This window comes from Malaya genurostris, chromosome 3, assembly GCF_030247185.1.
Source record: "Malaya genurostris strain Urasoe2022 chromosome 3, Malgen_1.1, whole genome shotgun sequence".
Taxonomy (NCBI): domain Eukaryota; kingdom Metazoa; phylum Arthropoda; class Insecta; order Diptera; family Culicidae; genus Malaya; species Malaya genurostris.
This window is the reverse complement of record NC_080572.1, coordinates 237825748-237897836: the sequence shown is the minus strand read 5'-3', so window position 1 is coordinate 237897836 and position 72089 is coordinate 237825748. Positions and strand designations below refer to the sequence as shown.

The 72089-nt window shown below is 38.8% G+C and overlaps 2 protein-coding genes across 5 annotated transcripts in view; one reads left to right on the top strand and one right to left on the bottom strand.

Moving 5' to 3' along the window:
• Positions 1–25607: 25607 nt before the first annotated feature.
• On the bottom strand, positions 25608–64717 carry LOC131434724 (protein Smaug). The gene is made up of 6 exons (XM_058601778.1): positions 63886–64717; positions 46663–47908; positions 39080–39746; positions 37787–39002; positions 37492–37717; positions 25608–28266 (listed from the first exon to the last, which is right to left on the bottom strand). The coding sequence occupies exons 2-6, from the start codon at positions 47532–47534 to the stop codon at positions 27429–27431; spliced, it is 3819 nt and encodes a 1272-aa protein (XP_058457761.1). The 5' UTR covers positions 47535–47908; positions 63886–64717; the 3' UTR covers positions 25608–27428.
• A 5369-nt stretch (positions 64718–70086) lies between these two features.
• Positions 70087–72089, top strand: part of LOC131438722 (uncharacterized) — a 265881-nt gene continuing 263878 nt past the window's right edge. Inside the window, exons 1-5 of one of the 4 annotated variants that reach the window (XM_058608933.1) lie at positions 70087–70636; positions 70835–71023; positions 71115–71197; positions 71266–71415; positions 71474–72066. In XM_058608933.1, coding sequence (XP_058464916.1) covers positions 70853–71023; positions 71115–71197; positions 71266–71415; positions 71474–72066 — 997 coding nt within the window. In that variant the 5' untranslated portion in view covers positions 70087–70636; positions 70835–70852. The other 3 variants (XM_058608930.1, XM_058608931.1, XM_058608932.1) reach the window with 3 other exon arrangements.

The window sequence follows — 72089 nt, the reverse complement described above, 5'->3', positions numbered from 1 at the left end:
CGATGGAGTGCCGAGGTCGATCCCGCGATTCCGGTTGGAGCATGGCTTCCGGTTCGCTGGCGCCTCGACGACTCGAATCGGTGTTGTGGCGGCTACTCGACTAGCCCCCGCCGAAGGATCTAGCCTACACCGACGGAGAGTTCCCCGACGAAGGAGGCCCTCCCGAAACCGACGCTTTCGATACCCGTCAACGCCCGACCGAGAGGATGCCTGGGTCGATCCAGTGATTCCGGTTGAAGGATAGCTTCCGATTCACTGGCGCCCCGACGATCCTAGCAGTTTTACGTACTACTCGTCTAGTCCCCGACGATGGATCTAGACTACTCCGACGAAGAGCTTCCCGGCGAAGAAGGTTCTCCCGGACCGACGTTTATTCGCTGATCCCTCTTGAGCCTACTACGGCTGCACGCGGCTTGCGGTCGCGGCTGCCTGTTGTTGATCCGCACTCCATTTCCGCTGCAATATGCCCGCAATTTGGGATGCCGCGGTCGACACTGCGTTCCAGTTCTCTACGCAGTGGCACATTCTCTGGATCAGGTTTTCCGGTGTGGTGTCCATGCCGCATGCCTCCAGTAGCTCACTCCTTTGAGCCGCGAAACGGGAACATGCGAACAAGACGTGTTCAGCCATCTCGATCTCGTCTGGGCAGCCAGGACATACAGGGGATGTCGCATGGCCGAACCTGTGGAGGTACCATCTGAAGCACCCGTGGCCTGTGAGGAATTGCGTCAGGCCGAAGTTCACTTCTCCGTGAGGTCTATCTAACCAACTCGAGACCCTAGGTATGAGCCGATGTATCCACCTACCCTTGGTTGAGCTGTCCCACTCTTGTTGCCATCTGCGTAGAGAAGCGGCTTTGGAGGCCCTACGGGCGTTCCTGTCTCCTCGCATGCTGTAGCGCTCCGCGTCTTCCTTCACTATCAAACCGATAGGCATCATACTTGCAACCACGCAGGCCGCATCCCTCGATACAGTGCGGTATGCACTGATTACGCGAAGACACATCAGTCTATGCGTACTCTCCAGCATCTGTGCGTTGCGTTCCACATTTAGTGCCGACGCCCATACCGGGCTGCCGTACCTGAGGATCGAAACTGCCACTCCTGCCAGTAACCTTCGTTTACTGGAGCGCACAGGCGAGCTGTTGGCCATCAAACGGGAGAGCGCCGCGATCGCTGTTGATGCGCGCTTGCATGGAGAGGCATGTACCAACGCCTCCTGTTCCGATTTGCGGTTGTTTACCACCATCACCTCTGTTTTGTGGTGCGCGAGTTGCAGTTTCCTGCTACGCAGCCAGTCCTCCACCAAGCAGATTGAGTGTGATACACTCAGTTCGACCTCTTCGATGGATTCGCCGTAGACTGTCAGCGTGACGTCGTCCGCGAACCCGACTATCTTGACACCCGGAGGGAGCCTCAGCCTCAGTACTCCATCGTACATTATATTCCTCCTTTCATTTTCAGCTTGGCACAGCTCAGTCATAAAACATAGTTTACCTGTTTCAAATGAGAATGCATAGCTCATCTTCAATAGATATGTCCTCATTTAACAGTTTTATTGTATGGTGGTTAGTGAAACAGCTTAATAATGTAAACGATTATTCACTCAAATCACATACATATTACACGCTTAGAAAAAGTTACTCAAAGTTTGAGTACTAGTTACTCATTTTCAAATGATACATGGAAACGTCAAAAATTGAGTAGTTATCATCAATGATATTGAGTAACTCCTACTCTAAATTTGAGTTTAACGCAATAACTCGTTTTTTTTGTTACTATTCGCAAGATCAGTCTAAAAGTTGTAATAACCATTTGTAGCAACAGGTTGTATATTTTGTTAGTGAGATCGCGTATTTCGAGGGTGAGTCACTCAACACAAACGGTGTTGTGTCTGCAAAAACCGGAATGATAAACTCCGTGTTGTGCTTTAGAATGAAACCGAATATGCTCAAATGTCATTTATGAGGAATAAGTGTATGATTGGTGCCTGAGCAAATTTGCTTTCACCACTTGATATAGCATTGAGTTCAATTACCTAATATTTTAATACAATACACTCAGAAAATGAGCAATGTTTTGCAAATTTGGTATATGTGAAATAAAATTTCACTCAAAATTTGAGTGATAGTTACTCTATTTTTGGTACATGTACAAATAAAGTATTACTCAGTAAATGAGTAGATTTTAACCAAATATCGTTTCCAGTGGAAGAACTCAAATTTGAGTAACTTCGGAGTTACTCTAAATTAGAGTTGTTCCACTTTTTCTGTAGATGAGTGAGATCTTACTCATTTTTGAGTAACTATTTTTAAGCGTGTACGAAAGGAGCACTCACCTGTCAAAGCACAAAGATAACCTTCACTCTTTATCATGATGTATAATGAACTGGTGGTCGAACAAACCATTGTTTTTGTTTACGAGCGGGGTATTTCCCCACTCAAATTTTTCCATTTCAAAATTTTCTCTGCACCAGAATGGTTCCAAACATAATCGTGAATATTTCTTTTTGTATATAACGTAACAGTATAATTTTTGCTATATGCCATCGGAAATATAATAAGCAATTTATTATAATGATTATCAGATAACCACAAATAACTCAAAGTTTCAGTACGCCAAAAAATTTTTGGTATGAACTGTCATTTTTCTGTCATAATTTCAAGTGCCTATAACTCAGTGATTTGTTGATGGATTTATATAATTTAACTTTTTACTGATACAGAAATATTAGGCTTGAGTCACTTACACAATTATATCCCCGGAATCGGTAAGTGACTGGCAATTGATGTTCGATTTTGATTTACATCCCAAGCGCTTTCAAGCAAACCTAAGCTTGTTAAAACCGGTTCAGCCATCTCCGAGAACATTGTACGGGGAGGAAAATCTCTGAAATGTTCACACACACATATATACTGAGCGACATTTTTCGATCTCGTCGAACTGAGTTGAATGGTACATAATACACGTTTTTCTTATTCATTCTTATTCTTGTTTTCTGTTCTTCCGAAAAACGGAACAACCGCTCTCACGCGTAGATCATCAATGTTCAGCATATTTGATTTTGTTAAGAGGCTTTCCAGGTAATATTTTCATTTTTAGTGTGATATTGGGATGACAAATAATCTCCACTATAACTAGATAAAAATGAAACGAACAATTTCCGTCTATATTTCAGATCTGCAATGAAAAGAAATCTGGGATTTACCATTGTTATCGAATACACCCTTTATCACGACTTAATATAAAGTCAGGAAAAAAGAAAAGATTCGATTAGCGTACGCTCCGCTGAAACGGTAGCTATATTACCTAACCGAGTAATGCCGTGGAGAGTTTAATCAAGGACTGCGAACTAATTTGACCAGCACTGGTTGCAACTGGCATCAACATCTTGAATAAGCGAATCTTCTACACCGGGTTTGTCTTCAAAGCCGCTATCAATTTCGGTGCTGCTGCTGCTGCTGATGAACGAATAATTTGGGTTCATAATTTTGGGTCATCTCCAACGAAACAGAAAAAAAGAACCGGGGACGGGTTGTCGATGAGATTACCTCGTTAGCAGATCCTGTCTGTCTTCAATTACCGGCCTAACGGTTTCGCGTCCAGTTGGCCAAAGCTGGTGGTGGTATCAAATTTGGAAAATTAGCAGGTTGTTAGATATAGTGAACGTAAAATATTTCGTTTTAAGTTTTTTCTTCAGGTAGCAACGTCATTCAATTATTGTACTTATTTTTTAAAATATAAACTGTACCAAAAAGAAAGCTCGAAACTTTCTCGTTAAGTTAGGAACGACAATAATCATTAGCGTTATATAATATATACCACAGCCACTTTTTCTTCTCAGTTTAAATTAAAGCATTGTTCGAAATGTGTATAATCAGAATGCTTCCAAATTGAAGAAGTGCGGAGAAACTACCGATCGCTGAGTTTCACGATTGATGATGAATTTCCACTCTGTAATTGTACTCTTGGAAAACAGCTTCACGTGGCAGTTCAATCTGAGCCTCGTGAGATTAAGCTAATGTGATGGCCATTTTGTAAGCCTAGTCATTACACAGAATATTTTCGCAGATATATCGATCAACAGGATCAGATAGAGATTCAGAATCCAAGATCAGATTTTTGTTCTATTTTTAGAATCCTGATTTCAAATTTAGTTCCTCGTCCTTAATCCAAGGCCAGAATCTAGTCCCCGAATTCTGTAACTGAAACTGAATTTCAGCACTCGACTCTAAACCTGGATTTTGAAAACGAAATCTGAAGTTGAGATCAGGATCTTGTTTCTGGACCTAGACTTTGGAACTAAATTTTGGAAATGATTTTTGAAATTGAATTCTGAAACTGAAACTAGAATTCAGTTAAAAAATTCGGTCGAATACTTCGTTTCAGAATTTTGGTTTAGAATTCTGAAACTGAATTCTGAATCCGAAGTTCTGGAATTTCAGGCCACAATCCAGGACCAGAACCCAGATCCCAAACTTTGTTGTATTTCCAGAATTCAGTTCTAAAATGCATTCAAAAATCCACGTTCAGAATTCAGTTCCAGCAACTCTAATTTGAGTTCTATTGTCAGTTCCACAATTCTAGAAGTGTAACTGAATTCAGGAACTAGATTCTGAAAATTTTTGAACTAAAATCCGGATCTGAATTCTGGAACTAAATCTCGGAGTTGAATTCTGGATCCTAATTTGAAAACTGAATACTAGACCGGAACTCTGTAATTAAAATTCAGAAGCAAACCAAAATCTGGGTCCAGAGTTCAGTGCTAAGGAGTGTATCAAAAATAAGCTATCCACAAATTTTTCTTCCAAATTATGATAAAAAACGATATTTTATTCAAACTAAAAATTGATCCTTTATTGTACGAGGTTAAACTTGAGCATAAAGAAAACCGGATGAAATTTAAGTTATTCCTTCACGAGTTTTCGAACTTTTGATCGAACGCTCTTCATCAAGTTCCGGACAAGTGTTGCATCGCATGTTTTGGACGCTTGAGCCCAAATTTTTTAAACTCCTGCATGTTCCCAGCTGCCTAACCAGTCTTCTTGAAGACCCTCTTCATGATTGCCTAGTAACGTTCGATGGGTCGAAGCTGAGGCCAATTTGGTGGATTAATATTTTTCTCAACGTAATGTATACCCTTTTCCGCAAGCCAATTGAGAGTGGTTTTGGCATAGTGAGCCGACGCCAAATCCAGCCAAAACAGTGGAGGTGTACTATGCTTCTTATATAAAGGCAGCAATCTCTTCTGGAAACACTTTGATAGTTATAAGTTGGTAGATATTTTATAAATAATTAAAATAAACATTATGATTAAACATTAGTATGTAAAACAAAAGTAACTAAAACACCTATTATTAATAACGAATCGTATGAACAACAAAGATGAAAGGCCAAAAGGTCAAAACACTTGTGCTGTAAAATGTTGATGTAATACACAAAAATAAGATTAATAAACAGATATTTATGCAAAAAAAATTCTGGAAACACTCAGATCGATAGATTTCTGCATTTATTGTTCCGGCAGTGTAAAAAATGGTTAACTTCAAACCACAGGAACATATTGCTTGCTATACCGAGTTTCTTCACTTGAATCGACCTGTCCGCATCGCTCACATCCTCCCCAACGACGACAGTAAAGTATTGTGGACCTGGAAGGGTTTTTGAGTCCTCTTTTACATAAGTCTCCTCGTCCATCAAAATGCATGCATCCGGACACTGCAAAAAACGCGAATACAATTTCCGGGCCCATGTTGCTACTTGCTTCTTCTGTTTTACACTTTGTTCCGAGATTTTCTGCTTCTTGTAGGTCTTTAGGTTATTTCGCCTCTTGATACGCTGGACCATTCCGATACTCGTTCCTGCTGTTTTGGCAAAATCACGTATTGACATTGATTTGTTCTTCATGATTAGAGATACAACTTTCTGGTCCAGTTTCGGGTTGGAAGAACCGGGTTTTCTGCCTCTTCCTGGTAGCTCATCCTAAGAATAATGTTCCCCAAACTTATTAATTATGTTTTTAACACTGGCATGATGAATTCCAAACCGCTTCGCCAATTTTCGCATAGTAATACCCTTCTCACTTAGCCATGTGTCCAGAACCTTAATTTCCACTTCCTTTTCTTCTTCTTCTTCTTCCTTTCTGGTTGGCGTCACCTCACTTGAGATGACGCCGAATTGATGGCACAGCAACTAAGGCTATATTGCCAGTTAATTTTCGTTTATAGTCCAGTGGACTTTCTTTTCACTTGACTACAAGCGAAAATCTCGCTGTGTGGCTGCGTCGAATCGTCAAAGTACGGCTGAAAATCCTTTCTTTCTTGCGAAATACTCGAATTTTCCCGGACTAACACGATGCAACGTGCTCACCCGTTGAGAGTTTCACCGGAAGTCCACTTCCTTTTCAATGCGCGACATTTTGAAAACGCAGAATTTCAGCCGCACAAACAAGTAAAGAATCGAAAGCTGACAGCCAAACGCACAGCATGCTGCGATCTAAGCATAAAAAACCATCACAAATACATGCGTACAACACAAATGTATGTGGATAGCTTATTTTCGATACACTCCTTAGGATTTAGGTTTAGGATTTAGTGTCTAACCGGAATCCTGTGCTCGAGTTCAGGTCCAAAACGCATGTTCAAAGCTCAGTCCTAAAATTTAGTTTGAAAATTCATTACCTGAGTCCAGTTCAAGAATCTAGAAACAAAATTGATTTTCAGAGCTCAGATTTAGAATTCAGCTCTAGCATATTGATTTGAAATGTGGTCGAGTTCTAGAATTCAGATTTTTTAATATCAAAGAAACAGAACCATCAATTTTATTCGTATTCACGTCATCCGGTTATGTCTCACGACATTACCCACCTATCTGCTTTGCATTCAGAAAATCAAAGCTCTTCAATAGATTTGCAGGTTTGCTCTTTGGGAAGGTCCAAGTGTACAATAACAGTCGAGAAAAGGGCGTCTTTTGTTCATGAAAAATAATTGTTACGGTGGTCACTGAATGGAGGTTCTGCATTATTAATGGCCGCTGGTAACAGTAGTAATACTATCTGAATTATCTGAAACTTAATGCAATTTAAATGGATTTCCCCAAAAAAATCGTAAAGAATTTATTTCTTGATAAACTATTAATACCTGAGCCGGTGAAACATTTTAAGCCCAGGTGGGTAATTATTCGTACCGGGGAGAACGACCCACTATTTTGAAGTATTATTTAGTCGATTTTTAAATAATATTTTGTTTCGATATAACTTTGCATGAGACGCGTAAATTCGAAGCTTGAAGCGTTTTCGATATTTTGTTGTAAAACAAAATTGCGCATTTAAGGGTTAAATGCAATATCAAACTACAAAATTTCTACCAATATTTGTTTGGAATATTAAGTCACCAGTCTTTTAGGTTCCGTATAAACTTATTTGTGTTTGCAAATTTTCGAAATTATTTCTTTGAGAATTTTGGTTACCCTGATCGTTTAGTTGGTTGGATGGGGTTGATGGTGAAGGATATCTCGCATGAATTGAAAGCAATGTCTTGGCATTACATCTCTTCTGTGGAATTTGGCCTTTCTGTTTCAACAGACTTCGCAGCCGATTCTTAGCATACAGAATCATTTCATGGCTAGTACTACGATCCTACTGACACAATGAATCATTCCACGTCGGGGCACGAACATATGACAACTGGCTTATAAGACCAGCGCCGTATGCATTGAACCGCAAACCCGAGCGAATCGAACGGTGCACAAAACAAATCCAGCCGCTGAGATGCATAGCACATTATTAAAAAACTGGGTGGGTAATGTCAGAGACATAACTGGATGTCGTGAATACTAATAAAACTGGTACATGATCGATTGTGTGAATTTTACAAGCATTCCTTTTCTTCACTACTAGAATTTGAAACGACGCACCTACACTGAAGTACGGATAAGTTACATCAAACATTCTGCCACACTATTAAATATTATGAAGTAATTTTCATAGTTATTTATAATAAATAATGGTGGTTCTAGAAAGAACCTTTTATGAAGGCGTTCGTGTTGAGTAATGACGAGTTGAATTCGAATTCTGACGTCATCTGATTCCAAGCTGACCGGTTGTCTGTGGATGAGATACTGAGAGGGTTGGCGTAGGTATACCGTTCACAACCGATTAGAAAAGTTTAATTTTGAATTATTTGAGATTATTTCACACAACTGAAAATTTTATCATAAAATTGTGATCATATTTCCAATGGAATGTAGCAAAAATTATGTTGATACGTTAGATACAACAAGAGATATTCACGATCAAAAACTTATCATTCTCTCAGGGTGTAAATTTTGAAAAGGCGCCCCACAGTAAAGTAAGTCGTATTCACGACAAAAAAAAATCCCCGGGACCAACTGAGATGACGTTTGTAATGTCATCGTTCAGAAGACAAGTGTCAAATTTTCACGGCAATCGCACCACAAACACTAAACTTACCGACTTATAAGTAACTTTACTTTTTGATTCACGAAAACTTAAAAATAACGAATTCCGTTTATTGATAAAACATTGTTTCCTATAAGGAAAAACCGGGCAAGTCCAGCAATGGTTTAAGAAGTGTTACCCGCACTCAAATTAAAAACAAAGATTTGTGGTATTCTGATTTTAACGTGACGAAATTAAGCAGTCATCCGGAAAAAAAATGTGAGCAAGTTTTGATAATCGTTATGGATGAACACAAAATCAAAGTCCTACTGAACTGGAAGTGCTTTTATGATCGTATGCGAAAATCTGGTCATGAAAAAAATCTTTTCCAAATAAGGGCCTCGTTCGCTCACAATCTATCAAAAACAACAACGCATCAACAATCCAGAGAGCTGGTCGGCACTGTTTAGTCGCAATAAAAAGGATTTCTTGCATTGGTATGAAACAGTGGACGAAACATGGATCTATGTTTTTTTCACCGGAGTTGTTTCAACATTTAGACGGAGAAAACGCAACAGGTAGCTGCAACAAGTATGGCGTCAGTTTTTAGGTGCTCGAGGTATAATTAACGTCGACTATCTTGAAAAGGAAGTACCAACAAAAGTTTTTAGTTATTAATGCGTTTGAAGTATGGAATCGTAAAAAACGACCTCATATGGAGCAGAAAAAATAATCTTTAACCACAAGTCAATGAAAATAATGGCCAAATTGAACGTATTGGGCACCGATCTGTTTCTTCACCCACCATATTCTCAATAACCTAGCCCCCAGCGACTACTTGTCATTTGATGATCTGAAAGAGTCATCACCGCAACTGAAGCCTATTTTAAAGCCATGGACAAATCATTCTATAAGTATGATATAAAAAATTGAGATAATAAATAAAGAAATTTTGCTCAAGAAATGTTGTTTTCCTAGTTAGTTCCTGAACTTTTTGGACGACGTGGAAGCAACCTTCTCTACGGCAGTATCGAACCGCACAGAGTGCAAGTCGATTCGACACCTAATTCTGTTTTCTGTGAGTAATTTTCGCAAATCCCAACGCACTCATTGAAGGGCAGAAATTATATGGCAACCGTGAACTTATGTATACGAAACCGTCATATCAATTAGAGGAATGACAATGGTTTGAAAAACAGGGAGAATTAGACATTGTTCGTGGTTGAGTTGAAGATGTTCAAAACCTAACCACCGTCTATATGGTTTTACTTCTATATTTTGAATTTGTACCCCGGTATAGAAAACAAAGACGCAATCCTACGTCAAAAGATTTTGAGTGATTTCATTTATGTGAAGAAAGAGAATGGAAAGGCGAGATGTGGCAAGGTTGATTTTAGCAAACTGAAATCTTTTACTAACTTGACTTTCGCATGAGGAGTTGAACTTAAGCATCTCATCAATGCAAATCACTCGAGTCTCTGGTATGCCGGAAAGTACCGATAAAGGTTTTTTACCACTTACTATCCGAACCGACAAAAGAATAGTTATCAGAAGTTGTTACTTTCTATTTGCGGCTGCATTCTCGTACACAATTAATTCTTCACTATCTCTTATAGGGAAAAAGTAAAAATAGCATGATGGGTTTCCATCAGGTAGCGATGAGTGCAGCGCAACTGAATATCGCTTACAACCTAGGCTAAACAGCCAGCACGCTGTAACTCTGGGGGCATAAGCAATAGTTCGAACAAACATTTCATTCTGATGTTCAACTAGCTGTATAGAGATTGAGAAATCCATACAGTAAAAAACTCAATGTGTATAAGAATGCTGTCGCAAGTAGAAACTGACAACTTCTGGTAACTTTTCTTTTACCGGTTCGTATAGTAAATGGTAAAAGACCCTTTTCGGTACTTTCCGGCATACCAGAGACTCGAGTGATTTGCATGAATGAGATGCTTAAACCCGACCCCTTTGGTTGAAGGTAAAAGTTAAGTCACTAAAAGATTTCTGCTTGCTCGAATGACCATTGTCACGTCTCACCTTTTTGTTGTATATCTTCACATCCTTGCTATACCTGGAGTACTAGCATTTTATAATTCTGATTTTATTTATTATTCTCAGTTACAATAAAACTATTTTATTGTTATAAATGATACTAATATAACTATTATTTTTCGTTAGAAATTTCAGGTGGGTAATTACTCACCTTTGGAATTTTCGGGTGGGTAGTACTACCCACCGTACCCACCTCTTTTACCGGCCCTGATTAATACAAATAAGTTTTATCAATTTCATCATGTTTTGGCACCCCATGGATGTTGACGCCCGAGGCGATCGCCTCACTCGCCTCGCCCTTACTACGGCACTGGTCTACTGCCCGTGAGTTTTCCGTGTTTGATTAGAAACTAGTTGAAATTGCATATTGAACCAAATACATGATGCTTGGGAGTAGTCGATCATGCTCAACCTAAACTGCCTTAGAGAAATGATCAATAACGTATATGGTTACGATAAAGCAGGTCCCTGTAGGAAGGAAAGAAATGACAGTTATTTTAGAAGAACAATCTACAAAAATGGAAATGACAATTTAATCATAATAGGCGTCAGATTTATAATAGTCGAAATACATTGGTAAATTTTTAACGTAAAATTGGTATTTAAGTTTGGTTTTCGTTAATCTCAAGGCAGCCGGTTACCGAGAGAGAAATATGGAGTTATTTTAATTGATTTGAATCTGAGGTGCTATGATTTTTGGAACCGAAATTATTCCCGTATAAAATTAAATTTCCTTGAGGTAGTCATAAATATAGTTTACATTCGAGCTAAAAATTTTAAGATCTCCTATCGATATTGAATGTGACAGAAAGGCAATTCCGGCTGTCGTTGCACAAATTTATTCTGCATCTACATTGTTAACGTGATCCACTTAACCGGTCATTGATTTGCCTGTTGAACACACATCAACGTCGCACACCTACGGAACACGTTCCAATCAAGGCGCACCGAATACCACCGATTCTCCTGTTAGCGAGAGACCACTAAATTTTTACATATTAGCCACCGGCTTATGGTCCGGTTTGTGCAAATTTTAGTGCATGCCACACACTTTTTTTTTTTGTTGGTTTCGCCACCAGTACGCGCGTCATAATTTTACTTTTATTTCCCGGGCCGGAATCTGCTGAAGTCATAATCAGACAGTGAAGGTCAGAAGACCGGACAGGGAAGGCTTAGAACACGGCATATAGCTTACAGTTGAACCGAGAAAAAAGAGCACGTTTTCAAACCAAGATAATTACGATTTCAAACGACGACCGATGACAAGATATCGCTTAAAGGAGATTGATGATGTTCAAATATTTATCTTTAATTTAACTTTCAGGATGCTTTATTTACCAAGGTTTCGGCAGCCTGCCGGAGCGACACGTCGTTTTGGTTAGTGTCTTTTTTTACGGAGTTGAAACCTGTTTCCGATATGAGAAAATACTCATTATGAACAAATTTTATTGACGATTAAAAACGACACGAGGAGACCGTGTTTCACAATATTCTTTCGAAATTAGAATGTCCCCGGAAGGAAACTTTATATTGGAAATTTTCGAACAGATAAAGCATGTCGAGTGTCCTGTGTAATCACAACAGCTGGACCATTACAGTGACCAGAACAAACACGCTTCTAAGAATGAGACAGGAAAAAAAGCGGTCACAGTTTTCACTAATCTCATTCAAGTGCCCCACCACCGCTTTTGCCGGACGTGGTCGTTAATTACCTTCGCTGACCGGTTCATTAAACAACAAACAATGCACTCATCCTACGAAAAAATGGAAGCTTGTGCATGAGAGGAAGTAAAGTTGCACCTTTTTTTGTGGATTTTCTACCTCTCCATTTGATTGGACAATGAGAAAGTGAAACTAAATAATCTGTCCTTATGAATTGATGCTGGGTATTTGAGAACCAACCTTTGAAGCGAACAACGGCGGATTATAATTCTCGTTTTTTTTTTCAACAGCGTCCTCTTCAAACACGCAGCACCAATCGAAAGCGACACTTCGGAAAGGAGACTCTTTTGAGCTACTTGAAATAATCGAAAGGAAGCTATTTATTTTTTCGTTTCCTTGGCTTACGAGCTTCGGTTTCGGGATCGGAACGCAAATCAATTATTGACTCAATATCCGGATCTGGGAGGGTTTTATTTTTGTCGAGAGAAAAATTCGGAATGACCAAACCGGATTCGGTTGACGGATGAAGTCTACTGCGGAAGAAAGACAAACCTCGTCAGATCTTAGCGGTTTCGTTTGAAGTGTGACACAATAAGGTGTGAGACGTGTGCTTGCTTTTCCGGGACACATTTGCTTACCGAAACATCTTGGAGATGAACAAAAAGCACCTTTCGGTAAAGATTGATTTATGATGAAGTGTATGCAAAACACAAATAATCGAGATTATAACAGCTGGGCTCTCACGTAACTGTCATTTTTTTTTAAATTTGAATAGCATTCAGTGTCTCAGCTAATAATTCAATTGCAAAGTAGATGCACTAAATTTTTCAACACGTTATTTTCACACAAAAAATCATCGATCAGAAAACTCACTGAAGAAACTGATTTTTTGCAAACGTTACGAATGATGTTTAAGAAAAAAGTGCACTAATTTACGATGATGTTTAAGAAAAAAGTGCACTAATTTAATATATCTGATATCATTTTCGAACAGAGGATTTTTGGAAAATGAATTTTCATAGCCGTTATAACTAAACCATTTGCAGAATACATGATGAATAAATTCGCCGATGGAAAAAAAACTGCACCATTCTGAAAATTAAACATTGTGTAGGGTGGTTGATCAGTGAATCAATAGTGATGATGTATGCAAAATTTATCCGGCAATACCATGGTGGTGGAGTAATATCATCAATTGAAACAGCAAGTGCTGTGATTAATAATAGTTATAATGCTAATAAAAACTTTAGTAAAAACCTGTTTTAATCCACCTAGTGGTGTAATGATGCCTTTCTCATATCATTCATACTATCATATATAATACTGTGGTATTCCTCAGAATAATTTTCTTCGATTCTTCAAAGAATAACCGAAATCAGTTTGTTTGACCGTCTACTGATAAAAACTATCAATTGGAAAAAAATTGAGGTCGATTTAGAATTTTTTTTAAGGTTTTTCCCCATTTTCAGTGATGGTATACAATTTTTAACCCACTTTATCCTATATTTCCGGATCCGGAAATCGGATCCGCATGAAATTCAGGAATTACGCATGGGACCACAGGACCTTTCATTTGAACCTAAGTTTGTGAAAATCGATCGCGCCACCGCTGATAAAAGTTAGTGCACTTATTTTCAAAATTTTTTGCACATTTTACCCCATAATTCCGAAACCGGAAGTCGGATCCAAATAATATTCAGGAATTTTGTATGGGACCACAAGACCTTTCATTTGAATCTAAGTTTTCAGTTTTCGGTTCAGCTTTCTCCGAGAAAAGTTAGTGCAAAAAAACGTTACATACACACATACGCACATACACACACACAGACATTTTGAGGTTCAAAACAAAAGTCGGTTTTTCGCAGTGATTGCATAACCTATATGAGAAAGGTAAAAACAATCACAAAGCATGTTATGGAGCTGATTAAAAAATATTAGCCAATTTAACATGAATATCATACGCAGAAATAACAGGAGTGCAGGCTATCGCTTCGCCAATTCAAATGCTGCACCTGCTGTGTGTTTGAGACATGCACAATACTGCATTCCTGTTACTTCTATAAATCTAATTCATGCTAAATAGCGTTTTATTGGGTTCAATCTAAACATTATAGTGTAATTAACCAGCTGGAATTGAAACAGGCTCTCGTCGCTATAATCACTATTTGGAATGTGGAAAAAAAATTGTTGTGCATCGAAAATATCGTCATTATTTCGGTCAGTTCGGTGTCGAACTGAAGCGTAGTGGAAATTCAGCATCGAAATATCATCTGAGACTCTTTTCCCTTTCGATTATCTCTTTAGCGATATTTCTGTGGGTGAAAATTCTTCATCAAGTTTCGCTGACACAAAAAATCACTTGTGAACGTCAAGGTTCAGAGTTTTGTGGATGATTGTTTCATGAACGAAAATCTTGAACTGATTTTTTAACGAGTGATAATGAAATGAACATTTTCTGATCATGATTTTCCCAACACTGACGACAGTACTCGGCCCGTTGGCAAGGATATAGCGATCTAGCAATTGCTATACTAGCCAAAATCTGGGATATTTGATGGGTAATTAGAGCGTTCAAAATATGACAAAATAAACAAACAATCGAGGGTTATAAATCGAGTTATTGCCCTAAGGGGCATAACCTGAGACATTTCGTTTGAAATTAATTTTGTGAAAATCGGTCAAACCATCACTGAGAAAAGTGAAAGAGTTTCATTTTATAGTATAAGACCACTATTTCCGAGGATTCGAGCCTTCAACTAAAAGTAACTACCATTAGAGATAATTTTGAATCCCAGTTTAGATGTTTTACACTTTTGGCTTCGCCACTTGTATTTACGGTATAAAATTGGTTCAGCTAAAGACTGTCCCAGAAAGTATGGGCGCACTTTGATTTCGCTGTAAATAATTCACAAGTGTTAGACATTCAAATTTTATTCGATATACTGATAATATTAGACTACAACAACAGAATATTATTTTCAACATTTGCTATTTAGCCAATGTAGAATAGCTGGCGCACCTTCTTGCGAACGTTCCTCATTAAATTCCGTACTTCTTGGCGACAAGTTTTGACACTTTTTTCCAATCTTTTTCCAACTTTTCAATGGTTTCGGCTGCCGAGACATGTTTCCTAAGATGTGCCTTCGTTAATGCCCAAAATTCCTCAATTGGTCGAAGTTGTGAGCAATTTGGTGGATTCATGTCTTTTGGGACGAAAGTGACATTTTTTCTACCGTTGATTCCGAGTAGTGGCAAGAAGCAAGATCTGGCCAGAAAACAACAGGATCCTTGTGGCTTCGAATCATGAGTGGAAGTCGTTTTTGTAAACATTCCTTGATGTATATTTCGGCAGTGGTGATGAAGGGTTTCGAAATCTTACCGCAGCTACAAATTACTTGCCAGACCATAGCTTTCTTACCAAATTTTTCGACTTCAATCGATGTCGCGGACTGGTTTAACACTTACCCTTTTCGCACCGTGTAATATTGTAGTCCCGGCAAGGATTTATAATCGAATTTCACGTAGGTTTCGTCGTCCATGATTATGCAGTTCAAATTTCCAGCAAGAATCGTATTGTACAGCTTTCGAACCCTCGGCCTGATTGATGTTTCCTGTTTAGGACTACGTTTTGGTTGTTTCTGCTTCTTATAGGTTCGAAGATTCAAACGTTCTTTAGCACGAAGAACATCTGACTTCGAAGTGCCCACTTTTTCGGCCACATCCCGAACTAAAACCTCCTTCATTTGCTCGAACGCCTTCAGTATACGTTTATACAAATGAGGGTTAGCATGACCTTTTTTTCAACCCGTTTTCGGTTTATCCTCAAAGGTGTTATCCTCACCGAACTTTCTGATTGCATTTGGCACGGCTTTTTCACTTACTCCTTCCATTTTTGCTATCTTTCTCAGTGACAGTCCGCGTTCTGTACACCATTTCTACACAATTTTTCGACATTGTTCTGCTGAAAGTCCACGCATTTCAAAACAAACTAATGAAAACGAATAAACAATTGCACAAGTGATTAGAGAGGAGTGTAAACAACAGGACGCAGCCATAAAAATTGACAGATTCTGAACCATTGCGAAATGGCAGCGGTTTTTGGTTGCGTCCATACTTTCTGGGACAGCCTTTATATCCGAGAAAAGTGAGAGCACAAAAATTTTACGAACACTCGTACACATACAAAGGGTATTTTTTGGTAACCCTGTTTTTGATAGATTGCGCGTGAATCGTGTCTTGTGTCATTGTCAAACTAGTTTATTTTGGTGTATAATTGAATCATGAATCGTCGTTTGGTCTATAATTTAATCATAAATTGGCGCTGACAACATTCGACGAAGCTCACGCCAACAAGTAAAATTGCCGCATGTGAAGTGAAGACCTGCCTGAAGTATTGCAAGAGCGGCATAAATATACACAAACCGACATTTTACGTGCTCGACGAACTAAGTCGAATGGTATTTGATACTCGGCCATACGAGTGTTGGTACAAAAGTCGTTTTTCACAGTGATGGAATAACTTTTCTTTATGATGAACGCAAAAATACTGCGATATTAGCCTACATAAAAAATTAGGCATTATGTGAATGCAACACCCAAAATAGTGTCGATTGCGGTGACATCTGCTATTTTGCAAGACTGCCCATTCAAAGGTTACCAGTAAGCACTAATAATGGTTGTAAAATAGCCTTGTATGAGCACACAAAATTCTTATAGCTCTATATCTGCAATCTAGAAGCTCATTGGTTGTAAATCAATCAGAATATCTACAAATAGTCGTATATTTTTCCAATGTCGACCCTAATTCAGTCTCCAGAGCGTTTGAAATGCCAATTAGCGATTATTTGACTTTAAAATACGGCATTAGTATGTGATGTGATTTGAAGCAATAGCGAAAAAAAATTTCGAAGAAGTTTAAAACCTCATACTCCAAAAAAAAAAAGAAAACAAACGAACTTCATCAGATTTCAACGAATAAATTGTTGTTTTTGTCTTCGACTTGTCAGAGCATATTGAAATGCCATGCCCGAATCATACCGATAGTGTTTCTCTCTAGCACGTGGCTTCTACAATTTGTCACACCGCCCATACTATTCTATCGTTGTTAAAAAAAAAGAGAACCGAACCAAACTGAAATACTCCATCCTTATTTCTCGCCACTGAAAAACCTCAACGCTCGCATAAGCAAGGAACCTCATCAACAGTAATTTTAATTTCAATTTTTGGGCAAAAAGTGTGTAATTTCATTGCCACACCTGGGAACCGAAAGTACAAACTCGAAAAGAAGGCTTGTCCCCATTGAAGAACGAAACAGATTTCAATTAACCGGCCATAAAACTTACTTTTTTCATTTGTACAGGAGATGGCGGCAAATGATGAGAGGTCACGTTTTCTAGAAATGAAAAAAAAAACGCGCAACATTCGGAAAGGGTGTTGCTATTGCAATAACTTTGGCGTAATTAAAAAAATACTCGCCGGGGTTGGAACGCATCATTTTTCTCTCACGCAGCTGAAGGATATGGATACAGTTTTTTTTTTGTTTGCATGTGCAACTTCGATTAAAATAATTGGATAATAAAATCCGTCAGTAAATATAGCATTACTACGCAGAAGAAAAACTACAGTTCATAATTGAAGAGCGCCTAGTGGGTAATTTGGGGCCGAACAATTAGATCATTAATTTTGTTTCGTACTGCGGGCGCCTCAACCATTGGAAATGCCTCTACGGAGCTGGCGAAAGTTGACTTCTTGTAAATAAAATGCGGCAATATATTTAGATCAACAAACAGAAGTTGCTGGCCCGGGCACGCAGCATCCGGTCCAGGCTGACCCTAATCGTCTGTTTGCCGATTTTGGAAACCATTTGAAGATAGGAACCTTCTTACGTTGCCGCCCCTTTTCAGTCTGGCTTATCCGAAGGGTATGATTTTTGTTTATTTTCTCGCCAAAGTACCCAGATTGGTGTTGTTGATTAATGATGCTGCAAGATTTTTTGGGCAAACAAACCGTCCGTCTTGTGCGCTTTTCTTTTGTCCTTTGTCTGTTCTTGGCATCGGGCTGCTGTGAATGGCAAGGTCAAAGCTGGCATTTCTGAAGGATACTACCTAGCCGTATCCGGTCCGAGACCTAGTTTAGAAGGTGTTTTTTTTTTCCTGGCAGGTACCGAAGGGAGGCGGCTATCATATGTGGTCTTGCTTAGATATCGACATAGGAAGTAGAGATGATTTGGTTAGCATTTTTTTATACCCGAACTCGACTCGTACCCGATCAAAAATAAAAAAATAAATATAAAATCGCAGGTAAACTTAACTTGAGTTTATCAAGACAAGCCGCGTTTAGACAAGTTTCAGAATTAAATTTTGAATCTTTTGAAGCGTTTAATTCCTCGTGGGACAACAACTTGTTCAGTCTCATTTAATGAAAAAGAAGTATCTATGATTATCATCATAACACAACTTTATACTGAAACCATTTGCGCGCCACCGTTTTATTCGTATGGAAATGGAGATTTAAGTATGCAACCGATTCGTTGACAAATTAAAACATTTTTAAGCTGACAATATTGAAGCTTTGGAATCATTTAAATGAGGAGAATCCATTAACAAATCATCGAGGAACAAGCGGTGCAAATTAAATCCGAAAAATCTATCGCCGATAATTCTAAATTGGCCTGATAGAGAACCAAAATAAAATACTACTATACAATACTGAACACACCGCACACATACAAAAGCGACTATTCAGCGAGCGAATGGATGTGACTTTCATCCACTCACTGTTCAAACACCTTTATCGGCCTACGAGGCATGCTTGCTCACAGCATGGGGTTAACTAAAGCAGAAATTTATTCGGGCATATATTTATAGATTCTCTTTTGTGCTATAGTTCGTGCTTCGCAAATTGGACGAGAGGATGTCATCATTCACGCGCTGCTACTGTTATTGGCTCGTGAAAACATATCAATGGTATGCAATTGAAATATTCAAATGACGTTACCCTTGAAGTTTGAAAAGGCGCCCCATAGTAAAGTCGCATAATAAAGTAAACCGCATAAAAAACCGCGTAAAAAGACCTCAGTGCAATCACTATTTTTTTTAATACGAACACAGTGTGCAGCAAAATATATTCATTCAAAATTCGCTTGTGGAAGTATGGGTAGAACAAAATCGTAAATATCTCTTGTTGTACTAAACGCAAAGAGATAGTCAAAAATAATCCAAAAATTTAGGTTTTTGAAATCTTCTGGAAATGGAAAGCCTCATTTCGATCGGATTCAGGAACTGAATTCTTAAACTGAATCAGAACCTTAGTTCTGGTCCATCTGACCTCTGAATTTCGGATTTAGAATTTAATTACAAAATTTAGTTCAAAAATACAGGTTCCAAGTTTAAGCTGTGACTCTAGAACTGAATCCTAATTCTAGATTCAGAAACTAGATTTTTGGAACGAATTTTGGAACTGAATTTAGTGCCTTAAGGGGCGGATAGGGTCTAACACTTTTGAAAAATTATTTATTATTTTCTTTCTATTTTCTGATAGTAAAACATTTCAAGAATATTCTGTGAAATTTTGAAGCCTATCGGAACAAAACTCGGCAAGTTATGGGCCTTTATCTTTGCCGATCTCATACTACGAAGAAATAAGAGCTGCGCACACAGGCCCAAGATTTCTGCTTCGATTGAGATAACAACTTGACAAAACATTCTCGAAATGTTTCATTATAACAAAATACAAAAGAAAAAATATGGCTTTTTGAGAATGTTAGCACCTACGTGCTCCCTTGAGTAATAAACTGATTCCTTCGATTTTATACACAATAAACTTAAAACGCGTTTTTTTTCGAAAGCAGATTTTGATAGTCCGTGTCCATCGTCATTCAAAAACTACTGCCCCAAATTGTTTTCGAATTTTGCACACAATTTTTACATATAAAAAACTAGACCCCAACGTTTTCTTTTTCGTTGTTTGTTACTTTGAGGAGGTTTTACAGCTACAAAATGGTCGATTTTTTTCGTGAAATATCGTACTTTTGAATTTAAACAACCACCAAAAATTCAAAAAAATTTAAAACAAATCAAATAGAAACGTTGGGGCCTAGAAAAACTTCTGCTCTAACTATGCTGCTTTGATTTGTTCACTTCTGATTAGTCTGCGCTGAGATACAATGAACACCGCAAATCATGATTTTTAAGAAGCGTCCTCAAAAATGCCTCTTAACCGACTTATTTCTCAATATTTTTTAACGAAAAAATTACAAAATGTTGTTCGATTAATGCTTTTTATTATACAAAATATTTGAATTAATTTTGTTGAACGATAGTTCCGAAAAAATCGCAAAAATGATGATTTTTTCATCATTTAGACCGTAATGCTTCAAATTTGCTCAATATAGTTCATACTGTAAATCGATATTTATTTTTTCAAACATAAACAAACATTGTCATGATTACGACGCATGTAGCGCTTAAACTCTCATTGAACATAACTCAAAATTGAGTGACACACCACTCAAATTCATTAGAAAGTGCACGTACTCTGAACTTGAGTTACCACCTATCTACTCATTTTAGAGTAAGGGACGAGCTGTCAAAATTTGAGTATATTTTACTCAAAATAAGGAATAAATATTTTTTTCACAATTTAAGTGAATTTAACTCAATTTTTGCAATCAAAATAAATAAATTCTTTTTCGTTATTGTTTATATAAAAGGATTCCCTAATTAAAATCATTCTTCTTTCTTTCAAATAGGAAGGGCAAAAGAGTGTTTGAAAACCGTTCAATTTGACCGCATTGGAGTCAAAATTGAACGATTTTGATATCCTTATGTAGGATCTCTCACTTAGCATAATTGAAACCAAAAAATTACTATTGAACACATCTATGATTGATGATTCATGATTTCAAAAACCGGATCTAGAAATGGTAATGAAAAACGACGTATTCTTGCAGTCTTAAATTCGATAAGAATATTCCGATAAAGAAAACGCACTGAACCGCTTAAAGGATTCGTTTCACTCAAATGTTTGAAAACTCAACGCTTACTCTAATGTATGAATAAATGCGAGAGAACTCATGGCCTTAGTAAATTTTACTCAAATCCATACTCAAATTTTGACATATTGTTCCAGTTTATGAATTTGAGTAAACGCAACTTAAACCATGAGTTATGTTCAAAGAGCGTGTAAATGCTCGTTGTTCTGTTTTCAAAAGACTGAAACTGACAGTGAACCGAACTCATCGAGGGGTCTTATTTAAATGATACATGAGAAATCGCAGACCACTCTATCTTGAGTTTATCTTTGATTTAGTTGAATATCGAGTAGGGTTCTTAAATAAATCAATTAAATTATTACTAAGAATAAAATTAATTTGTTATTATCTTAACTTACGAAGCTTTAAAGTGAATGTAAGTAACAACATATTTTGTGTGATATGGTTACATGGGCTTACTTCCTTCCAAACTTGTATTGTTGCTATGGTATTTCACCGTCATTTTCGAATGTTTATCGACGCTTGTTAACAAAAGGTCAACAAAATTTCACTATTACTAAGTTCACTGGTTCACGATTACTGATCTGATATTGTTCAATGAATCGTATGGGACATTGTAGAGAGAGAGAGTTTATCTTTGCATGAATGCTCAGAATTCAGGTTCTAGTGTGGATAAATAGATGGTGATAAAAAGTACTCAACAGTTGTAAACATCGGATAAATTTCTTGGTTCTTTTTAGAACTACTAAAATATTGCCAAAGAACTATCCGAAATTTTCCTTTACTGAGTACGTAAATCTACACAAAAAAAACATCTATACCATTGTTTGTTCTGTTGTTTGATATTAATTTATTCAGCATTATTTGTTTGGTAGAATATATTTTTCGTCAATAAGTCAAACTTTAGTATAGATGCACCGTTAAGACACAGACTAACAGACATGACAGTATGAGTAAATTTTTATAAAAAATAATTTTTCGTGATGCACTAGCTCCACCTATATTGTACTGCGCGAACTATTTACTATCTGTACACCCCTTGTGTTATGTAAAAGTTTTTTTACTAGTTGGTTTCCCCTCGTTTGTCAACACCGATCAGCTGCTTGCAGGGATGCCTAATTTCATCAAAATATTTGAAAATGAATCGTCACAATAAATTATTGGATTACGTTGATAATATATTTAACTTTTTCGCGATGTTGGAAGGTAACCATTTATTTGACTCAACGTTGTTCATCTAGACTATTTTTTATTGTGTTGGTAGTTTTCACCCGAAATTAAGTGGCGGCAGACCAGAAGCAAGTAAATAATGTACCAAAACGGGTTCGATTTTGTCTTGCGTTGGAGGATGAGAAGTAGGCACAATTATGTAAATAGTTTTGGCAATATGTATTAAATCTGTATCCTGCATGAAATTCGCATGGACGTATACAAATCAATACATTACAGGTAATTCTGTATGAATGGCCACTCTGTTGGTAAATGAAAAAAAAACACAGTCTAGATGACAGACAGGATGTTTTTGATAGGGTAACGTGGCGCCATCATGACACATGTGCGCACTGTCCCAAATAAAGGAATATTCGAAATGACCGTTAAAATGATTGAAGAATCTAATTTGAGTGTCCTGTCTGTTAGTCTGTGGTTAAGATTCTGGAAATAAAATAATAAAAATTGAAAAATTCACACAATCTTTCAACTAACACTAACAGTTACCACATTACCACCTATATTGTAATGCGCGAACTATTTACTATCGGTACACCCCTTGTATTATGTAAAAGTTTTTTACTAGTTGGTTTCCCCTCGTTTGTCAACACCGATCAGCTGCTTGCAGGGATGCCAGGATGCCAGGTCTGCAGATTTGTCTGTAAATCTGCAGATTTGGGGTATAGTGCTGCAGACATTTTTTGTTGTGCAGACTTTTGCAGACATTTGAAATTCTCGCAGACTTTCGTCTATATTTACAGACTTTTGAAATTTCCGCGACCTTTTTTTTTTTTTGCTCGCCAAGTCAGTTTTGCGTGTCATACTTTAAGCAGCCCTTACACGTGGCAGCCCTTGACTTGGTAACTTGAGTCCGCATTTTTTGAGAAAATCAAGCGTTTGGAGCTTCAAATATTGCAAATAAATATTACAATATTGAGAGAAGAGGCCTTTGCACATATTTAACAGTTTCTCTCTGGAGAGAAAGTATTGTCGGATTGATCAGCAGTTTTGATTTTTTGACAATATTTTCGTCAATCCAATGAAGTTTCCATTACACGATCAAAAGTATTGTCAATACTCCTTGTATTGACAATAATATTGTCTCGTGTAAGGACAGCTTTATAGAGAAATTGCTGACTGCAGATTTTTTTTTTCAGATTTACAAACCCTGTCTGCAGATATTTGAAATTTTTACCTGGCATCTTTGTGATGCTAGTCTGTTAGTCTGTGCAATTACTGTGAAAAGTTAAAGAAGCATGTCAGTTATATTCGTATTCACGTCCTATGTCTGTGACATTACCCACCCGTCTTTATTCCATGCATGACGCGAAACCTTCCTATCGGTGATGCCACTTTCACCTGAGGTGAAATCCGTAGATTTGGTTTAAGGTGTACTCATATATATTTTCATAACATTTTTTTAATGTCGTTTATTTAACCCAGCACGTAAAATGGGGCTCTGAGTCATAAAGACAGGCTTCCAGAAATGAGTGATCGGTGGCGAATAGATTACTTATATAACTGGACAGGCCAACAATAGTTATGAAGATGACGTAATAATATTTTAAGTGTTTTTTCCGGATAACGGTCAGTAAGTCATTTATCAACACCAAGATGAAACATTTCGTTTTCGATTACTGTTATAACTGACTACAAGTGTGAGTATCTGGAGAAATAATGGAAAATCCTTAGATTTCAAGAGGCTCATCCGTAGATCCGTAGAAAAGGCAGAAATCCGTAGATCTACGGATAAATCCGTAGGGTTAGCATCACTGCTTCCTATATCGACCGAAGCAGAACTGCTACTAAATGAAATATGAAGCAAGGATACCAAATGATTTTTTTCTAAATCTGTGTTATCTTCCCATAACTACATTGCATTTCGGGATCGTCACTCATTTCAACATATCAACACATTTCCACTGTATTTTCCCTTGTAATTGAAAGCGACGATATAAAAAGCGTGAAAATTTGGCTCTAAACTGTTCCAACTTATAGGTTATATTAGTTGGCGGTTAAACGAACAGACTTTGGCTATACCGGTCTCCAGTTCCCGGTTCCGAAAGTATCGGAAGTTGTGGTCCGAAAATGAACTAAACTAAAAACGGCACGCAAATCGTTTTCCTAGAGATTTTCACAAACTATCAGTGAATAAAAAAGTATCATGGTGACAAGATATTCACCCTTATTCTGAATAATGACGTATTGATTTTTAGATCGAATATGGTTCGAGGTTCGATCGAATCCTAGCTTTGTTAGCGTTATTAGGAATACAAATGAGATACGATAGAAAAATCGATATGTAGTTAACCAGAGTAAGGGTGATTATTTAATTATTTCCGGATCCTGTTTACGATTCTGGGAATAGTGGATGATGAGAGCTTGAAATTTCAAATTTCAAGAGTCGTCGACACAAGGGACCAAAAGTTCCACATTTACTGAAAACATCCACTCTCTTGCTGTTTAAAAGTACACGGAATTTCCGGGAACATCAGAGTACTACATAACAAATTCACCTTTTCGTTGCCTAAGGAAACACGTGATTATTTTTGACAGCTGGGAAGTACAGAACAAGTTTCACGTCAACAGTTTCGCTGCTTGAAAGTACGCGTGAAACTTTTGGCAACTTGAAAGTACAGAACAAGTTCCTTTATTGCTGCATTGAAGTTGCGAAATTTCAAGTATGGATAATTAATTTTCACGAACATTGTGAGCTGCTTAAGCCAAATTAGTTTCTTTTAGCAGAACTTTAAATTAGTTGGGTAAGCAGCAATCGAACTCAAAAATTTTCCTTGCCCAAACAAACTTTCTGATTATCACACCAATTCTGCATTTCGATCGAATTGGAATACTTTGATCGAATGTGATATTTCCCATTCTGTACTTCGATCACTCGTTCGCAATGCAGAATGAAAATTTTCACATTCGGTCGAAATGCGGAATAACTAATGTTAAAGAAAAGTACTTTGAATAATTCTACTGTAACATTTATGAGCGATATGAGATTTTGATATTTGTTATTTGCACTCCCGCGATTGCTATGAACCGACCTTCATTAGCGATTAAAACACACTCGTTTACGAACTGCTTCGACTTCCCAATGTATTTCACAGCAGCTGCTTGCGTAAACTAAGGTTCTTTTTCATGTGAATAAAAAATACTACTTTTCCGCTCAGTACTCGACCTACAATTAACGAACTACGATGTAATCTTCACTGATTGACCCGACGTTCATCATGATCAAGGAGACGAATTCCTGGAATTTCGGACAACATGCAAACAACCACCAGAGTTAATCAGTTTAAAAATAAATATTTTCCGTTACTAGATTTGTTTTATTCCATTTCTCATAATAAAAACTGCACTACATAAAACTGGTTGATTTTCCACGCCTGTTTAGCATGCCTTATTCTGTCGCCCTAGTGTAGTTAGTTGTTGTTGTTGTTGTGGTTTGTTGTTTGTAAGCAAATACACAATTCCGCGTAAACACTACACTACGAACGCTACAATTTCGCCGTTGTAATTCACGAACTCTACGGAGATCGAGATTTGCTAGCGAACTAGGAGTACTTACAACTGTATGTAGAATATGCAATCTAGCTCAGCGCGGAAAGCGTCAAGGAAATTAGACGGAACAGAATATAGTTTACTTTTTTTTTATTAAATATATAACAACGCCGGTTAAATTTTTCACGTTTTCTTCTTCTTCGTCATCTATACTTTGCTGAAGAATATGTTTCTGCTTGATTGATCTACAATTAAACAATTGAACATATCTTCTCGCTTGTGTAGTAAGGTTTTTCTGTTTAAACTTTTATTCGGGGGCTCAGTTTGCAGAAATGGCTCGATCCATTGGTATTTTTTTTTATTTTGCTCAAAAACAAATCGTAAGACGTGTTTGTTTCGTTTTATTTGCACAACATACAGAGCTCACGAGACAATAAATAATCAACTAAGAAAATATATTTCTTTGCAACGGCTCTATTACTGCCCTAAAAATGGTTCCGCTTTGTTTTTTTTCTCCTTCTTTTCTTTTTTGTAACAATTAAAGTGACACACCAATAAGAGCTATATAAGATTAGTACAGGTGCGAATTGTTTCCTCTGTTTTCTTTTTTTGTTTTCAGCAGACAATCGCTCGAATAAATAATTGATTCCGTTCTGTGGCGGGTGTTTTGATCTCACAATCACAAATAATAATAGTACATGATACTCCTTGAAGAACAAAATCACAATCACATTTCCGTTTCGTTTTGCTGTCGAAGTAGTTTTCCATTCTTTTTTTTTTTTTTTGTTTTCATTTTGACTGCGTCTGGCTCTTCGATTTAGAGGTTCCGAGGTTTTCGCACTCTAGCGGTTCAAGCATATGTTTGTGTGTCATGTCAAGGGGACATTTCCTTCGCTTTTATTTCATTCAATGAAGTGAAAAAAAGGGATTTATGTCTGCTTCTTGTGTATAAATAGTAAAATTTCTTGAAATTTTGTTAGAAAGAAAAAACGCTAAAATATAAAACAATATGTAATAACAAAAATACTACCACTTTCAAATACCCGCTTTCACTGAAGATTTTTTTTCTGTTTTGCTTTCACTATCATTTTGTTTTTCTTGTCTTCATTCAATCGCTTCTATTTCAAGTTGTTTTCTGCCGCTTGTCTAGCTAGAGTCAAAGTTCTAAAACAAACAAAAAATAAACTATCAAAGTTGCCTCTAGGAAATTGGTTTAAACACAGTTTTGCTTTCCAAACATGTTCTGAGAGTGCTCAATAGGATATAAGATATAGTTATTCGAAATAGTTTTTCATGTGTCTGCTTTCGTCTTTTTAAAGCCTAATAATTTTAAGAGCGTTAAGAATTGAAAAAACGGTTCTGTCGTCGATGTTCGGCCTTCCCACCCTACAGCAGCCCATCGCGCTAGCTGACTATCATCATGGTTCAATCGTTTCCCTCACCTGGAGTGAATTGTATTATCTTTTTTTTCAATTAATTTTGTTTTCTTCTTTCAAACTCTGGCAACTGCCAGCGAGACCAACGAAGGCGAGCGATTCCGCTAAACTAAATAACGTTCTAACAATTGCTACTACCACACTATTCATGCATCAACCGGTTCGATTTTTTAGTTGATTGCTTGTTCGGTCATTTGCAGACAGAGAAACTCCAACCGACTGTTGATATCACCGATGCTGTTGTTTTGGCTCTTGCTACCGAGCAGATCCGTTGTGCTAGGGCAGGAGGATTTCTGCTGCGTGATTTCATTCGTCCCTACGGTTTCGGTCGACGGGTTGGATTTGGCTTTGCCACCACCGGTCGGAGGACCACCACCCATTGTTGTAGTTAAATAAATCGTCGGCAGTAAAGCGGACGACTGCTGGGGTTGTTGTTGGGTTTGCTGAAGCTGCTGCATGAACTGCTGCTGATGCTGATGAGCGGAAATATTGTTCAACGAGTGTCGATGGTACATGAAGTTGCCATGAGGAACATGCGTTTGTTGTGGAAGTTGAACCTGCTGCTGCGGTTGTTGTTGCTGCTGCGACGGTTGTGGTTGATGTTGTTGACCCTGAATTTGGTTTGAACCCGGCAGGGAATGATGTTTGATGTTGCTACTGCCGGTGCTGCCACCAGTGGAACCACCGCTGCCGCCGCCGCTACCACCACCACCACCACCAGTGCTCGATAGATTGGAAGCGAAATTCGGATACGATGAACTTTTGTTGTAGTTGTTGTTGTGACCGGTTCCCGCGTTCGCATTGTGACCGTGACCGTACGGGTACTGGTGTGGAATTGCTTGAAGGTGGCTGTGGGATGAGGAAGAGTTTTGCTGTTGTTGTTGTTGTTGAGACGATGACGTTTGCTGTTGCATCGGAGAAGTGAAATATTGCAACGAACTCTTGCGATGTGACGGCTTCTGCAGATCACTGGGGTTGTTCGGTTTGTGTTTGTTCGTGGCGGTCCACCTAGAGAATAGAAAAAAGAAACGGTTACTTCTAGACTCGTAAACTTTATTAGTGATTTAAAATTAATAATCAGGAAATTTGCATACGTGACAGAATAAATTTGTTAATTCTGTTGACCAAAACAACTGCTGTTGTCAAAGCACGTGGCGCTTCTCATGGCACTCGTAGTATGTCTAGACCGATTAGTAACCCGCTCATAGCTTCACAACTCGGTAGCTGATGAGGATTGTTATGTGCCTAACGAATCCTAAACTACGAAAAGGTCTAGCAACGATGTACCTCAGTTGTTCACCGAGAATCTTCAGCGCTAATTGGTCCGTCTATTATATCTTACAGAAAATATTCAAATTTAATGGATTTTTATTTCCTCTTGGACGTTTTCGGTCCTGCAGTTCACTTAACACCTCTCAACGAAGATTAACAATTGTCGTCGGAAAAAGACCATGACATCATCAGAAAACGCTAGATGAGAACCCTCCAGAGACAAGTTGACATCGTAGGAGTACAGTAAAAATAAAAATGACCCTAGATGACTTCCTTGTGGAAATGCAAGTCTGCTGAATTTAGCAATCGTGATGTTATGGTTAATCATATCATTATTATTATCGTTCAATTGGGCCCGGCTTCAACCTAAATATGGTTGTTCGCCGGATATCATATCAAAGACGGAAGAAAGATCCACGTAAGAGCAGCTCAATTCCATGTAATCTTTTAGTAGTTGAGAATTGGTGTGAAGTGCACTGAGGTCTTTTCTTACGCGGCGTATACGTAGGGGAGAGTGTTCGGTTACCGGCACCCTTTTATTTTAAGCTTATAACTTCTGACTAAGTGCACATTATGCGGACATATGTACACCAATGGAAAGCTAAAGTCCCTAGCTAACAAATGATTGAGAAACTAAGGTGATTTATTTTATTGTAAAAACTTTATTATCAATTTAGTAAAGTGATAAATTTTGGCCATTTCGAAATAGGTGTTCGGTTACCGGAACCCCAAGAAATTTTGCTAAAAATGGAAAAATACAAGTAAAGACTGCAATTATTCAAAAAAAAAACGGAATTTATTCTTTTCGGATGCGTTTTAGACAGAAGTCATTCATGATCAGGATGGTGGCGTTTATTTGGCCGGTCTTCCTCCAGCTTCGCGACATTGAATACGTTACTGCAATAGAATTCATTGGCTTCTTATCCACCTAGCAACGTTTAATGGCATTATTCAGTGCATTGAAGTTAATTTTCCTTGACTTTGATGATTTGTTTGGAGTCGTCATTGCGAACAGAACCAGAGAACCAAAGTTTTTAGTTATATGACGGATGTATTGAAGCTGCCAATTTGTCCACGTGTTGCATATCACCAGAGATGCAAGCTAAATAATAAGTTTAGTCAGCAAAAACAAAAAGATCGCGCGAATTTTCTGTTTTTTCGGCAAACAATCGAAGTTTCAAAAGTCTGTAAAACGAAAAGAGGTTTGCAGGTTAACTACGAAATTTGATAATTTACAGACAAATTTGTAGATTTGGCATCTCTGCATGTCCCTGACAATTTTCCGAGATTTGCCCAAAAAAATGGGGTGTCAGTAATCAAAATCGGTAGACATTTTGGAAATCACAAAAAAAAAACGATTAAAGCTTGCTTCAGATAGGATTGGAACAAAGACAATTGCCTGTATTTCAGTAATTTATTATTGAATTCAAGATATTTTTTATACAAATGTAGCGTTTTCTTCGCACTTTTAAGAAAAAAATACGGATAAAATTATTCGTCACGGTTTCGAAGGAGTTCTCGAATTTTTCCTGTAACACGGCTCATTAGGCGGCGCACACCTTCTTCGTCCACCGTTTTAGCTGTCTTATTCCACCAGGTCGTCATCTGATTGATGTCTTTGACAACCTTTCCCGTTGCCTTGAGTCTCCTCTTCATGATTGCCCAGTATTTCTCAATAGAACGGAACTGGGGGCAGTTGGGTGGATTTTTCGGAACAAACTGGACCCCTTTCTCTGCATACCATTCTTGAACGACTTTGCTGTACTGACAGCTTGCCAAATCTGACCAAAACATTATGGGATGGTCGTGGGATCGAATGAACGGCACAATTCGTTTTTGGAGACACTCTTTTTGGTATAGTTCCGATGTCATTGTTTTATTTGTAACGAAAACTTTCGTTTTTTGCCACAGCTGCAAATGCCCTGCCAAATCATAAATTTTCTTGCAAATTTGTCGGCAAAAACAAATTTAAATTTGGCTGGAACATCCCCCCGAGCCGTTGCCAAGTAAAATGTTTGACCTGGGATTTGCCCGAAGTCAGCCTTGACATAGGTTTCATCGTACATCAGAAGACACCCGTCGAACTTGGTCAGCACCTGGTCATATAGTTTCCGAGTACAAATTTTGACCACACTATTCTGTTTTATGGTACGATTTGGCTGTTTGCTAACTCGATACGACTTGATTCCTTCCCGGAGTCGAGTTCTCCTCACGGCACTATGGGCAGCACCGAATTTTCTGGCCAAATCACGGTCCGACAGATTAGGATTCCTCTTAATCGTCTTCAAAATCTTACCACGCAGTTTCCGGTCAACAGTTCCACTCCAAAGGCTTCCGAATCGTCGTCAATGTTTCCTTATACCGTTTGATAACGCGCCATACGGTATTTCTGGGCAATTTCAGCTGTTTAGCTAGCCTAGATGCAGACCACAATTGATTTTCCAAATAACTGGGCACAATTTTTCCCTTTTTTCGGTTTCCATGTTGATTGTTTACAAAGTACAGTCGATTTGCGGAATGTCAAAAATCATACGTGAAGCTGACAAAATTCCCGACACGTGGGCGCCAAGAACTTACAAATCCGTCCACCAGGAGCGCCACAATATGAGAAAAAGTTTGTTCCAATTCTAAATGAAGCAAGCTTTAAATCACGAAATAGATCGATTACACCTTATAAATATTCAATCCACTCACTTTTACGATTGATGTTTTTAAATTTATGATACAATTAAAAAGTCCGAAAATTTTTTTTGAATGCCAAATGTCTAGAATCATGCATGAAACATGTTTTGAAAAAAAATCGATTTTGGGACTTATGTCTTGGAAATGCATGAAACGTCGAGATCTGGTGTAATCTAAAAATAATGTTTTTTTGAAAAAAATCGAAAATTTTCCAAGTGTCAGAGAGTTGACTTAAAAGAAATTTCGGGATAACACCAGATGTCGACGTTTCATACATTTCTAAGAAAAAACAAAAAATCGGATAACTTTGAAAATACACGTAACAAAACCGCGTAACTTCGAAAATCCGTGTAAAAAAGTATATAACCTTTCCGTTCAACAGTTTAGAAAAATTCCAGAAATGTTTAGCAAGTCATCAGACACAGGTCTTCAATATGACAAACCATTTTTTTTTTGTACGAATGGAGACCAATCCGACTGAAGACTAATTTTTAAAACGGGCGAATGATTTTTGTGTACCGTTTTTTTTACATATCTAAGAAAAAAGAAGGAAAGCATGAAAGCAAACAAGAAACGGATCATTCTGCACCCCCGAAAGGATGCTGAAGGATCTGCAGGTTCCAAATGCACATTTAATAAAACCTTCAAGCATCAAAAGAATTTAGAGATATGACAAAAACGATACCCTTCGGCACTCCCGAAATAATGCAGAACGATTCGGAATATGTATGAGCACAAGTAAGTAAGTTCGGTACTCCATATAGGATGCCGAATAATTTGATAAAATCTTTTAGGGTAGAAACAGGAAGCGTTTATTCACTCCAGGTAAAACGATTGACCCCTTTGACTATAGCTTCTTACTACATTCGGTGAGGAACGATAAAATATATTTTTCAATTTTAGCTCTCCATATACAGATTCAACCATATATGGAGAACCAAAAACCCGGATGCGTAGTTGCGTCAATGCGGGACAGTTACATATCAGATGATATGAAGTACCGTAATCGCATTTACACAAATCACACGAATATACTCAGCACGCTTAATAGTAGCCATGTGATAATTGAGTTTGCAATGTCCAGTCAGAGCTCTGACCAGAATACTGCAATGATGCTTGGAGAAATGCAGTAGACACTTTGACATTTTTATATTCAAATCTGGTAAAAATGCTTTGTCTGAGCGCAAGTTTGCAAGCTGCGCCAGTTGCTGGCATGTTATCCAACTAGTTGAAAGTGGTAAAGCTGGTTCAGGACCAATGAAATCATTCGTTGCACCAGCTCTAACCAACTCATCAGTCCATTCATTTCCAGTAATACCAGAATGACCGGGTACCCATAAGAAGTAAACAGCATTTGAGATGCTAAGGTCTTCAATTTGAGTTCGACATGCGATCACTACATTCGACCGTGAATCATTCGAACTGAGTGCTTTTAAAGCTGCCTGACTGTCGGATCAAAAAAATAAATTCGTTTAGCACAGATTAGCGTATATTTCTGCTTGGAACACAGTACAGTATGTACTAAGTGAATGAGACTGATCTAGCGTCATTTCACGACAATAGACACCAGCACCAGCACGACCATTCAACTGAGAGCCGCCCGTGTAACAAACTATGTGTTCATCAAGTTGTCGTTCCAAATAACCAGTCAACCATTCCTCACGAGGAGGATAGCTCACATTGAATGTTTTGAAAGGAAAACTGCATGTGAGAGTTAGGTCACTAGGAGCGAGTAAATACTCACCCCACGTAACCATTTGAGACCACAAGCGAGTGTGGCTGGTAGCATAATCTAATGGGTTACTGTTCCAAAGCCCTGTAACCTTAAGACGGTATGCACAAGATAATGCTTCTTGTTTTAGGAACACATGTAGTGGTTTAATGCACAGTAGCGCCTCTAGAGCAGCAGTAGAAATTGTGAATGCTCCTGTCATCGCCACTAGGACCATCTTTTGGAAATGATTTAGCTTTGACTGAACTGTCGCAACTTCTCTTTTCTACCACCTTACAAGACATCCGTATGCTTAAATTGGTCCAACGATAGTTGCGTAGATCCAATGAATGTATCTGAGTTTGAGTCCCCATGATTTTCGAAAAGCTCATCTGCGTTGGCCAAAAGCCATACTCTTAACCCTAAAGTCAATGTGAGCAGTCCATTTCAGTTTTGAATCAAGAATAACCCCGACGCATTTAACTTGATCAACTACAACAACTTTTGATTGATTTTTTACCTGGAATTACAGATAATCCAACCTAACTACATTGCTCAACCTGTCGTAGTGCTTGTTGCATTAAACCAAAGCGAGAGTTAATGCTTATACCTTAACATATGATAACAACCGTCGGAAAAACCGTAAGTCGGAAATCCAAGGTTATTAAGTTTCCTTAACAAACCATCAGCAACTAGGTTCCATAAAAATGGGGATAGTAAACCACCTTGAGGACACCCAGAGACACTTAGCTTTCTATTCTCTGCTTGCCAAAGCGATGAACAAAGAAGTCGATTGCTAAGCATTGCGTGTATCCAAATTTTGATACTTGTAGGTATGCCATGACCACGGGCTGCTTCCAGAATTGAATTGAAAGACACGTTATCAAAGGCACCTTCAATATTTAGAAAAAATCACAAACAAGATTGCTTTTGTGGGAAAGCTTTTTCAATATTGTACACAATGAGCTAAGACTTATAGGCCTGAAACAAAACTCTCAACTGCCCATTTGACCGATTCAATCGTCACAACGCTTCGAGCAAGGGCCCAAGAATCGTAACTACCCGAAAAGGTCTCAGGAACAGCTGTCGGTGATGGATCCATACATCTTGGAAAGTGAGTGTTAAAAAGATAGTGAAGTACATCACCTTCATCAAACAAGTGTTCACCATCTGAAGTTCTTAAGAAACCGACTTGAAAGTCCTTCGATTTCGAAAGTTGCTTATTTAATCTGCTAGCCTCGTTGAGACTAGAGACATTTGTGCAGAGGCTTTTCTAACCACTGCGCTCAGACGATCGAAGAGTATTTTTGTAAGACCTTCGAGCCGACACGAATGCCTCCGACCCATCTCTGCGTCGGTGGTTCCAAGCTCTTCTGCATAGTTTCCTTAGTCTAGCAAGTACAGCATTCCACTGAAGAGTTCCTCTAGTCGCTCGCACAATTCGAAGTGGACAAGCCTCTTCATATGTTGCAACTATGAGTGAGTTTGGCTCTTCGAACACATTTTCCAAATCAATTGGGGTTTTAATTGTTGGTTGGTACCCGTAGAACCTAGTCGCCAAGCTCTCTTCATAGAGGTCCCAGTTTGTAGATTTCGGATTACGATATGTGACAATATCAAATTTAACGTTTGAATAATCAAAAAAGATGTACTTCGGATCAGATCAGCTCATCGGAGACGAGTCAATTCACCAACTCATGCGCAATTCTATCAGAGCAGAGAGTTACGTCCAAAACCTCCTCTCTTCCAGATCTAGCAAAAGTTGGACTATGTGCAGGTTTGTATTGCTCACAAATTCCATCATATCAGAGCCTATCGAGTTTATGTCTGTGCTGCCCCAAACGATATGGTGAGCATTGATGTCACTGCCGATTATAAGCGGTAAATCACTTTTGCAGCAGTATGTTACAACCCTCTTGAAGTCATCGTTCGGCGAAGGTTGGTTATGCGGTAAATATGTCGAACAACAGACATATTTCCTGTCTATGCCATCAATAGTCATACCAACTGTGACAGCACAAATATCCCGAGTTGTGAGCTCCGATATGAGATAAACATCGAGAGCACTATTTGCAAGTATGCATGCTCGAGGCATTTCACGTGAATTAGTCTTACCGTTCTTGTTTAAGGTAACGAGCTTTACCTTTTTGCAGAAGTCTGGATATATACATATTTGCTATACGATTATGCTGGAGATTGATTTGTGTTACTCTAATCATTAAAAATTAGAGTAATGTACACTCGATTTCCAGCACTTATCGTACAGCAACTAGATGAAACCAAACATATTGGCTTTATATTCGCCTATAGTGAGCCATGAAAGGTTTTATGGGGCATTTAAAACCCATGAGAAGCGCAGAATGGAAAAATCCACTGTGTCAGAGCTTTACTAAACACAGTAAGGGCAAAGCCCAAGATATTCCATTCACGACTGCATTATTTAATCTCCTGCAGCCATTCAGTCATCGGCACGGAAATACACCTTAACTTGGGAGTTATTCTTAGCCAGTTAGGAAACCGCTACCGACACTACACGACTATTTAGGCTGTTCAGAAAGGGAAGTTGATGTTGATGGTCAACTTCCATGGATGGCCGAGCAGCCGAAGTTGCGATACGATTCTACTGGCAGAAGAAATTTGATACTCTAACCATTATCGATCAGAGTAATTTACACTCGAACTCCAGCACTTATTGTACAAAAACTAGTAGATGTCAAATACGACTTCGGCTTATGAATTGCCGTGAGTCGAAACATCTAATGTGATAATCGTTAGCTTAACTCAACAAGGACCAAGCCCATTGAAATTGAAACTCCTACAGCCAGAGCTTAAAATTGTCACGTATTTTTTAATAAAAGAACACAATCCAACAGCCTAATTTTCTTTTTTTTCGTTGTCTCATTCGTAATTGATAGCTTTCAAAACAAAAAAAGGGGGAAGCATTTTCGTCTCTCACGACAACAAAAGAGAGTCTCAATACCAACGTCAATCGTTTCCCTACGACAGGACAAAACCAAAATTTCATTTCCATGGAAATTGAGTCCAATTTCAATTCTCATTCTTTCTTCGATATCATGCAAATCTGTGAAGTTTGGCTATCAACAATGTCTGAAATACGAAAAATCAAAGTAATTACTCACCAGAAACTCTTTGGAAACTAAAACTACTATAGTAGATACGAGCACCAACAGGTAAAAATCATTGTGTATCGTTTTCTTCCATTACCGATTCTCGAAGCTTCGATTGAATAACGATACTGCACAGTATAGGATTTTCACCGAAAACCGAGAATGACTGAAAGGGTAAATAAAAGAAACAAACACAACTTTGAAACTACTGTTCCGCTTATGTCGTTGACTGGGCATGGACCGCGTTCTCATAAATTCCTAGCGGAGCTGAGAGTGAAATTTATTTTCCGTGATTTTCTTCTATTTGAAGTCAATGAAAATTACTTTTATTAGCTGCCTGCAGCCATTCAGTCGTCTCAATGACGATAAATCATACTTCGTTTATTATTTGGTCTTTTGCGACGTAGAAAAGATGGACCAATGGATCAGTTTTTGTTTAAAATAGTTTCGCGAGTGCCACACGACTTAACAGTTTAATCGAGTTTTACCACTGGGATAGGTAGATCGACGTGTTATTTTTTGCCAGTTGGGAACCGCTAGTGCCACTATCCGGGCTGCTCAAACATGGACAGGGAGTTTCCACAAGTTTCCATGTATATCCACACCAATATTATTTCGTAGAGCAAGCTGAAGAATATTACTTGTGATGATTTCAAGCCAACTAGAAGCGGTAAATAACTTGGTCATTCACCGTTATTTTTTGAAGTTTTCCTCGATTTTCTTTTTTGAAAACTGGAAACATATGCGAGAATTTACAATGAAAAAAATTTATTGCAAGTAGCACAAATAGATCAGGTGTGGCCGTCAATAATGTGAGATTTTTATATGGAAATACATGTTAATTGTAAGTAATCAGTTAAATTAACTTTATCAAAAGTAGTTGCCTATTAAAGGCTGATCACTTTTGAGACGATCCAATCATGAAGTAATTTTCCGCATGACTAAACAAGTTCTGTTTAGCAAATGCGTGAGACATCGATGAAAACTAATGATAATCGAAAGGGGCCAATCCGGGGGAGTATGGCGGGTGAGACAAAAATTCCCCAATTCAAGCTCAGAAACCAAGTTTTTAACCGCTTTCGCTTTGTGTGTGAAGGCGTTGCCCAGCTGCATATAACTTTCTTATGAATAATTGGATTTATATAACTTTTTTATGGATAATTGAATTTCATCATTTCCTGTCCTACTCGCATATCAGTCCTATATCGGTTTTGCACCATTTTTGAGAGGGTTGTTCAGAAGAAATGTGAAAAATATCATATCTTGTCTGTATCATGTCAAACACCGAATTGCATCGTCGGTGCCAGCAGGGGTAAAGAAATCGGCAAACATGTAAAACAACAAGTTCAGGCGATAACTTGCAACAAAAAGGTCTTGAAAATCACCCTTTTCCAAGGCCGAAAAACTACCGTAACACAATAAAACCATACGATTACCTACCTCGGTTTGTTGATGCTCCCATTCAGATTGGCATTCTTCACGTAGTGTGCCTTCGGAGTGAACTGCATCTTGATCTTGTTTGCCTTGTACTTGTACTCTTTGATTTGCATCATGTGCGGTGCAAATGCGTCATTGTGCAAGGCCCGTTCCAACACCCAGATGTAGATGTTCAGGTATTCCTCCTCCTGCGGTCCACAGGCAGGCCTTACCAACAGAACCGATGCGACTGAAATGATGGAACAACGCTAATGAAACAACACATTCCGCGCTGACGGACAAAAACAAAAGAACTCACTCAAATCCAGCAGTTTCATAAACTGCCCGGCAATATCCTCCTTCGGATCGAGTCCAGCCGGTCTCATCGGTGTCAGCACGATGTTCGTCATTTCATCAAACACGGCACTGAGCTGCCCCTTGGCTCCTCCGGTAGCCAGCAGTTCTTTCTCCATTCTTACCAGAGTTCCGTAGCGTTCCTTCAACTTCTGAATGCAAATCACCAGTTTGTGGCGGGCTCCTTTCGTGACACCAAGACTCGCCAAGTATTCCTCATTCATGTCCATCATTTGCTCATATGTTAAGTTCGAAAATAACCACACATACTTATGTAGCCGCAAGCTTTTCAACCAGTGCGCAATGCTGGACATTCCGATGTTTGGCTGTCCGTACATTTTTATCATCTGATGTTGCTTGAAATCATCCAATCGGGTTTCCGATCCGCTGGAAGTTAACGACGAGCGAGGACTTTCCATCGTAAGCGAAAAACTTCGTGGTTTGTTCTGTAGAAGCTGCAAATTGCTCAAGTTTTCCGCCGACAGGCATTCGTTGTTCTGTTTCTGTTGATTAAGTTCACCGACGGACAGTCCACATGCGCTACTGACTGTGGTTGTCAAACTGTTGGATCGACGAGTTTTCAGCAGACCACTTCCGTCCAGATCGAAATCTCCCACCGCAATCGGAGGAACTCGCAGATAATCGCTAATGTTAGCATCGAAGGAAACACGATTTTTGTTGCTAACGCTGCCACTGCTGCTGCTGCTGGGACCTCCACCTGCCGTTCCCGTCCCGGACGTTACCGCGGAACCAGCCGCGGTGAGCACCCCGGAATTGGAACTGTTGCCACCAATGGAAACTGGTGCTGCCCCGGTCGCAGCCGCCACAGCCGCCGCTCGAGCTAAGTAATTGAATTCTTCCTCGTTATCGTAATCACAATCGTAGTCGAAAATCTCCGTCCCATTTTTGCTGAAGCTCAGGTGATTATCGTCACTCGAGTCCAGATCCGTTAAAACCATCGGGTGGCTCAAATTGCCACTACCGTTCAGATTAAGGCTGCTGCCATTCGTCGTAGTACTGCTGACACTGCTGCCCCCCAGATACCCTCCCTGGGCTTGACTAGAAGTACCGATCAGGTGATGGTGCTGCTTGCTACTGTTGTTGCTATTGCTGCTAGTGCTGCTGGCACTGTTGTCCATCGGTTTGCTACCTCCTGACGGTGTGTGATAATTGAATGAGACCTACGACCACCAAAAAAATGAAAGATTATTAGTGGATGGTTTTTCCTTCAATACCCACGGAAACAAATACGACTTACTGGAACAAATTCTTTCATGGAAATATTTTCCATACTGCCGACGACGACGCCGCCGCCACCACCGACACAACTACTAACGTTTCCACCGTCCACTCCGTCCTCCGAGCCAGGAACTTCCGGTGTCCAATCGAGACTAACCAACATGTTGGTCGTTTTCAGAAGTTGCGAGGCAGTGCTATCGAGACAGGAACTAGAGCTGGAACTGCTGCTACTCGTCTGGTTTAGGTTCTGCTGCGATTTGGACAGCAGCGACGTGTTGGAAATGCTAAGTGAAGTAGTTGACAGTTGATTGCTGCTGCCACTGTGGCTCTTTTGTTGATGATGTGGTTGCGGTTGTTTTTGTGATTGTTGCTGCTGCTGATGTGGATGGGAAAAATGGTTCCACGAGCCAGCTGCGAGGAACTGTAGTGAATGTTGACTGGCGGATTTCGGGGTCGGATGATTCGATCCACCACCAAGTGTCTGTTGCTGCTTGCTGATGGCCGTTGAGTTGGCGGCCGTTGGTGGCAGGATGAAGTAACTGGGATTACCACTAGGACCCAGCTTGTTGGAGACGTTACTCACGCTGTTGGCCGTCGTTGCTGCTACCGTTGATGAGGTAAGCGTTGTCGGGATGTACGAGGAAGCAATGTGTTCCTCCAGATGGCGCAGCCAATAGCTGAGAGATCTGAAAGAGGCAGAACGGGACAGATGAGTGGTTGGGTCTGATGAAATAACATATACGGTAAGTTAAGTTGAATCGATTGGACAAAAAGTTTCTGCGTTCGATTTAACTGAAATTACCAGACAAGGGGACGTTTCGAAGCTAGCTTCGGACGAACAATTGTGATTAAATGTAATGAATTATAGGTGGTTTCCTTCAAAATGATGTACAGGAGTAGTGTTGTAATGTGCAGCTAATCAAACTGAATATAACGATCAAAAATTGGTCAACTTCAAGTAAACGCATTTTCTTTTCATCGAGCATTGAAACGAATTTGCTCACCTCTTATTTTAGCTATGTGTATGAGTGAAGCATCATAGCTACTGTTTGATTCAATTGTGACAATTGCATCGAAATATGAGAAGTAATGCGCCCAAATTCTGCTCGTTTATCGTAAAAATTCGCACTGCTCACGCACCTTACTAACGAATTTGTTGTTAAATGTGATGGAAGCAAATTTCATCAACGCAATTAAAATGTTCGGAAAACATTTGTCGTGTCAATCAACGACAGAAGCGGAGCTTTTTTGCATTTCACTATAAACAGGTAGTAGAATTGCTGGAAAAGACCGACTTTCGAACGAAACCTCGGAGTCCCATGATGTTAAAAATCATTCAAACCAGCTCGACGAGATCGGAAAATGTCTATGTTTCAGGGTGGCAAGTGAATTGCCGATTTCAATTTCCCGGTTATCCCGGTTTTTTGAGATAAAAATTCCCGGTTTTTGGAATAGGCTCAAATCACCCCTGTTTAGTTTTTTTTAAAAATTTTTCAATTCAAACTTTAAACAGATATCCCATGTCCAAAAAGGATCATTGTAATAGGTCCGCTAATTGAGGATTCAAATACTTTCCAGGCATTTTGATGTATAAAACGCTTGCCGAAAACGGACGCTTGCCACTCGAAAAAAAAACAACAATCTATGCTTGCAACTTCAAACCATTTTGCACAAAGCTTTCTTCGCTCCTTCCGAAAGTGAAAGTGGAAATCTCAGTTCGGTGGGAAAATTATAAACGGCATGATGGCATTTATCGTATCAAAGAACGCTCTCTACCAACTCTTCACACGATTCAATCAGTGCCATCGAAGAGAGAGACGGATATCATCGCAGCAACAAAACATCGTCATGGTTCATATAACATAGAATGGACACCAGTGAGAAAGCGAATTTCTTTGAGCATCATGGGTGAGCACGCTGCTGTTGGGGATTCTCTCTGAAGCAACATACTGTCGCTTATTTTCGTTTTGTGATCCGATTCTATACGGGCAGTTGATAATTGCGATAGAATCATTTTACTATTGCCGCTTATTCTAACTAAGGAGTGTATCGATAAGTAGTTAGAAACATTCAAACAGTTATCACTCTGAAATGGCTTAATTTTTTGCAGCGTGTTTTGCGGTGACATGTTGGTTTACATGTCAATAACAGCTGCGCAATCGATTGGTTTCGGTACGGGTTGTCGTTTCAATGATGAGTCGAATTGATCCGGAAACGCGAAAGAAAATTCTGCACACTTGGTGCTCAGAAATTGGTGTCACGTGCAACGAAATTGCAAAACGGGTGAAAGTGCACCACACCAGTGTCAAACATATAATCGAGAAGTTCGGTAAGATCCTTTCCATGAAGGATTTTCCCCGATCCGGTAGGAAAACGGGTCCCAGCCAGCCCGGCCGGGACTTAAAAGTGGTTGAGTACATCAGGAAAAACCCATCGGCGTCGACGCGGGATTTGGCCAAGCAGTTCAACACCAGCATCGGGATGATTCAACGGATCAAAGTTCGGAACTCCCTGAAAACGTACAAGAAACAGAAGGTGCCGAAAAAGTCCCTGGTACAGCGAGTTCAGGCCAAAACAAGAGCGCGAAAACTGTATAACCGGATTCTACTGAATAAAGACGGATGCATCCTGATCGACGACGAAACCTACGCCAAGGAAGAATCTCGAGCGCTGCCCGGACCGCAATATTATACGAAATCGGTGTACCAGGACCTGAACGACGCTGACATCACGGCGGCGATGGAAAAGTTTGGGCAGCACAATTAACGCCAAGGTGTACGAGGAAGAATGTTTGAAGAAGAGAATGCTGCCACTGTACAGAAAGCATAAGGCTCCTCCTCTCTTGTGGCTGGATTTGGCTTCAGACCACTACGCCAACTCCGTTCTACAGTAGTTGTCAAAAAATAATGTACAATTCGTGGAAAAGGACATCAACCCACCAAACTGCCCGGATCTTCGGCCAATTGAGAGGTATTGGGCAATTGTCAAGCGGCACTTTCGGAAGGAAGGTACAGTGTCCCAAAACATGCAGGAGTTCAAAGAAAACTGGACAGCTGCCACCAGGAAAGTCACAAAAGTAACTGTGCAGAATTCAATAAAGAATGTCAAGTCCAAAGTGCGAGCGTTTCACAGAAACTATAATCAATTCTTCAATATAATCAGTGAAATGCATAAAAATGTAATTATTCTACAATATATCGAAAACTGATGTCAAAATATGTTTTTTTTCGCTTTTTTATTCAATAATCAATGTTGCTAACTACTTAATGTACAGGAGTGATGGTATGATAAGTAGCAGGATCCATAACATTTTCACAAATTGACAAATTGGCTTTCGGTTTCAAAGCTTTGGTATGAATCGTGCTGATGTCCAGTCTAATTTCTATTGAATACTAATAAATGGTTAAACTAGTTCAAGGAGACTTTATACATCCTAACAAATCAAATTATGATGAAAAAAGCATCCATCACTGTTACTAAATAGTGTAACGTTCAAAAAGTGGTCAACTTCTAGCAAACGCATTTTCTTTTCATCGAGCATTGAAACAAATTTGCTCACCTCTCATTTTAGCTATGTGTATGAGTGTAGTATCATAGCTACTGTTTGATTCAGTTATGACAATGACAACAAAGTATGAGAAATAATGCGTCCAAATTCTGCTCGCTTATCGTAAAAATTCGCACTGCTCGCGCACCATACTAACGAATTTGTTGTTAAATGAGATCAAGGCAAATGTCACCAACGCAATTGAAATGTTCGGAAAGCATTTGTCGTGTCAATCCACGACAGAAGCATTTCACTATAGAAAGGTAGTAGAATTGTTGGAAAAAACCGACTTTCGAACGAAACCTCGGAGTCCCATATACCATTCGAATCAGCTCGATAAGATCGGAAAATGCCTGTGTGTGTATGTATGTCTGTGCACCTTTCAACAATTTTTTTCCGTTCATATTTCTCAAAAATGGCTAAACCGATTTCAACAAACTAAGGCTGTGCGTGTTTTTGCGTAAAAATTCCACGAGATGCTGTTAACAGCTAGACAGTCAATTCAGTATTACTGGCTGCCGCTCTACTAACTCTCTCTTTTATATCGTCTCACTGTTTCCCGTTCTGCGAACAGGAAAAGGAATTTTGGCAAAGGGGCTGTCCGTACACCGCTGCCAGTAGCAGGTATAAAACGAAATGTCATGCGAGAAATAGCGTCATTTGAATTAAAGCAGCTACTCTGAACGCAAAAAACACCGTCAGCACGATGGCACCGAAAACCAGTGAAAAGGCAGACAAAAAGTCCAGCAAGGCCCATTCAAAGCACTTTTTAGACAATTCAAAGCACTTTTCAGTGCTAAAGATCACCATAAAGAACTAGTTCAATTTTGTCGCTTTCCTTCCATTTCCTGAGCAACTGTTGCTAAATGCAGATCTTGTTGATTGTGACAATTCAAGGCACTTTTAAGTGCCACCGATAATCATTAAGAGTTAATTAAACTTTCAATATTTCCTACCAAAAGATTCATCAAGATGGAAGTTAAAATAATTTGCACCGTCACTAACACATTCAACTACGAACGGCAATAAAAAAGCGAAAGTGATGATGTTGAACACATGTTTATACTAGTATGGAGTCGTGTTAAAATATGCCATGCGAAACAGGGTTGCCATATATACAGATTAATCTGTATTATTGTTATTATTATTGATGTGGAACACATCTTTATTTTATATATAGAGGTGCAAACCAGAAACTCAAGGAAAAATACACGTAGAAATGTGGTCAGGTTTTAAACACTTACAGCTCAGTATATTTTGTATCAATTATTATTATTTCATTATTTGATTGGAAATATTTCTAAGATTCGATTTGAATGTATCAAGCCACATATTTTCCATTATAAATGAATGAAATTTTGATTAGTAGCGCGCAGTGTCCTATTTTGTCTGCTAAAAATCTTCGGCATATCGGATTTCCCTGCCATAGACGACGGTTTTGAAGGAGTAAGCGATATATCAAAGGGAAAGCATCGCTCTGATTGGTCAATGGATGCAAAAGCGAAGCTGTTGGAAGCAGAAGCAAAATTATTGCTAACGTTTCAGTCCTACGCGTAGCCGGCTAGAGGTAGTTTGTTGTTAGACAGCAAGACAAAAAGTGCCATAAAACGATTTGAAGCTTAAATTGGTATGCTCTGATCTAGCCTGACAGCTCGGATGAAATTCCATGTTATGTCGTTTCGCCTGAGAAATTGACAACTACCCAGGGTAAATTTTGAGTGCTTAAGATCAATTTGTATTTATATAAGATGAACTCGATTGATAATGAGAAAAAGTTTATCACTTCAACCAAAATCGCAGAATGGTAGATAAACTTAACGCTAAAAAAATAACTGCTTGCATACAAAACTTGAACACAAGCTTGGCGAAGAGAAAGATAGAAAGATATAATTGCATACATTTGGGATATTGGTGTAATTTCGTCGGCTATGAAGCAAACAATGTTCGGTGTTGGTTCCTAATCAAGATCAATCTAAGCAGACTCTCGTGCAATTGCGGATTTAAACGTGTGACGATTGATTGAACTGTTTGATTGTAGATCATTAGAAATTTTGGTTGCCTTGTTCCACATCAATGGCTGGAACAACCGCATGGGGCTGATCTTTGTAGTTTTATTGATATACCGATTCTGGGACTCGAAAAAGATTTGTTGAAGCCGAATGTATTAAAATAGCATGAAATAACCCAGTCGACTTTATTAAAAGAAATTCTTTTTCGAGCTAGCACCAGATCTCGGTGTTCTATGTAATTCTAAGATATTCGGTAGGCAGCCGGCTACCGAGAGAGTTTAGTTTTAAACAGAGGTGCTATGATAATGATAAAAGAAGGTGATAGTTTGTTTATTTGATTGATATCATTATTATTGTTGTATGATTTTCCGATCCGATTCTTACGACCAAAAACCTGCTCTAGTTTAGTGATCCTTGGTTTGTCTCACAGTGAAACTTTATGTTTTGTAGCTGCTCCCATCCTATCATTTCCAAGACAAGCTTGTCTTGATACCTGTCTATCACAGTAAATGCCCAGACAATTAAAACATTTCAACTAAAATATCGAAGAAAAACAAGACGCCTGTGCTAAAACAAACTCAGACTTGACCATTCGAAGGGTCTACTTATGTTACACTATACAAATCATAAATCTCCGGAACAAATCACACGAAGATATATGTGCTATACTAAACGGCTTAGAATATGCATTACAAAAATAAAATTCATAATTTAATTTAAGTTAGTAAAAGAGGTGTATAAAAAAAAGAAAACTACAAACAATAACTCAGCGAAACGCTTTCAATGAAAGCACCGCTAATGAATCACGCCATGAGAATAAGCGACGAGAAACGCGTATGAATTGAGCTCACCACGACCTATACTGCCCATACTTGCATATCAGTCCCATATGGAAAATCGATATGTCGAGAAAAAGAGGATCAGAATTTTAATTCCGAATTTTTTGATTTATTGTTCTACCTAATGCTAAATCACGGTATTATTACATGAAATATCGGTAATACACCTTTGCAATTCCAATATTGCAACAAATGATGCGAGTACTTTGCATATGGGACAGACAGGAGTCGATATTTCTTCACATTTTACTGAACAAACCTTAACTTTTATTGAAATTTCTGAGAGTGTAATGAGGATAGATCTCATTCCTCAAGCTATCTCAAAATTGGCGAAAATCGATATGGGACAGATATGCGAGTATGGGTAGTATAGTGCTCCGGAATATGAAATAACACGACAGAATTTTTATCCAGAAGCTTGAAAGGATAAATAAGAAAACGTTGTTTTGAACAACAAGTGATAGTTTAGTGAAAAAAGATCTGAAAACTTAAAGTACGAAAAGACAAACTCCTGCAATTGTGGCCTTTTACGACATGGAAGTAAGAGCCCAGTGGATCTACTCTTGTCTATATTATTTTTTTTGTAGCCTGATTCCACACGGTCTTTAGGCTGGTCATGTTTGGAGAAAGATCATAAGATACTATCAATCTTCCTTTTGTCCTCAGCTCCCAAAATAAGCTTCAATTGCATACTTCAAGGCTAATAATTGTGAATGAATTTCTTTTTGGAACACGTTTGTTTTATTGATGAAACATGTTTTCCCTGAAATGAATCCTTGCTGTATCTACCTCAAAATGGTAACAAAGGGGTAACGTGCTACTAGAGCCAATTTCTTATCTAAAAGAACTAAACCCAATGAGATGATAAATTATTAGATAGACTTCCCTACTGGACTAATTTGTAAACCATAAATGTAAGTGCCTGCTTCACTATAACCGGATGAAAATGTGCATGTAGTCGAACGGTAAATGAGTATCATCCAGCAAATGATTTGCAGAGCATAATGTCATGACATGTAAGTGTGGGAAAACAAATAACGGGGTGGTGGTGGTAGTGGCTTGTGTACATGTTGGAATGACTGCTGAATGTCAGTGAATGAGATGTGGAGGAAACCCCCCGAAACAAGTCCGAAATTAATTTAATGACCTGACCTAATCTCGATCCAAGACGCCAGCGGCGTCTTTTATTCAACCCGTGTCCTCTTACCTTCTATCGTCATTATTGACTGCCGGATGAATTAGCAGATAGGACAGTATGTGCTGCACCAGTTCGGTGGGAACCGCCTGCTGGCAGGCATCTTCGACTGCGGCCGGAATCAGCGACATGTACACACTCTTTACGTCGTCGTTGCCCGGCTTGAGCAGCGGTAGATACGTCAGCATGTCGTTCAGGATGTCCTTCTTGGTTTCGGCTAGTTTGTTTTTACCATGCGACTGAGCGGGGGGTTTTCCAAGATCCGACGACGCTGTCTTGTTCGTGACGGAAGCTCCACCACCACCCACTACCGCCGATGACGACGAAGACGACGACGACGACGACGACGATACCGACGACGTCGTAGTCGTCGCTTGCGATGTGGACGACCCGCAGGACATTCCCGATGTCGACGAACAGGATGAGGAAGAAATTGAGGACAGATCAAAGGTGGAATTTTTCTTTTCCGAATCGTAACCCGAATCGGATGTGGTCAAATTGTTGTTGGCAATGTTACTATTGTTGTTGTTGTTGTTGTTGATATTGTTATTATTGTTATTACTACTAATGTTGGCTGTTGGCCCCGTCTCTCCAGCACCTACCATCCCGCAGCAGGTGGTCTGATATCGCTGGACAAGTTTGTTCAAAAAGTTTGCATTGTTGGCGTGCGTTTCCAGCAGTTGCAGCTTACTCTGGGAGCTGTAGTTCTGGGCAAGGTTATAATCGATCGATAGCTGCAGGAACTTCAAGTTGGCAAATGGGACTCGTTTCAGTAGGGCATAGAGAACCACCGTCCGTTCACAGTCGTTCCACTGTTCGAAAAAGGACGTCACCGTTCCTACCTGCTCGCAAAATAACAACGGATTGCCACCGGAAAATTTCATTTCGTTCCGTTCCGTCCTGTGGCCACCACCACACCAGTTCTTTGTCTTCGAGTTTTGTGGCCCGTGTTGAAATTAGCAGCAGCAACAGAGCAGGGGACAGTGGGAAAAAGAGAAAGAGAGAAAGAAAGAGAGTGAAAGGGGGGAAAGGACTTGACTGGGGAGAACAGCGATGGTGTGTCGTAGAGCTTTGCTTTTTTTTGCTTTCTTGTCAGTGTTCGCTTAATAGTACTGCTCTCTCTTTCTAAGTGGGTATCGATTGTCGCAATCGTTCTGTCATTGCTTCAGCAGCATTTGTGTTTTGTCTTGGCGTTTGTTTTTTTATTTTCTCTTATTTTTCTGTATTGTTTGTTACTTGTCGTTTGATAGCCAACCAGCTGCAAAGAGACAGAAACAAGATAGAAAACACAGTCAGCTATCCGAATAAAAAAACATATCGATCAATTATATGCGGTACGATTAGTTTAGATGAGTGGTTTAGTGATATATTTTTAGGTGTCAGACACCAACTTTTGGAATCATTCACGTGTAGTCGATTGTAACAATCAGTCTTCATTCTAAAATTTAGAGATTCGCTATATTAACCCACTCAATACTATAACTAATCAGCAATAACGATTTGAGTGGATCAACGCAATCTCATCGCGTCAACAAACAGCCAAAACAGGCACTAAAATAAAACCGAATCGCTAAGACTAAGATTCTTGCGAGGTACTCAGAATGCATCGTGATGGACAATAAAACTCATTTGGGTAGTTTTCCGGACAAAAGTACGGTTATGGCTCGAAAATACGATTATTCCACACTGAAAAAAAATCTGATTCGGCAAGCACTTTGCAGCTTAAGTGATTCCATAAACTCGAAACGCTACACGGAAAGGTTTCATGCAAAAAAACGTGTTCTATCATTCATCAAAACACACAAAGACCCTAAAAAGTTTTGAAGAGAGATTTGGCTAGCTGCCACTACAGTCGAGAGACACTTTGTGGGTACCGTAAGAACAGGGTAGATTTTATCGACAACAACCTCAAGTCACTCAAATTTTATCTGAACCCAAACCGACAACTATTTAGTTTCACCCGGATCCGAATTCCGTTTCCGGAACTACAGGGTAAAGTGACTTTGGAATTGCAACCCGTCATTCAAAGAGATGAAGCCAAAAATGAAAAAAAAATCTTCTGAAACTTGGTTCAAAAAAGTGTAGACTAAAGACTTTCCCAGAAAGTATGAACGCACTTTGATTTCGCTGTAAATAATTCACAAGTGTTGCCGCAGTTACAAATTGCTTGCCAGACCATTGCGAAATGGCAGCGGTTTTTGGTTGCGTCCATACTTTCCGGGACAACCTTTATGGACAAAAAAGTTACAATGGTTTCTTATCTGCTATTCATTATTTCTACGATTTAGTTACAATGTTTCTTTTATTTGTTTCCTGGACATAATTAGATCGGCAGTTTTCTACAACTTACTTTACTTTACTTTACTCGCCTACTACATGATGAATTTTGACCACTCTTTCCGGAACCGGAAACAAGCCACTCCGGTTCATTTGGTCATCAATTAACAGGACATACGGATTGGAACAATTATCTAAGAGTTTTTACATTTTTTTGCATTGTCTCTTGAAATGACAGTTTGAGAGTTTTAACAATCATCACCCTATAATACTGGAACCGATAATAGGATCCGGGTAAAAATCAACAACCACCAACGGATCTGTAATTATTTACATCGATATTTGGTAGCAGAAGCTTCACGTTTAAGGAAAATGCAGTCAACATTGTATAACATCAAAGAAATTCGAAAATTCGTTTTTTGAAAACCAACTGTTTCCGATACAATCTTTCGTAGAAATAAGTAATTCTGTTGGTTTGAACTAATTATTTCGAAAGGTATCTTCTTAAATATTCGGGTCATTCCACGTTTGCACCCAATAAGGCGGAGCTAACTACTCTTGTTAGCTCCGTCTTATTGGGTGCAAACGTGCATTGACGTGAGTATTTAAGCAGAGTTGAAGCGTAAATACTTTTCTTGTTAAAGGTAATGGCGAACAGTGTTTTTGCGAGGAGGAGATTGTTCGATCAAAACCAGTCGCAAATGCAAGAAGAACTTCGCAAAATCATTCAGAGTTATTTACCCAGCCATTTACCAATGTTTAAAAGCAATTGGAATGATCCGACAGGTAAGCAATTGGGTGCCGTTTGAATTGAAGCAAAGAGACGTCGAACGCCGTTCTTTTACGCTCCAATAACTAGCAAAGAAAAATGGGTATGTTACGATAATCTAATATGTAAAGGATTTCTCAGCCATGCATCATCAATGATCATCATGCCGTTCAGAATATTTATGGCCTGAAGGTTATGGTCTGTATATGATGGAGCCCGCTTGGTGTGATGTATTATGAGATACTGCAGCAACCGACTGAAAGGATCACGGGAGAGGGTTACCAACGACAATAGATGCGTTTCAACCGAGTATTGCTAGAAAAACGGTAACGATAGACACGACAAAGTAAATTTTTAACCATTTTTTTCATCAGTTTTGCAATGGTTGAGTCTTTTCGTGCGAATTTTGTACAATTTTGACGTGAATACATCTAACTTTGCTATGGAGCGCCTCAAAATTCGCTCTTTGGAAGAATGGGTAGAACTTAATCGTGAACATCTTGAGTTATACTAAACGTAACAACATAATTCTTTTCAGTTCGCTTTCACATCTCATCCAAGTCAGTCGATAAAACAAAACCGCTTACGTTCGGAACGGAAGAAACCAAGTACATACATACAGTATTGTGTAGTGAACAATAGCACGATCTCGAAATGAGTGAACCAAACAGACAAAAGCTACCGCCGGTACGAAAGAATACAATTATTGTTGACTTTAGGCAGTGCAAAATTCGACCTTCGATACGAGAACTTGAAGGTTTGCTTAAAGAGCAAATGCATCTTGACATTAAACGTGTGCATTTACTTCAATGCAATAAGACAAATAATGTTGTTTACATCTAGTTTTATAAAGAGCTGAATGCAATTCAATTCGCAAAAGACAATAACAATGTGCACTATGTGGAGCACGAGAACATTAAGTACAACATTCCAGTATATATGGAAGATAGTGCTATAGAAGTGCGTGTGCATGATCTTCACTCAAGTGTCACTGATTTTATATTCCCAAAATTATGTCCCAATACGGAGAGATTCTCTATCGAAAAACAAAAGTGGAAGAATTTTTTCCCCGGTATTCTAAATGGTGTACGTTTTTTACGCATGCGCTTGAAGAGGCCTATACCTTCTTATGTGACTTTTGGTCAGGATACAAGAATTTCGTGCAAATCACTTGTTACCTATGACAATCAGATGGCCACATGTCAATAGTGCCAAAAAGCTGTTCACTATGGTAAGCCATGTGATAAACTGGAAAGGAGACAACTACACCAAAGGACAATGGTGTTTCCTTCACACCAACCCCAAGTAACTCCAGTACACCTGTGACAGTCACCAACAACAGTCACCAACAACACCCTTCAACGAAACCATCCAACGTATCCCCTATAAAACAAAGTACACCAGCTGCAGTTAACAACTTACCCTTCAACCAACCAGCAATTGCAACCAATGTACAACAAGCTGCATCTACAGCAACTAGCAACGAACTCAAGACGGAAATTAACAACAATACCACCGATGCGGTAAGGGATGACGAGACGAGCCACGAACAAAGTGCCCCTCAATCATCGCAGAAGGGAAATGGAAGCTTCTTCCCCCTTAGAAAAATGGTGACAACGAGATCCAATACAAAAAAGGCGGGTGGTTAATGTCAGAGGCATAACTGGATGTCGTGAATACAAAACAACTGACATGTTCCTTAACACTTCCGAATATCAATTAGTTGATCAATTGTATGAATTATGCAAGCATTCCAAATTTTCCACATTTTTCGCAAAAACAAAGAAGGCATCAGAAGGCATTACTACTGTGAATTTCACACAGCGAAAAGTGCACAAATCTAACCAAACTGTTCTAGATTTGCACTAAACTGAGGATATTTACCATCGATTTGTGAACAACAAATCCTAATAGTTCTTTAGAAAACTTTTAGAGCCATTAGAACGGCTGATTTTGTGTAATGCTCTCCACCGTTGTTTTTTCACCAATGCAAATGACTGGCAGCTGTGACGTAATCGCTCTTGTCGGAAGCGAAACTAGTTTTGCAAACGACACAAAATACATCTGCTCGCAGTGGCGATAGAATCCAAACTGATTCAATTTTTATTGAGAGGTTTCTTTTTACGTGATTTCGTGGCCACACATATAGGCACTTATAGAATTTTGACGTCGATTATTTCATTTCGGATTTGCATATTTCATTGAAAGAAACTATAAAGATGCTTTTAGAAGGATCAACATTTAGATCCATTAGAACGACTGATTTTATATAATGTTGTCCACTTTTCGTTTCCTTTCTCTCCAATGCAAACGACCAGTAGCTCTGTTGTCTGACGCAATCGCTGTTGTTTGAATTAACACTAGTTTTGCGAACAAACCGCAACACATCCGCTCGCGTAGTGCCAAATGATGCCAAACTGGTTTAATGCGTCTTCTCGCCTTGACGACCGGAAGGCAAATGAGAACTACGACCTGAGCGTTTGAGGTTTTTAATCACGCAGAAGGTGCGCCCTCCGATGCCGCTGTTTGAATGCGTCTTCTCGCCCTGACGTCTGCTTTCATCCAACGCACAAGAAGAAATGATCGATTTTCGACCACGGTTCCCCTTTTATAATGTTCAGTTGAAGATATGTACCTGAGTCAGGTTTTTCAGGTAACCTGACTACCTCAAAATCGTCGTCCTTGCGCGAAAAACCCAAGCAAAAGTAAAGAGTTTTCCGTGTTGTTTTCAAATTTTGAGAAAACTTAATTTTTTGACTTGTTTGTGGTTACCTCACACTGTTCAGAATATTATCCTAAATTCCTGATAATATTTTTGATGAAAAGTGAAAGAATTATGTAGCTGCATTAATACAAGTCGAGATATTCACGATTAGGTTCTGCCCATTCTTCTTCCATATGGCTAATTTTGAAAAGGCGCCCCGTAATAAAGTAAGTCGTATTCACGACAAAACTACCATAATATAAAAATTTCAAAAACGTAGGGGGGAGGCATTTTATACCAAGAAAGTTTATCCCAAGTTTGAAAAGAATCGGTTCAGTAGATTTTGCAAGATCGTGTCCACGGACTTCGAAAAATTGGTTTTCAGAAAAACGCGTTGAAATTTTTTGTTCTCAAAAAGTCAACTGGGCAATTTAGGCACGCACAAAACCATCATATCAAACCATTAAACTACAAGAAAATGTAAAAAAAAGGTGGGTTGGTAATGTCAGAGACATAACTGGAGGACGTGAATACGGACAAATCAAACATGCTTCTTTCAAACCTCTGAATATCAATGTTCGGTCATATTATTTGATTGATTGTGTGAATTACACAACTTTTATTGTTTCGCTTCTAAAATTATAACACGGAGCATCTTTGTTGAAGTATGACAGGAACTGAATTCGGAACATGGGACTAGCTCCGAATTCAGTTGCAAAACTCAGATTCGGAATTCAGATCAATAATTCAGATGATTATTGTAGTTTTAGAATTCTGACACTGAACTCATTTTCACAATTCAGGATCCAAATTCAATTCTAGAACTGAATACTAAACTTGAATTCCGAACCTGACTTGAAGCACTGAATCCAGTTAAAAAATCTTGTTCCAGAAGCCAAGTTCCTGAATTCAATTCCAGCATGCTTAATCTAAATAAGGATAATGAACTCAGACAATGCAATCGGGCATTAAATTCTGGTTTTAAAGTCAGATTCAAAGATTCTGGTTCCAAAATCCAGATTTAGAACTCATATCATTATTTTGTTTCGAAATTCTGAATTTTGCCTCCAGATTGAGAGTTCTGGATATGAGTTCTGAAAGCCACAAAATTTAGTTCCAAATCTAGTCAACGAACCAGTTCCAAAAATCTAGCTCCAGAATCTATAGTTAGGATTCAGTTTCGTAGTCTAAGTTTCAACTTTTGAACCCGTATTATGGAACTAATTCTGAAACTGAATTCCAAAACTACATTCTAAAACAAACATTAAGTTAAAAGTTCAGTTGCATTTGGATCCAAAAATCAGCTTCAAAATACATATTAAATAAGGCTTTACAAGCGAATGATGAGCGTTTGCGGTTTTATACCACACAGAAGGCACATCAGTTTTGACTGCTGCTGACCACTCGCTTCGTCTGAGACTACCTCAAAACTGTCGTCCTTGTGCGAAAAAGGCTAGCAAACGTAATGAGTTCAATGTTTACAAGTTTTTAAAAACTTCGTTTTTGAGTTATTTATGGTTATCTCACACTGTTGAAAATTTAATCACAAATTCCTGATCATATTTCTAATAGCTTTTAGATAAAAATATGTTGTTAGGTTAAATACAACAGGAGATTTTCACGATTAAGTTGTACCCATTCTTGTACGGGGTAAATTTTGAAAAGGTGCCCCATAGTAAAGTAAGTCGTATTCACGACAAAACGATTTTCCGAAACGGTTTATCCCCCGTTATCATCAACGATAGGTGCCTCACTACTAAGTTCATGTTTTGCTAATTTGGTCACCCCTTTGGTTTAGGTTCATCATTTCCGTTTGTAGAACACGGTTTGAGTTCGACTAATTTCGAGGTAACAAAACGCTCGGTCATCGGTGACGGTTCACCGACCGACCGACCGACTGAGATGAATACATTGTTACAAAATAGTAACAGGGATAACGGCTTCGATCCGTATGGATGAGTGCCGGCGGCTCATTAGCGCTGCGCTTGAACGTGTGTTCGGGCAAAAATATGATGGAACAGTGTGCGAGGCGGTCGGAGAGTCGGTCGAATCCTCCGGCAAATGTCCAGAAATGGACTGTTTGCAAAACCACAAACTGATAGCAGAGCGCGGCCGTGGGGTAAACTGTGTTATCAAATAATCGAACGATCTCGCTGGATTGTGTTATGGTTTAGGAGCGAAGGTGAGCTGATAATCCGTAGTCAGTCTACATTATAAAATGTTGATTTGCCAGAGCACGCAAATGATTATTACTGTGCACGGAACAGATGCCTATCGAAATCAAGCGCTTTCGAACCAGTCATCATCTCAGCTGCAAAATCTATTGCGTCATGGAAGAATAACAACGCACACACACGGACACACACTTGTACGGAGGATCATTAAACGTAAATGTTAACAGTAGTCTGTACGAATGAAAATAGAACAAAACATGATGATGGTGCCCTTTCGAAGCAAAACAAAAAACAAAACACTGCCCTCGAAGTAACATTATGGAGAGAAGCTACACCGTCGAAAGTGACAGCCAAGCATACAATATTTACATTATTATTGATCCATGTTCCGCGTGTTGCCGCGCTGCTGCAGCACCGTGAAACAAAACTTACTCCAAAACCGGCCTGCTCAATCCTATCCCTCCCCCCACCCATCGCAAAGCAAGGAGCACACACCCAACTGCCACCGGGGGACCGGAAAAGAAATCAACGAAGGAAAAGCCCGCAAGTTACGATGTCTGTTGTTGTTGGTGTTGTTGTTATTGTTTCAGCTTTCCGGGGCTATCCTGCGTGTCTTGTCCTCCTCTCGGTTGGCGACGTTCGAACCATGAAAGGTTGAATAGCAATAGGGCGAATAACATTCTGGAAACACTTTGCAAAAAGGGAAGCAAAAAAAATATAACAAAAAGGAAAAATCAGGTCAAATCGAAAAGGATCTCTAGTGGGCCGCCGATGAACAGTGAAAAAAAAAACAAGGTTGAGGATTATTACGGCTCAATTTAGCACTACTACTGGGTCGATGATACCCGGAAAATGGGGACAAGTGTTTGGTCAATCAATTTCCACAATCGATCACAGAGTGGTCGGTGGTGAATGAATATGGTGGACGAACATCCGACAGCGGTGACATCCGATATCTGCGTGAAACCAACGAAAACAAAACGCACGAGTTTCGAGGCTGTTCCGTCCGTCGTTGTGTCGTCCCCGGCGCGGTGATTCCTCGGCTGATTGACGTACCGCAGCAGATTGACGCGTGAACTAGTAGACAATGGCAGCCCAGAACAGCGGCGCGCACAAACACACACGTCAATCGTCGTCGGGGCGACAGAAATAACAACGTGATCCGTGGAAATGTTCGAAAATACTAAATATTTTGCTATGGCGAAAAACGCTTCTCTCGTCTGCCAGTTCAAAAACTGTAAATAAAAGATAATCTTCGTCTGAACCTGCCCGCCCGCCTACCTGCCTGCCTGTCAGTCTGAATGGTTTACACCGCAATTGACGATACACGAATCTTGCGACCGTTGTGCAATAGTGTAAAATCGCAATACGTTGACAGAAGCGACCGGTGGTTGGTAAAAAAGTGGAAATAGATTTGCTGTTTAGAATGAACTTGAAATTCATGCTTCCTTTGATTTATGTCCGCATAAATCGTACGTTCACAGAAAATGTATTTGAGGGGATAAATTATTGATCCGTGCCTTTTCTTTTAATGTTTTACTAATGTTCTGTTATGGTTTTACAGCAAAATACTTTACAAAATGATTAAATGATTATTAACGTTTGAAAACAATTAACAAGTACGCTCACTTCTCCTGCTGTTTAATTTTTGTTTATTGATTATTTACATTTAAATCAATTAGCTGAATTGAAGCTAATCACATCAAATCAAAGACTGTCCCAGAAAGTATGGACGCACTTTGATTTCGCCGGAAATAATTCACAAGTGTTAGATATTCATTTTTTTTCGATATACTGATAATATTAGACAACAGAATATTATTCTCAACATTTGCTACTTAGCCATTGTAGACTAGCTGGCGCACCTTCTTGCGAACGTTCCTCATTAAATTCCGTACAGACTTCTTGGCGACAAGTTTTGACACTTTTTTCCAATCCTTTTCGAACTGTCGAATGGTTTCGGTGCCGAGACATGTTTCCTAAGATGTGCCTTCGTTAATGCCCAAAATTGCTCAATTGGTCGAAGTTGTAGGCAATTTAGTGGATTCATGTCTTTTGGGACGAAAGTGACATTTTTGATAGTATACCATTCTACCGTTGATTTCGAGTAGTGGCAAGCAGCAAGATCTGGCCAGAAGACAACAGGATCCTTGTGGCTTCGAATCATGGGTAGAAGTCGTTTTTGTAAACATTCCTTGATGTATATTTCGCTGTTCATTGAAGCAGTGGTGATCTTACCGCAGCTACAAATTGCTTGCCAGACCATAGCTTTCTCACCAATTTTTTCGACTTCAATCGATGTCTCGAACTGGTTTAACACTTGCCCTTCTCGCACCGTATAATATTGTGGTCCCGGCAAGGATTTGTGATCGAGTTTCACGTAGGCTTCGTCGTCCATGATTATGCAGTTGAAATTTCCAGCAAGAATCGTATTGTACAGCTTTCGAACCCTCATCCTGATCGATGTTACTTGTTTCGGACTACGTTTTGGTTGTTTCTGCTTCTTATAGGTTCGAAAATTCAAAAGTTCTTTAGCACCAAGAACATTTGACTTCGAAGTGCCCACTTTTTTGGCCACATCCCGAACTGAAACCTGCTTCTTTTACTGAGGGTTAGCAGGACATTTTTTTCGACCCGTTTTCGGTTTATCCTCAAAGGTGTTATCCTCACCGAACTTCCTCATTGCATTTCGCACGGCTTTTTCACTTACTCCTTTAATTTTTGCTATCTTTCTCAGTGACAGTCCGCGTTCTGTGCACCATTTGTACACAATTTTTCGACGTTGTTCTGCTGAAAGTCGAAACAAACTAATGAAAACAAATAAACAACTGCACAAGTGTTTAGAGAAGAGTGTAAACAACAGGACGCAGCCATAAAAATTGACAGATTCTGAACCATTGCGAAATGGCAGCGGTTTTTGGTTGCGTCCATACTTTCTGGGACAGTCTTTACCTATTGCGGAAGGATTTTTCAAAGATATTCCAACATTTGGTGGATATTTTTACAAAGTGGGCCAAAATAAAATCAATCCTAAGGTGGGCCAAAATACATCTGTTACCCTAAGTGAGCTTACTTCTGCTGATGATTATTATTTGCGTTGTTTTTATCCTACCATGTCTTCAAACAGAAAGCTTCCAATCGCTTTATTGAAGAATGTTTTTCAAAGGAAGTTTCATTATTCGCACAAGGCTCAGACATAGAAGATAGCTAGAAATTATTGCCAAGTTTATCCTCCTCAACGTATTCATCATCATATAACACTTTTATCGATGGAACTTTAGTGAAATGATCTGAATTTATTTTTTAGTTTGTGAAATATAACTTTAAAATCATCCAGTTATGATATTTCATTAACACTCCTACAGTTTGATTTACACCACCAATTCTCACTGCTGTTTTGATGACAAAACACGAAATATCTCTTTCATGTTGAACGCAAAAACGAACCCATTGTTGACGTAGTACTCGATCTTTTGAAAACCAGAAAAAAGTTATGTTTGGATAGAAATGTGCAGTGCGACAACAACGTTTTAATGCTTAATGCTGATTTTAAGGAGTGAATCGAAAATAAGCTATCCACATACATTTGTGTTGTACGCATGTATTTGTGATGGTTTTTTATGCTCAGATCACAAGCATGCTGTGCGTTTGGCTGTCAGCTTTCGTTTGTTTACTTGTTAGTGCGGTTGAAGTTCTGCGTTTTCAAAATGTCGCGTATTGAAAAGGAAGTGAAAATTAAGGTTCTGGACACATGGCTAAGTGAGAAGGGTATTACTATGCGAAACCTGGCGAAACGGTTTGGAATTCCTCGTGCCAGTGTTAAAACCATCATTAATAAGTTTCACAGTTGTATGACATAATCAGAAATATTGTAGAATTAAAGTTTTCTAAAATGGACGGTATCAGCGAGTATCAAAGAGAAAACCTCTTGACGCATGTTTGGCTTTTCTCGTACCTGGGACGACGGTTTTGAGGTAGTAAACGAACTTTAATTTTTATATTATCTACTAGGTAGGTATGAGAGTTTAAAATTTGATATATTTGAACTAAATTCCATTTATATGTATAAAAATAAATAGATCTGAAAATGGCTATAAATTTGGGAAATAGAATGACATGCTAGAATTCCGATTTTCCAGTGATTGCATAGCTTTTCTATTTGAGAAAGGCAAAAAAAACTTCTGCTTAATTCAATTAGTGGTGTGATGATGCCTTGCTTTAGTCGTTCAAACATTCTCATTAGAACATTTTTTTCATTACAACAATTCCGGACACGATGCTGGGCTGATTTTTTATATGAATTCATTCAGATTGATCATCTTATCGGTTACCACACTTATATTCTTATATCTCAGGAACCAGAAGGGACATTAACTTTTCGTTTGAGTGTTTGAACAGAATGATTTCACAAGGATAAATTGTTTGAATATTACCATTTAATTCTGTTATAAGTATATCACGTCATTATACAAATTCACTATGTATCTCACGACACTATAAATCTTGTATAATAAAAGTCACATCACATATGCGCATTTCGAATACAATTTATATTCTTCTTCAGTGTGATAGTTTTGTTTAGTTATTGAAAGAATGCTGCAATGTTGTTCCTTTTATAACAAACGGAAGAAGATAGATTCCTACAACAGGTATAAATACCTCGAAAAAATTATCTAATTTGTTTAGGGTAGGGAGAGGTTAAGTGTTTTCTATGTTTGTCTGTCTCCTGTGTGTAGGTAGTAACTTAAAGAGCCAGGAAGACCTATTTCCTTGGTCTCTGTTTAGTAAAGAAGTGGAATTATGTTTGAAAATTTCTAGGCTTTCTGTCGAATCAAATTTCCATGGGTTGGAAATTTGTCTTAAAATTTTTATGTCATTTGTAGTGAAATCATGGTTTTCGGAAAAGGCATGCTCAGCTACTTTCGACTTGAAATGGTGTGATAAACCCCGTTCCAGATCCTTGGATGCTTTCCCTATTTCCGCTATGTGTTCCTTGAAACGGATATCTAATGATCTCTTTGTTTGTCCATTATACAAGATTTATAGTGTCGTGAGATGCATAGTGAATTTGTATAGTGACGTGATATACTTATAACAGAATTAAATGGTAATATTTAAACAATTTATCCTTGCAGAAGGGACAGCCAAGTGATCTGCGAACTTGATTCACAACCCAAGAGTAGCTTTGAATCGTGAATAAGTTTGTAGAAATCGGCTCAATCAGCAAATCCGAGCAAATTAGGTGCACACATATCCGAGCAAATTAGGTGCACACATATACATTTTGCGATCTCGTCCAGCAGAGTCGAATGGCAACACTTGGGGTCACCGGAGCTCCGATGAAAAGTCGTTTTTGATGTGGAACACATCTTTATTTCCTATATAGGGGTGCAAATTAGCAACTCAAGAAAAAATACACGTAGAAATGCGGTCAGGTTTTAAACAGTTACAGCTTAGTATATTTTATATCAAATAATAATATTACTTCATTATTTGATTGGAAATATTTCTAAGATTCGATTTGAATATATCAAGCCACGTATTTTCAATTATAAATGATTGAAATTTTGATTAGTAGCGAGCAGTGTCTTATTTTGTCTGCTAAAAATTTCTGACATATCGGATTTCCCTGCCATAGACGACGGTTTTGAAGGAGTAAGCGATATATCAAAGGGAAAGCATCGCTCTGACTGGTCAATAGATGCAAAAGCGAAGCTATTGGAAGCATGCGAATCTATAAATAGAAACGAAATTATAGCTAACGTTTCAATCCTAGAGTAGCATACCAGAGGTAGGTTGTTGCTAGACAGCAAGACAAAAAGTGCCATAAACGATTTGAAGCTTTAATTGGAATTCTCTGATCTTGTGTCATGCAAGCTCGGATGAAATTCAATGTTATGTCGTTTCGCCTGAGAAATCGACATCAACCCCAGGGTAAATTTTGAGTGCTTAAGATTAATTTCTAATTTATATAAGATGAACTCGATGATAATGAGAAAAAATTTATCGCTTCAACCGAAATCGCAGAATGGTAGAGAAACTTAACGCTATAAAAATAACTGCTTGCATACAAAACTTGAACACAAGCTTGGCGAAGAGAAGCTTTATATCAAAATCCGTATTGCAAGTATCTATAAAAATATAATTGCATACATTTGGGATATTGGTGTAATTTCGTCGGTTATAAAACAAACAATGTTCGGTGTTGGTTCCTAATCAAGATAAATCTAGGCAGACTCTCGAGCAATTGCGGACTCAAAAGTGTGACGATTGATCGAACTGTTTGATTGTAGATCATTAGAAATTTTGGTTGCCAATGGCTCGAACAACCACATGGGGCTGATCCTTGTAGTTTTTCCAGAAATTCTACTTTCTATAGATAAAGGCAAAAAATTGTCATACTTTCTCTAATTCTAGGAATATTTAAAACAATATTGCTTATTTAAACATTGCGTAAGCTCGTGTACTGTTTAGAGAACACCAGTGCGTATTACCGATCCCGGATCCCGAAGAAGATATCGCGAAGACGCGTAGGATTTTTTTCTTGAAGATGCGTTTGTATCACTTACTGCAGTCTTTAGCCATTATTTTATTTACCGACTAAAAGCCGCACAAATCGTTTTGATAGCTGTTTATTTTACAAGAATAAAAACTACGCAAGCGAAATAAAAATATGAAATTATAATTTCACTTAAATCTGTGGTTGCAATTTCGAATATCGATATTTTTTGGCATCACTGTAAATTAACGATCTTGTCGATTTCAAGCTGATATCGATATTATTGATAGATATCGTTAAGTTTCCCAAGTCTAGTTGACTGAGCAAGGAAGTGAACTAAGTGCATCATTTCGGTTGGTTGAGGACCAGAGTTCCGTTTTTAGTATCAAAAATTCAGTTTCAGAAAATAGGTTCAGGTTCAAAATTCAGTTTTCCAGATACAGAATCAAGCATTCAGCTCTGCTGTGGGACGAATTTGTTTCGTAGCGTGAGTTACGCTTTAAACAACGGTTATTTCATCAGTATTTAGTCGTTTCTGATCGTTTGCATTGGAGCAAAACACATCGAAAAGTAAAAACAGACCGTGAAAATTCAACAAATTAGCTCTTTTGAGAGCTATAAATGTTTACAAAAGAGCTATTAGAATTACTTAGCTGTTAGAATATGCAGAGCCGTAGTGAGAATAAAAATTCGCACCAAACGAATGCGAATAAAACCAGCATTTGACTGATTTGCGTTCGAGAAAAATGTTCCGAACAATGTTCAATATCGTAAAGAATTTCACAATTCGACCCAGAGTCAGAAATGAATCGAAATAAAAAAAAAAAAAACAATTTTTCTGCATGGCAGTATGATCAGCAATTTATGATAAAACTTTCAGCAGTATGGAATAAACTCAAATAGCTCAAAACTATAGTTTTCTAAAATGTTTGGTTTTAACGATTATCGGGTTTGGGTTTGAACGTCGATTTTGATTCAGTGAGCGACGTTGCATTTTCGGGTTACCAACTGGATATGTATAAAATGTAAAAATTGACGCGTTTCATTTATTCTAACCTGTGCAGTTAACTTTTAATATCAGTAAATTTATTATTAAAGAACTTTTTGATATTTTCTTCCATTGAAGTTATTAAACCGTGTACCGTGTGTACTTCGGGAGGCAAACAAATTTGTACTCTCTTTTGCCCAGTCTTCTTAATTTTTGTACTAGAATAAGTATGTCCAGAATTCGTCGTACTTTAGTATAGGTGCATCGTTACAGTTCTGTAAGTAAAACAAATTAAACTTTACGCAATTAACACAAAATGTCAACTTATCAGAACGATTTTAGATATTCAGATGTTCGTATTCACGTCATCCAGTTATGTCGCTGACATTACCACCCACCTACTTTTTTCACTGAAACACGCCATTCCGAAAGGAAATTATCAAGATTTTACTATTTTGAGCGCTCCATTTGCTCAAAATGGCTGCAAACGAAATTGCGTAAATTGTTTCAGTATTGAATCAATTCGCCCAGGGAGCAGTTCTGCTGCGGAATGTTCGCAGGTGCTTGTTTCGTTTCAAACAAGAGCGGTTGTGCCATCCAGATGTTGGTCGTTTGCGTTGGAGAAAAAATGCACCGAAAAGTGAAGAACGAGGGGGAACATTCAACAAGTCAACAGCTCTTTTAAGGGGTGTGAATGTTTGCAAAAGAACTACTAGAATGATTTATCTGTTGAAATATGCAAAACGGAAGTGAAAATAATCAGTTTGATGAAGGATTTATCAAAAATGACTTGTCCGGTGTTCAGAAATTTAGGTTCGAATAAAAGTTATTATAATTTCATAGGCTACAGTTAATCCCATTTGAATGCACGTGGTCATTTCCCATCACACTAGAAATAGTACTGTCCAAAATATAGAGTAATGACAATTACGTTGTCTCGTGTAAGGGTCGAATGATGAGCGTTAAAAATTTTAGCCGTTCAAAAATCCATTAATTTAAAACTCAGTATAAAATTTCGTCTAAAAGTTTTTAAAATACATGTGATACGTCAAAAGCATCACCATCACGCCATCTGGTGGTGAACACGCTGATTGAATTCTACAATAGAATGGAACAGTAAAACAAACAAATCTGAAACCACCTAAACAAGGCAAATCGAATTGAATACCGACAGGGAAAAAGTGCGAAAGTGCACACAGTATAGGCATGTGTAGGTAAGTAGGAATATTACAAAATTAATAGCGAAGAGGGCCGTGCTTTACCCTTAGCTTCACCCCTAAGTGAGAGCATGCCAAATCTACATTGTTTCAATCACAAACAAATGAACAATTCTTTTCTGTAACCGTTTTTTTTTTTGCCAGTAGTAGTAAGAAAAAAGAACGGCACATAAGTGCCTCGAACGAACCTGTCCCATCCCCTCTATTCGACAGAAGATTTCGATCAAACGATCTTCACTAGACCGCACACAATATTGCAAACGTAGCGGGAGGGTGATAATTAAGACGAACCGAATTTACACTTTCGAGAAAATGGAGTCTCCTTCCACTAGAAATTCCGCTATATTTCTCACCCAAAGGCGAACGGGGTGTCATCTTTCTGCATGCATGTTACGGAAAAGCCCTTCCTCGCCACAAACCGATGACCGAGTGGTTAGCAACGCCTACCACGGTATCGAACCAATAGAGGGAAACAAAAGATAGTAAAAACAACCCGAAGAAGAACCACGATGAAGTAAAATGTATGTCAGTCAGAGCACTCACATTTTTCGTGGTTCCACCGAAAATTTCCCCATGTAAAACAATTGGCGAAGAAAAAAAAACTTACCTCACACACGCAATAAATCCACCTTCACTTGAAGCGGGGAGTAATCCTCCTGCGCGTAGTTTTGTTACTACAAACTTCCGAAAATAGACGATTTTTTCAAGTTCGCCCGCGTCCCGACGCCAGACCAGACAAAAGCCTGCTGCTAGTCAGCAAACCGTTCTTCCGTCGATTCGTTCCGCCCGACAAACCGGAATCTGCGCTCTTCGTCTACCGTAATACGAACCGTACAGGAAGAAAAAAAAAATATAAAACGAGACGCGAGGTAAAATCCAACGGGAAATGGCAGCGGAACTCTCTTATTTTGCGGACATTTGTAAGCTTCGAGCACCCGCAAGACGAACGAGTAGCGAAAATTCCTCTTTTAATTCCGATGATGGTGGCCTTTTCTTTTGGCAGTCGCTCTTCTCGCTACTGCTTCTCTTTTTACACTACACAGCACACATTTCCAATATTTTTTTTAACTTTTCCTCAATTTGACAGTTCGAACACGTACGCGCACAGCAAAGCCACCACTCGCACACCAGAATGAACACGCACAGAAAACGAAGAAAAACCCTTTTCTTTCTGCGTTTCACGAAACGTTTCTCGCAGTACAAGATGTCGAAAAGCGCAAAACGCCTTCTGCACTGTGACCTATTGTTCCTCGTAATATGGCGCTTGCTTTGCCAAACAATAGAATGAACAATGGCGTCCGCACGCGGAAACGCTACAGCAGTGAACAAACAAAACTTTTTGGTACGTTTGTGTCGACGATATTCCCGCAAGCACAGCTCACTTTCGACGACGAACCATCACTCTCTGATATGGTGGCCGATGCTCCAAAGGAAAACGGACGACGTCGATGACAGCGATCGAATGGCGGAATTGGACAATGCCAGCCGCCAGTTAACGGATACGCGGGCAGCATGTGGATCCGTTTGCTGTCAGTTGATGGATTGCTCATACACGCTCCTAGAAAATGGATCAATTTTCAGTTTAAGATTTTCAGAAAGAATTAGATAAACACAAAAAATCATAATGTGCTTACAGAAACGATAAACCTTCGAAAAATCATAAATTGAACCGAAATATTTTTTTAAAATAACTGGAAATATCTGCAGTTGAAAGATTTTCTGATAAACTTTCGAAATAACAGTGATAGAACCAATAAAAAACTCAAGATGGAATAGTCTATGGTTTCTCATGTACTATTCAAATACGACCTCTCGATGATTTCGGTTCACCGTCAGGTGTAGTTCAATTATTACTTGAAACAAAAGAACAAGCGTCGAATCGCTACATGCGTCGTTACTATAACAATGTTTGTTTATGTAGTACCATTCCTAAGCAGCAATATGAAAGAAATCTCGGTATTTTGCTGCATGACGAGTAAATCTTGGAACTTGAAAAATCAATTAAATTATTACTAAGAATATATTCAATTCGTTTTAATCATATCTTACGAAGCGTTAAAGTGAATGGAAGTAACACAATATTTTGTGTGATATGTTTACAAAAGTTTACTTCCTTCCAAACTTTTATTGTCACTATGGTGTTTTACCGTCATTTTCAAATGTTTATCGACGCTAATTAACGAAGAGTCAATCAAATTGCAGTATTACTAAGTTCACTGTTTCACGATTAATGATCCGATATTCTTCGATGAATCGTATGGGACATTGTAATCTTGAGTTTATCTATGATAGAACTTTTGAACAACTGAATCGGTGCAGTGTATATTTACACAATATTACAGACGAAATGCATTATCCCCCATTGTCGAAATGACGGAATGAACAATACAATTATGTTATCAGACCCTGTCAGCTTGGAGCGAAATCAATCTTCAGTTCGGCAACGCCATCGCATGGCATCACATTCAACATATCATGTCAATTGTATGTGTGCGCAGCCCTGCTATTTTGGTGCGCACGAATTTGACATTTCTCTCCCCTACTTCTATGTATGAGATTCGATGCGGACTCACCGGAGGGCGACATGCTCGCAAAAAAGGATGTTGCCAATGATTTGTTTGGGAAATGTGAGAGCTGGATATCTTGTTAATATGATGTCTTTAATGTTATGTAAGCAAAACTATATAGAATATGCTGGCTAACATGTTATTTTTATGTAGCTTGAGTTCCACGCATTGTAACAGGTCGGCTGAAAAGCTCGTATCGTTTCTATGAGAGGGCGCCACTAGAATTAAATCCATACCATTTTCAGTTAGTACCAACCTTCAACAGATACGTGTATAAATTTGACAGCTGTCTGATTATTAGTTTGTGAGATATTACATTTTGAGTGTAGCTACTTTTGTTATTGTGAAAAAAAATGGAAAAAAAGAAATTTCGTGTGTTGATAAAACACTACTTTTTGATGAAAAAAAGTGCCGCCGATATCAAAAAATGGCTTGATGAGTGTTATCCAGACTCTGCACCGGGCGAAGCAACAATTCGGAAGTGGTTTGCAAAATTTCGTACTGGTCATATGAGCACCGAAGACGATGAACGCAGTGGACGTCCAAAAGAGGCTGTTACCGATGAAAACGTGAAAAAAATCCGCAAAATGATTTTCAATGACCGTAAAGTGAAGTTGATCGAGATAGCTCACACCCTAGATATATAAAAGGAACGTGCTGGACATATTATTCACGAATATTTGGATATGAAAAAGCTTTGTGCAAAATGGGTGCCGCGTGAGCTCACAATCGATCAAAAACAACAACGAATTGATGATTCTGAGCAGTGTTTGGAGCTGTTATATCGAAACAAAACCGATTTTTTCGTCGATATATAACAATGGACGAAACATGGCTCCATCACTTCACTCCGAAATTCCCATTTCACACACGAAATTCCTTTTTTTCCATTTTTTCACAATAACAAAAAAAAGCTAAGCTCAAAATGCAATATCTCACAAACTAATAATCAGACAGCTGTCAAATTTATACACGTATCTTTTGAAGGTTGGTACTAACTGAAAATGGTATGGATTTAATTCTAGTGGCGCCCTCTCATAGAAACGATACGAACTTTTCAGCCGAACTGTTAGTGATTGTCCATTCTGGACACCAAACATTAAGAACAAAATCAAGTTCTTTAAATGCTCTGCTCAAAATAGAGAGACCATTTTTAACAAGTGAAGAAATATCTCAATGTGACATTGCGGTAATAGCCATAAAACTAATGCAAGTCTTGGTGCAAGTACTTCTTCTAAATATATCAATCCAAATATGACGAAACCAACAACGTGTATATAGTGTAATAAAGGGTGATTTTTTAAGAGCTTGAGAACTTTTTTAAACAATAAAACGCATAAAATTTGCAAAATCTCATCGGTTCTTTATTTTAAACGTTAGATTGGTACATGACATTTACTTTTTGAAGATAATTTCATTTAAATGTTGACCGCGGCTGCGTCTTAGGTGGTCCATTCGGAAAATCCGCTTTTTTATCGACAAATTTTGTTCAGCGATGAGGCTCATTTCTGGTTGAATGGCTACGTAAATAAGCAAAATTGCCGCATTTGGAGTGAAGAGCAACCAGAAGCCGTTCAAGAACTGCCCATGCATCCCGAAAAATGCACTGTTTGGTGTGGTTTGTACGCTGGTGGAATCATTGGACCGTATTTTTTCAAAGATGCTGTTGGACGCAACGTTACAGTGAATGGCGATCGCTATCGTTCGATGCTAACAAACTTTTTGTTGCCAAAAATGGAAGAACTGAACTTGGTTGACATGTGGTTTCAACAAGATGGCGCTACATGCCACACAGCTCGCGATTCTATGGCCATTTTGAGGGAAAACTTCGGAGAACAATTCATCTCAAGAAATGGACCGGTAAGTTGGCCACCAAGATCATGCGATTTGACGCCTTTAGACTATTTTTTGTGGGGCTACGTCAAGTCTAAAGTCTACAGAAATAAGCCAGTAACTATTCCAGCTTTGGAAGACAACATTTCCGAAGAAATTCGGGCTATTCCGGCCGAAATGCTCGAAAAAGTTGCCCAAAATTGGACTTTCCGAATGGACCACCTAAGACGCAGCCGCGGTCAACATTTAAATGAAATTATCTTCAAAAAGTAAATGTCATGTACCAATCTAACGTTTAAAATAAAGAACCGATGAGATTTTGCAAATTTTATGCGTTTTATTGTTTAAAAAAGTTCTCAAGCTCTTAAAAAATCACCCTTTAGTTGAGTGACTCTCGATATGCAAGTTTCAAAAATGCCATCATGGATCTCTGCGAATCCCCACATGTAAATTTATTCCTATTCTGGAAACATTTTTACTCCATTTCGAAAATAACGCCAGTATTATTATATTGACTAAAACGTCAATAATTAAAATAATAAAACACGTAATTATACATGTGAGTGTGAGATTCGATCTTGCATTTCACTGACGAGATTCGTAATTTCAACCTCAATTGAAGACAAATGTAATCGGATGTCTAATTAATTTTTCAAACGATTTGTTTTTCACATGAACACAAGAACATGCTTTTTTTTTATTTTTACAATAATATGTTGTCAGAAAGGTTCCTTTTGTTCCTATTGCATTGGAACATTCTTCCACGATCAGTAACTGAACCAAATACAAATAATAATACCCCTAGGTCCCATACAAACGGATCGCCAATATGTGGTTCACATAATGATCAATTTAGCCTAGCCTGTTTGACTGTTTTCTCATGACGGCTTGGAAACGTTGAAAATAGAAATTTCTGGCAACGATACATCGATACATAGTTGCTACGACACGAAAGTTGTTTGTTGTTGTCTGTCTATTCGTCAATGAATAAAATTATGAAACCGACTGAATGATGGAATTACGTTTATTCGGATTTAAATTAGTGATCCTGAAAATCTGAATTCAGGTGATCATAAATGCGAGGGCTGCAATCCAAGCAAATTAGTGTATGCAGAATCGGTTAATATTAAAGAACTCGAAAATCAGAGTTTGCACAAATTTATCGTTTCTATTTGAGGTTTTGATGTAGCATTATGTGTATATGTAAGTACCGGTCCCAATTCTAGATGGGATGCTAAATGCACATTATCAGTGTGTCGAAATATATTCATAACATTTAATATAACTAAAGAGATGCTTAGTTATTCGCCAATTGTTTTTATTCAATATTTTTCAATCGCCATTCCTTGGGCCAATGATCTACAATCACGCTTAACAACATAGTTATCAGATACATTAAATATTCGGTGCGATTATTACAGTATTCCAATTGCAAAGAACCATTGAAGAATATTAGTCAGCACATTCCACTGGAATTTCTCCAGCTCATCCCACGGGGATTTGAACCTGAATCTAGACTTGATTGCATGTTGTGGCTTTTCACAACGCCGACGAGATGGTCACATCCTATAGCCCATCGTAGAGATGATGTGTAATATTCGTTGTTGGCCGGTGCATCATAGTTTATAATACTGAATCCTTTCGGATGCAGTACGTTGCGATACGATTTTTCGTGCGAACCGAAAAAGCAGATTCTCTTAAGAAACATTTAGCCAGTTTGAATCCAACTGTAAACAGGAAACCGTGGACCGAATCTTTGGTCCAAAAAGAAGTGTAAAATTGTTGGTAATATCATTTAAGTTACATGTAACATGAATTCCACTCCTTTCAATTTGTCTCTGTCATGCTGTTTTTGATAAACCAATACACGAAAATTAAATTATTCTTTTAAGTAAAGCTAATACAATACCTCTTACCAGTCCATTTTCAATTTCCAAATTTCTTTTTCTACGATACAAAGTAGAAACCAATAACCAGTTAAACAGGCTCTGCTAAATTGATCATTCTGTGAACCAAACATTGATGGTACGTTTGTATGGGACCTAGAGGTATTATCATTTGTATTTGGTAGGAACACAGGGCAAATTTGCGGCCGTAAGAGCAGAAGGCCTCAGAATTTGTCGATAAGTCGTACAATATTCATATCACCGAAAACGGAAAAAACAGCTTGTATAATATTTTGAATTTACTTTATTGGAAAGAATTTTGTTGGAGTGAATTGTAAAATGCAAAGTAAAGTTTTGTTATCACCACTCTTCAGTGATGAAAATTTCCGAAAACGGATATTATATCATCCACAGAAAATTTTTGAAGCACCCCTACATTATCCAACAGACCACCCGTGCGTTAAATGACATCAAGGTAGTTCGCGTGACGTTCGAGAAGCACTGCTGAAAACAAAACTGGAAAAAGAGACAAAACAGATACCAGAAAATCAGCAGAAAAAAATCGACTTTGGATTTCGATGGTTCGTGGTCATCGTCGTCGCAAGTGTCAAATGAAAAATTCTTAGGCGAAATTTGATCCGTGACAGGAGAAAAAAATTGTGGAAACGTACCTTTCGCGAGCAGTTTTCCGTCGTACGGTTTTTGTCCGGTTGCGATCACACGGTGTTTCGGAACGGAACGGGCCAGTGCAGTGTGTGTGTGGAAAAATCTGTGAACGAGTTTAAAATAAACATTTTCCTTCCCCGTCGCCCAGTGCGTTTATTGTTTTCGATCGGTAGAATTTTGTGACGACGCTTGTGTTTTCGATTTAATCGCGCACGTCGCGAATTTCCCTTTCGATTTACTGGCATTAATTAGTAATTAGTCCACGTATGGTGTTTAACAGTTCACCTGTCGGTCAGAGTGCAGTTTTGGCGTAAATTTCGTTCGTGTAGGAAACTCGGTTTCTCGAATCGATTTTGTCAACATTCGCCAATTGTACCAGGGACGAACGTAGTAACAAATTGGCAAGGTAATCTGCTCTTATCGATTGCTGCTGGCTGCGCGGGGTGGAATAAGGAAAAAAAAACGCAATCAGAAGGTGATAAATTAGGTTTACTTTTGCTGGTTTGGTGACTGTTGTTACGGTTATTCCACCTACCCCTCCTAGACAGTGTTTAACGAATCGGGATTAATTTGGTTGAAATCAAATTGATAATCAATCCTGCAGGCAGTACTGGAAGCTGGTATGGCAGAACCGAGCGCAGCGCCGCCACTGGATCCTGCCGGACCGGGTCCAGACATCAATCGAGCCAACAATAATGGCAATGCTAACACAGGGGGACAGGGGGCCGCTCCTACTCCACCTCCCCAGCCGCCACTAATGAACCCTGCTCCTAGAGTTCGAAATAATGCTCAGGTAGGCTTTATTTTATTGGATTATGAGACTGCTAGCATTCAGTTGTTTTTGTTGTTTTCTTGCGCTAATGTCAACCTTTTTGCAATTTCAGAATCCTCTTATAAATGTTCGGGATCGGTTGTTTCATGCGTTGTTCTTCAAAACGGCGATCGCCTATGCGGCAATGGTTCCTAAGTATGTTGTTTTTATTACTGTCTTTTTGTTTCCAACAACAATTCAACGCTTAATATCTTTACTTTCAGACCCATTCGGCGGGCTATCGAATTGGTCATGCTGCTGAATGCGTTGACCGCCTTTTTTATTCTGATCTACATCCATATTCATTTCTCTCAAACTCCCACTACTTGCTTGGAGCACGTGAAGAACGACTGGCCACGGGATGGAATTTTACGGTATCTTTTCGTATTACGTTAGTTGCGAGTATTCAAACTTATTTTTGTTTGTTTGTAGTGTCGAAATCCTGCGGCACAATCCGACCGCAGCGAATGCGGCTTCGTCGAAAGACAAAAATCCGGACGGGGACGAAAGTGAGCTGAACATGTTTGGAAATACCCACAAAAACGGGATGATCAGTATCGATCCGTCGACTACGCTGCCCCACGAACAGGAACAGAATCAAAATCCGGAACTGCCGTTGCAGAGTTACGCCAACAGTAGCCCGTGGTCCAACGGGCAGCAATCGAAGGAACTGATGACATCGGCGGACGTGTATCAGCCGTCCAAAATAGACCCGGCAGTTGGACCCGGAACGGACGACACCACCGTCCGGAAGGTGGAAGTTAATATGCCGATTGTGAGTACGAAATTTCCCGGACGGGAAGCTCCTATGGATGTTCACCGAAAAGAAGATGTAGAAGAAGCAGAAGAAGAAGAAGAAGAGGAGCAGCTATCGGAGATGCAACGGCTGCAGAAAGATTTCGGTGAAAATGTCGTGGTCTATACCAATGAGACGATTTTGAAAAATCTGGAAAAAATGAAAGAAGAATTACCGGAAACAGAACTGCGAACGGACGTGCCGGAAATGGAGAAGCTAAAAAATGCCGGTGAGTTTGAAAGTTCCCTCCCC

What these genes read in the sequence shown, in the direction of transcription:
- LOC131434724 (XM_058601778.1), bottom strand. Translation starts at nt 47,534, where the DNA reads ATGAAATTTTCCGGTGGCAATCCGTTGTTATTTTGCGAGCAGGTAGGA. An exon ending in GTCAATAATGACGATAGAAG is followed by an intron (nt 39,747 to 46,662) that starts GTAAGAGGACAC and finishes TGCCTCTTTCAG; the next exon opens with ATCTCTCAGCTATTGGCTGC. An exon ending in GGGAGCATCAACAAACCGAG is followed by an intron (nt 28,267 to 37,491) that starts GTAGGTAATCGT and finishes TCTATTCTCTAG; the next exon opens with GTGGACCGCCACGAACAAAC.